This window comes from Kryptolebias marmoratus, linkage group LG15 (genome assembly GCF_001649575.2).
Source record: "Kryptolebias marmoratus isolate JLee-2015 linkage group LG15, ASM164957v2, whole genome shotgun sequence".
Lineage (NCBI taxonomy): Eukaryota > Metazoa > Chordata > Actinopteri > Cyprinodontiformes > Rivulidae > Kryptolebias > Kryptolebias marmoratus.
In genome coordinates, this window is record NC_051444.1 from 22107558 (window position 1) to 22178227 (window position 70670).

A 70670-nucleotide genomic window follows, 5' to 3' on the forward strand; every position below is an offset into this window, starting at 1 on the left:
GTTTGAGTCGAAGTCTTCTGGTGATGGAGATACAGAGTGCAGGGATGCAGCTGCACCCGGATCAGATTATTGCAACGGGACAAAGATATAACCGGACTGAGACGCGGGCGCTGTTATACGTCTGAAAAGCCGCCGGCTCCCTGAAGCTGTCTTTGCGATCTCGGGTCAGAGTTTTCCCGCCGACAGAGCTGCTCTGACATTTTCACAAAAAAAGATGTCACAGGTTTAGTTAAACATCAGCGTAAAGAGCGAAGGCTAGAGGTCCACGTGGAGACGCAGTGTTGTTTTTAAAAATAAAACGATGCTCTTATTTTTCGTATTGAGTGGAAAGAGCTATATTTTTATAACTTTAAAACAGAACGGGGCTCCAAGCTACTGGTGTTTAACTCAAACAATGGGGCTTATCTCTTCCTCCAGAGCAGCCCTCCAGCCAAGAAACATGGGGGGAAAAAATGAAATCTCCAGTGTAGCTTTTAAATCACCAGGAGAGCATCCACCCACCCCCTCACCCTGCCGATACTCGACCTCAGCTCAAATACTGCTCATGGATTCTGGGACACAGATGAAGCTAAGAAAAAGAAAAAGAAAGAGGAACGATAAGACTATTGACATATTTTGCACAAACCTAAAAGACGTGGGCTGCGTTTCTTGGGGACTTCCCTAAAAAAAAAATGGAAAAAGACAAAAAAATAAAGGTGGAGAGTAAAGCTGGCAACAATAACCAAGGGGTAAAAAAAAAAGTGAAAACAAAAAAGAGGGCGAAGACTCACGCGTGTACGTGTACGTGTAGTACGCGTGTGTTTTAAGTCAGGGCTCCTACGCGAGACGGCGAGGGGAGGAAACAAGTCGTTCTGGTCGCGTTCAAAATACGTTTTATTTGTAAGGAAGTGAGGATGTCAGACTGTAGGAGCTCCTTAAACTAGGTTTCTGATTGTACATTAAGGATAGAACGTAGGAGAGAAACACTCCTTGTATTCCGCTGCTATAGAACGTAAATTACAGCTATGTGTTTAAAGAGGAAAAAATTCAAAAAACACAAAAGAAGAAAAAAAAATGAATTCAAACAATGCTTTTTTTCTGTTTTTGCTGCTATGTTTTTATTTTTTGTTTGTTTTGTTTTGATTGTTTTGTTTTATACATATAAATGTCAATATACTGCCATTCTAGGTTTGGATTTTCTCATAGAAAATTGTGTTATTGACATCCTCATTTTGTTGTTTTGTGTAGAATATATGTGATCAGTTTTTTTTTTTTTTTTTATATATATAATTATGTAATATGAATTTCCAAACTGTTCCAAAAAAAAAATTAATTAAAAAAAAAAAAGGAGAGGAAAAATTAGACAATGCACAGAGATGCTTTGATCCACAATACCTCATGTGACAGTCAAGATTTATCTCTGATTTTTTTTTTTTTTTAGTTTATTTGTTTAGATTTTATTCTATTCTACTCGTCAGGTCAGTGCCTGCCAGCTCTGTTGAACCTGCTTGGAACGGAAAGCCGGCGAGTCCACGGCATGCTTGGATACCAGTGCCATAACAGAAAATGGGATATGTATAACTCTTTTGAGTGTTAAGCTGTCTCGGTGATAGAGACTTTATCCACATCTAGGCCCATAGTGGCCCTTTTTTTTTTTTTCCTTTTTCTCCTTTCCCAACCCCCCCAGTTTTTATATTTATAAAGAGAAAAAGCTTTTGTGCTCCAATTTTTCAAACTGTCATTGAGTTGATTTGAGTTTGTAAATAGATTCCGTGTCATTCTCTGTAAGCCATAGACTATATTTGTTGTTTTCACAAATCATTTCACACAGTTGTGTCTGCTTCACGCCGGCCGGCCGTCTGCGGCTGCGATGAACAGTGTATTCATCTTTGTGTCGACAACACAATAAAAACATGATTTAGAGAATGGAAAACCTGCTGTCGTTTTTTGTTATTATTATTATTTTATTTCACTTTCTAGACGAAGTGATCTGTCATTCTCTTTCAGAAAAATTTTATGAGCTCTGATGTGACTTCCTGTTTTCTGACGCCCAATAAGCAGACTGAATTGCAAAAACATTTTTTTTAAAAACGAGCGAGCCCATGTGGCATACAAGCATAAACTTGATTCAACATGGCCGCCACAGCCAACTGACCTTAGAAAGCTCTAAAATGGCTTGAAGGCAGGCAAATTTACAGTCTCTGAGCTGTGACCCACTCAGTTTCATGTATGTTGAGCTAAAATCTGATGTGATCGTAGAACATCTACTGTTTCATACAGGCGTAGCAACAGTCCGCCAGAGATCTTGCAGTATTGCGACACACATTTTCGAGCTTTCTTCCTCAACCTAGGATGATCTTTGTTTAGAAGTTTGCCATGACAGGCGCCAGGCGATATGCATTCCTTTAAGGAAGGGTGGACCTTTAATTGTAAACATTGGTTTTGATGTTTAAAAGTATCCAACGCTGTGGTCACCAGCACAGAGTGACTCCACTGAGTTAGAAAGTGTCTGTCTCCCCATGCATCACCTCCATGACTCCAACTGCGCCGTCAGTTCACTTTGGATACTGTGAAGCAAGCCGAGGGCTTTTCCTCACTCTGTCCCAAGTTCAACAGAATGGGAAACTGCTGAACAGGGAAGAGTGAAGTCGCTGCCCCGCTGCTGATTAGTTTCCACTCATCCGTTGGCTTTCAGCTGAAAGCAGCAGACATGATTTCTCAACCTCCCTCAGATAAAATCAGCTGACACAAGAGCCGAAACTTTCGCATCAAACCTAACGTCTTCTAATACACAGCGATCTAAAAACACACCTTTTTATTGTTTCAGAACTCCTTCAATACATATAATGCCACCAGCACGTACGTGAAGCGGCTGCGCAGAAAAACATAACTATTTGTTTCCTCTTTAACTGTTCAGTCTTCATTTAATCCCTTTTGAACTACCTGATGTTGTCTGTTTCCAAACAGCTCTCCTGCAGCCTCAGATATAGCAGAAACACTTGAGCTCACACATAAAGGTTTTTCAGAGATTAAAGGGGAAGTTTGTTCGGTCTGAAGGTAAGTATAAGCAGTTAGCATCTTACCTACTGAGGAAGCAAATAGAATGTTCAAATATATATATATATATATATATATATATATATATATATATATATATATTCCAAACTTTACTAGTGATTATGTGATATCTGTAATTTACAGTTTATGTTTGCACAAAACATTTGTTTTTGTTTTCACTTACCGTATTTTCCTCACTACAGGGCGCACTGGATTATAAGTCAATGAATGGTCCATTTTCAAACTTTTGTCATATGTAAAGCGCACCGGAGTATAAGGTGCATTGTCGTGCACCTCCCAATTTTTGTAACATTCAAATGGACAATTTCGGTGCTCTAGCGGAGCTGGTTCGCCTGTATCGTCATTTATATGATCCCTCTATGAGAGATCACAAAGATAATGAAATGGTTCAAAACGCACAGAAGAATACTGCACCGACGTAAGTGTCAAGTATAAATGCCTTCATCGCTCGCTTAGGTCCGCGTGCCTCTGTGCACGGAGCCCTGCGCGACTATACCTGAGGCTTAATGCTGCGAGCGGTGCGGCTTTGTAGTTTAACCAAAGTCGTACTAAAACATTATGGCTTCTTACATACATAAGGCGCTCCGGGTTATAGGGCGCCCTGTCGTTTATTGAGAAAATTGAAGGCTTTAAAGTGCGCCTCATAGTCCAGAAAATACTGAAAACTGAATCAGGTGTGTTGGAGCAAAGAAAGAAGAAAAACATGTAGGATAGTGACCCTCAAGGCCCAGGGTTGCCCACTCCTGCTGTAGAGTATAACGCAAAGTTGTCCCTCTAATACAAACAAAACCTCAAAGAGGCAGACAAGTCTACAGCTACAAGCAAGCTCAGTTAGAACAGCAATGAGATTAAAGATCAAACAAAAGTGACTGTAATATAAAAGGACTTGAGGATCCGAAGAAACATAATTTCATCATTGAGGCAACACCAAAAAACAAATAATATTAATAGAACCAGGAATAATAAACTTGCAACAAAAATGCAACAGTAAACTGAGTAAAAAAGTAAATAAAGCTAAAGTAAAAGTAACATTTATTCCATAAAAATAAATATGACAGCAATTAATGCTGAGTTAAAGTGAATATTTATAGGAAATTGAATTCAATTCAACCTTCTGAGTGGACTGCAGTTGCAGAATGTATCCTGCTGTAAATGAGTTATCTGAAAACAGAACTTTGTGTCAGAATTTGGGAGTCTTTGGGTTTTTTGTATTGAGTTTATTGGTTCTTTAAGTCTGTTTGGTTCCTGTGTCGTTTGTGTTCCCTGGAATCATTCACCTTTCCTCTGCTCAGTACCTGCCTAGCCTGCCTCAGCCACCCACACCTGTCCCTCGTTCAGAATCAGTCACCTGTGTCCACTTTCTAATCATCCACAGCCTTTAAAACCTTGTCATCTCCTTCACTTGTCTGCTGGTTTGTTCTGTGTTTCACGTCAACGCGCTGGCTAGTTTCTCCCCTCGTTTTCCTGGAATCCTGTTTTGTAAGTTTCGCTTTTTAGTTTGGTTGCTGCCATGTCAGCCTTTGTTTTCCTTTTGTAAATAAATTTGTTTTAGTTTTGAGTTCCACCTTGTCTGTCTGCATTTTGGGTCCAATTCTCCACGCACCGTGGCACTTTGTTAAGTGGTGTAAAATTTAAAACAGACATTTTATTAAAAGTGCAAAAAAACCTCTTGGCTTACCAAAAACCTTTCCCCCTATGAACAGTAACAGTAAAGCTGGACCTTTTAGCTCCGGTTTGTGGAGAGTGGTCCTGGTTGGCTCTTGCGTGTACGGTCTGTGCGGTTCAGTTATTTCGAGCTTCGCCTTTTGGCTCAGATCCTTGTACCACCGCAGACCAAAGCAGTTGGTCTCGTGAGTGCAGACCCACCTCCCATTCCACCCTTTTTCCAGTTGAAAACCACAACAGATACGGAGAAGCCAACTCTCACCTGCAACCTGCTCCAGTGTGCGCTGAATGCCATTTTTCTGAAAACCCCAGCGGAACCACATCATCTGCAAACATCACGAATTAGTCCCTAAAAAAAGCACCTTCCTCTCCACAACTACTTCTGTTTCTTGAGATGTTTTCCATAAACTTATCAAACAGAATCTGTGAGTAGGGACCAGATAACTTGCAAAACAACCCTGATAGTCCTGCAGCACCCTCTCACTTCACCTGACTGTCGACAGAACACACGTGGACTGGACAGTGTCGCTGCGATGACCCCCACATGACCTCTGCAAGGGTAAAGATCTGGTTCACTGCTCCCAACCTGGATAAAAGTCGCAGTCCTGTATTTGCAGCCCAACAATCAGTTGGAGCTTCTTTTCAAACTTCCTGGGAGTCTGAGAAGTACTTCTCCATATTTGGAACACACTTCTCAATCGGTACCACCACCTCCGTCTTCCTGGCACCATTAAAGAGGTGACTGAACTCTGACGGCCCTACAGCATCCAGAGGCTCCAGGATCTCATTCCGAATCGTGTCTACCCCTGGCGCCCTGCCACAAGGAGCTTTGTAATTACATAGGCGAACTCTGCCAAGGTAATGGGCTCGTCTTCCTTAGAGTCCTCGGCCTCTGCATCCTCACTAATTAAGTAAAGTCGGGGCTGACTTTGCTTTCCTTTTTGTTTTTTGAGTCAAAAAAAAAACTTGGCTAAAACAAGATTTGAAATGGGAAACGTGTATTTGAACGGCTTGGGTTGCTCAGGGTCTAAACATAAATGAATGAACCTCCAGCTTGAATACTGGAGTCCGGAACAGAGATAAGGGGAATCAGTGCATTCAGTCCCAGAACACGCACTTATAAACACCAGCACACATGTGCACCTGAACTCCAGGCAAATCATGTATCTTGTGTTGTACCACAGATTACGCGCCTTTATTTTCATTTACATGTATTTATTTATTGGATGTGCGTATTTAAGGACAGCACAAGAAAGTTGTTTCTGAATCCTAAGGTATATTGTTTGGCAATAATTAACAGGAGGCTTGTGTGTGTGTGTGAGAGAGAGAGAGAGAGAGAGAGAGAAAGAGAGAGACAGTACTCTTGATTTGTTATGCAAGGAATGTCTTTGATGGGGCTTCAGTGTAGAGGAAAAGGCGTGAAAGTCTAATCCTTTCCCACAGGCCTGCCAGCGCCGGCTGAACCAGCAGCAGACAAAGACCTTTAACACACATGCACATGCACACACAGAGCCATGTATCCAAAGACCTTTTTAGACATGGGATACGTAGCATTAATGGCTTCATCAGTCCATTAAAGCACTTCTGTAATTCGGACAAAAGTCACTTTTACGTAAATGTTTAAATTGCCACCGTACAGGCGTATTCATGACTGTCACCGCCTGCACTAACGGCATTCAAATGTTTGTCGGTCTGACCAAGTAAGACTGACAAACCTGACTCTAACAGAAGGCACCAGGGAGCTCATATGATACCAACATGTCGGGCTTCCATCAGGGTAAGGAACAGCAGAGCATGTACGAAAAGGCTTGTGACTTCAGAAGACATACGGCAATTTTTAGTAGGAAACTAAGAATGGAGTCCGGGACTGATTGAGCCTAGATGGACCTAAGAAAAAGGAACAAGGCCTTAGATGACTTTGAAAAAGGCCTGTTGAGTCATTGGGGCATAGCATTTCTACAACGGCATTTCTTGTAAGATGTTCCTAGTCTGCAGTGGTCAGAACCTATTAAAAGTGGTAGAAATAGTAAATTGTTGACAGTGTCATGGGTGCCCAGAGTTGATTGGTGGATGTCAGAAGCTAAGACTGACTAGTGTTTTTTTAATCCTATAGAAGAGGCACTGATAACAATCATGTTGGATCTGATATGAGGGTGTCAGAAGAAACCTACAAAGACTGCACACCAGTCAGCGTGACCGTGCTAACCTGTGTCTGCCACTGAAAGCAGCCATGGACATGCAAACAATAGAACTCAGCTCATAAACAATAATTATTTAAACAAATCTGCCTATCTTTATTTCAAAAGTGCACTCCAGCAGATGAAAACATTGTCGCACACCTATTAGACATCTTTCCCGATGGCTCTGTTCTCCTTTAGAATATTGTGAAATAATTATGTACACTGCCATACAGCAAATATGGTTTCAAAGTTTGAGCAACACAATGATGAATTTGAAATGTCAACTTGGCCTTAAAATTTACTACATCTCAAGCAGTTGCCTGTGCTGATCAAAGATGCCTGGTCCCCAGAGATGCCACTTGAAACTTGTAACTCCTAAAGGATCTGTTAATTTGCAGTTTGGTCACTTCTCACTCATACATTTGTGGGTATATATATTTTAACACAAAATATGCTCACCGACCACTTTATTAGGTCCACCTTTCCAGTACTGGGTTGCACCCCCTCAGCCATCAGAACAGCCTTAATTCTTCGTGGCATAGATTCAGCAAAATGTTGAAAACGTTCCTCGGAGATTCTGGTCCATATTGACATGATAGCATCTCATAGTTGCTGCAGATTCATCAGCTGCACGTCCACGATGAGTCTCCTTTTCCACCACATCCCAAAGGTGCTCGATTAGACTGAGATCTGGTTACCGTGGAGATTGTTGGAGTTCAGTGAATCCAGACCCATCAGAACATGTCATGTTTTTCTAATTTCTTATTGTTCAATTTTGGTGAGTCTTAATGAGCTGTAGACTCAGCTTCCTGTTCTTAGCTGGCAGGAGTAGCACCCAGGGTGGTCTTCAGCTGCTGTAGCCCATCTGCTTCAAGATTGGACGTGTTCAGAGCTGGTATTCTGCATCTTTTGTTTGTAACGATTGGTTGTCTGAGCTACTGTCGGCTTTCTGTCATCTAGAACCAGTCTGCCCATTCTCAATTTGACATTAACAAGACTTTTTAGTCTGCACAAATGCAGCTTACTGGATATTTTCTCTTTTATGGACCAGTCTCTTAAACCCTAGAAATGGTAGAGTGCAAAAATCTCAGTAGACCAGCAGTGTCTGAGATATTTAGACCAGCCCTTCAGGCACCAACAACCCTACCACATTCAAAGTCCCTTAAATCCCTATGACAGTTTTGTGGCAAAGGGGGGATCGGCTCAAGATTATGTAAGAAAAGTTGCTCTTTTGCTGTGTAATATACTACGCCATTGCCTGGCCATCTACATGGCTTAGTATCCAAATCAATGCAGAGGTGCCACTACCCATTGTGCTTTTTACTTTTATTTAAGCCCTAGTTTTCTGTTACTGGGTGGTACATGTTTTTACTCCATTTAGATGGACTTTAATTTTAATTTTTTTCACTTCAGGTTGCTCAGTCCAGTTTTCTTTTAAAAGTGTTTGAAAATACGCCAAACGTGAACAATTTACACATTTTATTGTAAAACATGGACATTTTGCCCTATGGGGTATTGAAACCGTAATATTGGCTAAAGCTTTTGGCAAACAGCCGTAAAGATCAAGTTGGCCAGCGGTCTAATGTTCGTCCAAGTCAAACATTTTTTTTCTGTGGAATTTCATTATAGTATAGTATATAAGACATAAGGTCCATGTGTAAGAAATAATAAATATCTTATCCAAGTGAATGGAAACAGCACTGATGTGTATGTGTATGTTCACTCAGAGGACACCCTGTGTGTCTCCTGCTCTTTGTGGAGGTTCCTCCTCCTCCTCCTCCTCCTCCTCTTCCTCACGGAGCTGTTGCTGTGCTTGTGGAGAAATCTGATGCCACCATTTCATTCAGAGTGCTTTTCTGTGGCCGGCGGCCGACCGGCTGCATTTGTCACCACTGCTTTTCATGTCACCACTCACCACCTGCTCCCCACATTCCTCTACATTCTCTCAAAGACCTCGGTCCCTCCTCCTCTGCCTACTGCTCTTCTTCTTCATCTTTCTCAACTCCTCCTCCACCATATTCTCCTTTTCCTTTCCTCCTTTCTGTGAGTCCTATCAGCCAGCTCCTTCTTCTCCAGCTCCTAATCTTCAGCTGCTAGTCGTTCCATATATTTTGACCATTTTCAGTAATTACTTATTGTGTTTATACCCCTTTTTTAAACTTAAAGGGTACAGTTTGCACTGAAATGCTCATCTGAATGGAGCCTCTCTCTCTCCTTTGGTCCCTGGCACCCTCTCCTCCTAACCCCTCCCGCCTCCCTTATTCTCTTTTCTGTTTGCCTTCAGAAGCTGCCGACTAGAAGACAGCATTCACCTGCCGCCTGACACTGCACAAACCAGCTGCTACTGTACCCCTACACACACACACACACGCACACTCGCACGCGCACACATACAGCCAGCCCTGTTGGGTTATTGTCAGAATGGCTTTGGAAACAGAACAGAAAGCAGGCCATTAAACAAAAGCTGAAAAAGTCCCTTTGGTCCTGCCTCTGATGCTGCTGCCGTGTGCAGACTAAACATACAAGCCCTACACACGCGGCCCAAAGCAGGAGCTGCTGATCTGGTTTTATCAAGAAAAAAAAACAACGACTGGCGTTTAGCATTTGTGTTGTTCATCGTTGTCGGCTGAATGGCTTCACAATGATGAGGAGCCATCAGCGAGATAATAGAATAAAGCACCTTGGGTTATTTATGAGAATGGCTTTAATGTGAGCAGCTCTCCGGTGCCTGCCAGAGCATGGACCCCCACAGAGTTTCCAAAAGGGGCCTCGTAATGTCAGGAATGCCTCCCTTTCTCAGTCAAATGTCCCACATGTGTGGGGGTCAGGTAACTGTGATGAATGAAAACAAGGGCCAGCTCTTCTTTGTCTTCTAACTGGAAACATAAAGGTGCATCGTCCCCACAAAGATGTAAACCAGGGGGTGGAGCATGTCTCCAACCAATCAAGGGCCACTTCTTAGTTAGAGTACAGTCGATCGCACCAAAGGAGGCTGAATTCTTCATGCCAAACGTTGTTGTGATTGTAAAGGGCCCGTGAGCACAAAATAAGAGTTGGTGACGTGTTGTACAACTTTAGGTCCATCTAGCTCCTAACCATGGATGATGGCATCGTTCTCTCAATATCTGTCATGCTAAAATGTATGAATTTTCTGCTCACTGTCATGGTGGAGGAATTTAAAATCAACAGGCTATGGGGGTGGACGTGTCTGACCTCATGAGTTGTTATTATTATTATTATTATTAAAACTACAGGGTTTTATTCTGTCTTCCTTACTTTTTTTTGTTTCAACAAGGCCTCTTAGTCCTCTCACTTTGTTTCCACATTTGCATAAACCACGACTGATTAATAACACGTCCTCAGACTTTTGGGACCCTACTGGATGTACAGTATCTGCTACAGCTGGGGCTCTGACTGGAGCTGCTTATGTGAACAGCTAAATCTGCTAATAGTTTATTTTATATTTAAAAAAATAACAAAAAAATAAATAACTAAACAAGGACAGTCACAGATTTGTTTCTGTAAAAAAATACAAAACTCTAACCAATAAGAAATAGCTGTATTTTTAAAGTTACCAGCACACGATTTTACAACACATGCAGGTTGAAGAAAAGGTTTGAAGGTCCTATGCTGCCCCCTTGTGGCACCCATAATTCATTGATGTATGCCAACATGTTGGTGAATTGTAATAATATTAAAAAAAAAATTAATTCCAGCCTTAATGAATCCAGACTGTTTTTTTTTGATGAATACAGACACAAAATCTGTACATAGTTTTAAAGATTTTAGGATATCAGAAAAAATAATAGTAAAACGAAAAATATTAGGTCCTTCTCATGTTTTACAATTAGATAATTACAACCTCAGCCAAACAACACAAACCATCTACCATGTGATCATTTAACAAAGTGTGCCACTTTACTTTTAAACAGGTATTTTCCTGGCAGCTTCTCTACAGAAACCAACTTTATTCTGTCGTTATCTTCAGCATTAAACATACTGACCGAGGTCTGGTCTGAGGGGGGAGCGTTTTTCTTTTTTTCTTTAATTCCCCAGCGTCTTTGAGCTTAGCCTACAGAGTTAATTTACAGGGTCATTGACTCCTGGGAAAGATTATAAACTGTTTTGAATGTTTTTCTGCCTTGAAAAAGGCTTCTCACTGTAGAGTAATAAACTTCAAATGGCCTGATAACCCTTCCTAAACAGGAGGAGCTCAGTTGCTGATGACGAGTTAATGCTTTTGATTAGCAGCATCTGGCTCCTACTGACCCCCTGCCCCCAATTACTAACACACACACACAGTGCTAATGCAGTTTGACTTTATGGTTAAATATATCATAATGCAATGTATATAACAGACTTTTCTGTTATATAAAACCATAAAATTCAAAGAGTACTTCAGTAGAACTTAAAAAGTAAAAACAATCAGTAGGAGGCGAGTATATAAAATGAGACTTTATTGAAAGAACAGCAGCATAGAATGTGTATAAATGAAACACAAGTACAATGAGCTCTTATGTAGCCTTTTTGGTCCGACACCAAAATGGTCGTATTAAAACCTGTTTGTTTTTCTGCGAGACTGTCCTATGTGCCTGATTTGTCCTGCCAACTCACAGCCACAGGTCCGATCCACCCATTCAGTCTCTGTTCCTTCCGAAGGTAATGTACTGCACGTCGTCTTGCCTTAATCAAGCTTTGTGAATCACTGCAACAAATCCACTCTCACCAAGTTACACACAAACCTAATTTATTCCACTTCTGGAGTCTAACTGGAGTAGCGTCACGGCTGCTTTTATTTTCTTAACCTGACTCATTTCAGTGAGGACCGTGAACTACAAGTCAGACTCTTAAAGAGATCCGAACACCACGGTTTTTTTCTTCACAGCACTCCCGGAACGTCACTGCAGACCAATCAGCCGCTGCTTCACGTGAAGCGGTTGCGGTGGCCCATCTCTCGTTCCGCCTGCCAGTCAGCTCTGCTCCCCGCGCAGCTCTGTTGCTTCAGACTCAGAAAGAAGTCCCTTCAGCCGCTTTAAAGTAATCCTTAAAGTCAGTGGGGACATTTAGCATTGAGCAGACCTGCAGAGAGCAGACGGAGGTGAGTTAGTGTGCAGAAATCTGTTTCTGTTGTTGTTTAACTCCACAGTTGACTATGATGAAGGATGAACGTTTCTTTGAGCAGGTAAATAACATCTGATAAGATGTTAGCATATATAAAAGAAAAATACATCTTATGCTAATTTGCTGGTAAAAGGCTTGCACTTGTATAGTGCTTTACCTAGTGCAAGAACCCCAAAACACTTCACACTACAGTCAGTCATTCACTCATTCATCCACCCGTTTACACACTGATGGTGGTGAGCTACACTGTAGCCACAGCTGCTGTGGGGCGGGCTGACAGAGGTGAGAATGCCATCACACCGGCGCCACCGAGCCCTCCGACCACCACCAGTAGGCAAGGCAGGTGAAGTGTCTTGCCCAAAGATACAACGGCTGAACCTTCCGGTTACAGGACGAAGCCCTACCTCCTGAGCCACTGCTGCTGTTACAGCCTCAGTATATCTTGTAGAGAGCACATCAGAGCCTTACAGTTATATCAGTTTGGGTCAAAACCTTGTAAACGACATTAGATCTGAACTTGTGGGATATCGTAAGATCTCAAGTGTGTGTTGAAGACGACTTGCAGCTACAACAACACCAAAATTTAGCTCGGTATCTGTAAAACTGGCTGAGCTGTAGCCTTTTCTTGTGTTTGCTAAGGTTGCAAAGCCGCGGCTGCCATCTTAAATAAGTTTGACTTGAAAAGTTAACGAGCTGTAGATGTCCATCCAGTGGTTACATTCTTAGTCGGTGGTGGTGCGTTATAATGAATTGTTTCTGCACAAGGTTGTTTTAAAGTCTCGTTACATCACCCCCACACACATACACACTGACACAGAAGGTGTCACTGGCCCAAGCTGCTAACAGTCAGCTGTCAGAAACTCCCACGCTTTGGTGAACATCTGTGTCAGTTGGTTTTTCAGCGTGTAAAAGCTCCGTCTGCACCGTCAGCACTTTTTCCACGCGACCGGAGCCGTTGAACCCGGGTTCAGGTCAGCGAGAGGCAGATCACACAGACTGGATGTTCAAAACGGTCAGCAAGTAACACTAATAATGTAACAAGGAGTGGGCTTGTTCTAAGGTTTTAAGGCACGGAGATTAAAGGTTTTATTAGTCATAAATGTAGCAAAACCATCTGTATGATGTGTTAAGTCAAGATTTGACCAAAACAGCTATTACCTTGTTATTTCAAAACACAAGATGGATCTTATTTTAAAACTCTGTCTTAAATATTGGAGGTGATATGCCTTTATACCTTCAATCCTGAATTATTCTTTCGTTTACATAATGAATAAATCTAAAGCACTCCTCATTTCTTCACATTCTGCTGCAATAAAGTCAGACTCTGTTGTTTTTATTTATTTTTCAATGATAGTTCCTCAGACTTCCTGAAGGTCTTAGAAAGATCCCCGGGTTACAGACAGTTTTATGGAGCTCACTGGGGAGTGTTTGACAGCATGTATACTGTGACCACATCAGGTCTCAGTAAAACCCAGTCGCTGGGTCCAGTTAAAAAGTCAGTGCTGCTGAAGACAACGGGCTGGATACCTGTCTGAACTTGGCTCGGAGCTTCTCCGTGTTGTCCTGCAGCTTCACAGACTGGGGATCATCGAGAGGAGAGTCCTGGATCAAAGCCAGGAGGGTGTCTAGTGCCTTCACTCGCTTTCTGCAGACACACAGACACAGATCTAGCATCTAGGTTTTACATATGTAGGAAGGGCAAATGATGGCGATTTCCAACAAATGTTATTACAGACAGGTGATGTCATCAGCTGAGTGTCCGAGACTTGGAGCAAAACTGGACAGAGGATCTCCAGTTTTCCATGAAGATGACAGAAAATGATCAAATACTTCAATGTAGTAGGAAGGATTTACTGCTTGATGCCCTGCTGATTTTGTAAGATTGCTCACTTGGATTTTTCTTCTTCTTTATCAGTAACAAAAGTTTCATTTAAAAAGAAAAGAGAGAGAACATCATCCAACAATCTACAAAAAAAAACAAAAAAAAAACGCTTTATATAAAAATTGCATGTCATTGAGTGAAATAAGTAAAACAGAACCCAGTCCTTGGTGGAGGGACCTTTTGTTGCAGACAGACATTTCTTGTGTTTCTCCTCCTTCAAACAGGGTTTGTCAAGTCGACGCCAAAGAGCTCGTCTGACTGCAGCACCTTCTCCCAAGGCTCCTCTAAATCATTTAAATGTTTACTGTGTCTTCATGAGCAGGGAGACCTCACAGCGCAGCGTGTTACCAACCGTGGTCCCGGCTTCAGTCCGAACAAACCCCTCCTGTGTAGCTGTGGGTTAATCCTTTACCTCTGTCATCATCATCCTCACCCAATGGTACACGATCCTCCGAACCAATTTTTGCCCCAATTCCTGATAATCACACCAAAAGCTATCACCTTCTCACCAGACTTTTGGCTGATGAGCTTGTAGCTCATTCCAGTCTTGTGCTGATCGACTCTTGTCTCTGACCTCCTCTGACAGCTCCGTGGTCTGGTCTATAGAGCGGTAGAAACTGATTGTGTTTACAGCGTCTGTCATTACTTTAGAACAGACTGGTATTACTACACCGTTGCCACCATATTCATTGTTTCTTCCCCACACTCTTTAGACAACATTTATCTTAAGAAAGGAGCTAACAAAACAGCTTTAGACTCTTTAAGGAAATGATTGTAAAGTCGTATTACTGTAATGATGATTAGACAGGCACACTCAAAAGACGGGTTTGCAGCCGATTTTATCAACTAATGATCTTTTTGGCTGCAGAAGACCAACAGCTGACAAGGGCATGGAGGAGAAAGATAATATGATCAAGACAACAAATTGTGATAATACGAAAATACGGTTTTGAGCCTTTTTTTTTTTTTATTTGTGAAGAGTATTTTCTGTCTCAACCCAACTTTTTTTTTTGAAGTGAGGTAGAATGTGGGATTGAAAACTGACAAATTTTCATCTCGTTTTAAGATGACCTTACCTAGATTTGTTATCCGTGCTGTGCTGTAGAAGACACTTCCACGTGATGGCAAAGCCATAATAGAAGGAAACCTGTCTGGGGAAAAGAGACGGTGATTTGGTGCCGGAGTCCGATCGGATGCTGAGCGAACCTGGGTCCAGGTTAGAGCACGGCAAGCGACTCAGCGGGGATCCAAAACGACCCATAATCCACCTTGCTCACCTCAGAGGACAGCTTGGCTCCATGAGCGGCTCCGTGTCTGCGGCCGTCCTTCAGCCCCTGACTGGTCCCCTTCTCGAAGCCCTCCTGGTAGCCCTCACCTCGAAACCTGCGACAACAGACAGCACTTTATTTAACACGGATCGCTCTTGAAATGACGCCGGCATTTGGATGCAGACTATAGTTTCCCTCTGAAACTAGGTAGGATTTAGACACCTTGGGACTTCATCAGGTTTGACATTTTAACCCTGACGTGTCTGACTCTTTCACACAAACATTTATTCGGGGAAAAGACTCGTATAAGCAAACTGGAAACTGTCACAACCTAATACACTGAAACCTTAATTAGGATATGTAATGCAGTCTTTCAGGAACTCAAATTAGCATAAAACTGTATTTGTCATGCTTCCGTGTTGACAGACGCCTGAAACGACTTAATAAGATGTGATGACGCATATCTGGATATACTGTAACTAAAAACTGTATATTTTTTTATTTTTAACCCAAAACATACATAAAACCGTGAGTGTATTTAGTTATACTGAATAAAGCTGATGTCACTTTAAACAAGAATACAATTTTGATGATATTTTTGCCCAAAAAAGTGCTTAGCTGGCTGTTGTGTTGCAGCTCTTTGTGAGAGTAGCCTGGCTAGCTACTGAGACCAGCCGCGCATGCGCAACGGACTTATTTCAGAAACTTTTCTGTTTCAGCTCCGTCCGCACCAAAAAAAACAACCCACTTTCTGCTTCCTCTCGTCCGACGTTCACGCACCTCTGTAAGCCGGACGAGTTTTTTTTCCCCCTCAGCAAACTCACCTTTCATCCGCTAAGAGAATGCTGTCGAACAGATCCTCCGCTCCCCGTCCGCCTGCCATCATCTCGCTCCGCCTGACCGAATCGCTCGCTCTACAGGAAACGGGAGGAGTTCCTTTTCTTCTTCGGTGGTTTCACTGCGGTTTGTAATCAAAGCAAAGGCGCATTACCGCCACCATCTGCTCTGGAGGATGACCCCTTCTGTTCCAAGTTATCCAAGATCCTCTGTATGTAAGAAAGTAAAAACAAAAGTAAATAAATATTTCAGCGTTGCATCCTACTTCTAGCAGGTCATTAAAATTAAAATGAGATTCTGAGTTTACCCCCCCCCCCGCCCCCTCTCAGCTCATGTCACCCCTGCCTGAGTCATACTCAGTGCATTCAACAATAACAGCTCTGTTGTTTCTAGTTTAAAAATGACCTCTTCTCTGCTTAACCTTTCTGTTTTCTCTTGGCAAATTATTTTTTTAAAGACATACAGAAATCTACCTCTTATAAATAAATATTTCCCTTTTTATCCAATTCTATTTTTGTCTTTTTCCCCCCTACAACAACCCTCTTCCATATCACCCTTTCATCTGTCTTTTTTTTTCACTGACTGACCATCATAATGCAAGTCTTACTCTGCCCTAACCTCATCGTTTATGAATTTGCTATAAGATGATCTGAGTCTTAAACTCTGGCATTAAAGCCAGCAGCCGATATGCATTCCTTCAAGGAGTGCTATCTATGCCTTTAATTTGCAATCTTACTGGAGTTTTTCCATGGAGCTGTTATGCATCTCTGACTGCTCTTTGCTGCCCACAGAGTATGCAGACACTTGCACTCACTGGCACATGGGTCCAAAATGATCATTCTGCAAAGCTGGTTCTAAATCTAATTCAGCCAGTCTGTTCCAGTTCAGGTCTGCGCAGCCCTTCACAGCAAGTGAACTCCAATCCACCCCCACTTTTTGTTGGAAACAAAATAAAGCCGCTGCACTGCCAAGACCTCGGGAAACACAGTAATCATGCACAGGAAGCTTTCATCCGCACCGGCCCCTCCATCCCCACCTCGGGTGCTGCCCCCTAAGGTCAGCTGTCACCGTGTGTCTAAATGGTGTGTGTGAGTGGACCGTGGGTCCGATTTTCAGTCGCTGATGGAGAATAATCATCGGCTGAAAGCCAAGCAAAACAGTAAGGCCAGTGAGCACTTTTGTGATCTAATTGTTTCCTGATCCCGCATTCACCTTTAAGTCGTTCCGGCCCTCACGAACACGAGAACAACATCAGAGGAGAGACATTCGCCACCACGTTTTTCCACAAGGGTCCACTGATCGGATCCCGTTCAGCGTGCCACTCTGCAGGGCTGGCGGCTAATTTTAAAATGCAGAAGACGTTCACACGGGAAAAGTTGTTTGTTGCAGTGGTGGACCGGTTGACACACGAGGCTGTAATAAACAAAAAAAGCACGCGCGCTCATGGGATGGTTAATTTAGGTTTACCAATTAACCAAACATGCATGCCTTTGGAATGTGTCAGCAGAACCCAGACAGGCGCAGGGAGAACATGCAAGCAAAGAGCCCCAGACTGAGGCACATGTTAGAGCTGCACATAACTGCATTTGGTTTCTAAAAATCAATCCATACAGGTTAACCTAAACTTTGCACATTGGAGTTTAGTTCTTAGCATTTAACGTGTCTTTTTTATATTTGTTTTGAGTGCAGCTGTGATTTAGTCTTTCTTGCTTTGAGGTGAAATTGCTAACCACTACACCACATGCACTTCCCCACTTTAAAGCCGATTATTTTTGTTCATCATCAATAAAAACAGAAGCAGAGCAGGGCAGTAAAGCCAACCTGCCAGCTCCAGTACACTGCTTTTATCGTCAGGATAAGCTGGCGTTCTGTTCTAGTTTTTATTTGCTGAAATTTCTCGTTTTGCCGAACTTTATGTCTTGTGGGTTTTGATTTTTGTTCCCAGTTTTTGGAGTTCCTGTCTCTAGATCCTTATCCGTTACCCATCATCCATCTGCATCCACTCGTTTCATCTCTCCTCATGGTACATATGCTCCTTGGTTTTCACTGACCAGTTCCAAATCCACAAACAATCTGCTGTTGGTGGGTTTCCACATCCCTCCTGCTGTGTTTATTGATAAGCGACTGTACCGAAAAATTGTTGCATGTAAAAAGTGCAAATTATACAAGTTCTATAATAGATGTTTGCTTGTGCAGTTGCTCTTGAGCGTCAAATGTGGCTTCTTCACAGCAGAGGGCGCTGAAAGATAAGCAGAAGTTAACAAAAGGTTTTTTTCTCCTTCCCGGGTACTGAGATCATCTGGTCAGCTGCTTTTGGTTCTCCCGAAAACCAGGACGAAGCTCAGAGGAGATCTGGCTCCTAAACGTTGGAACAACCTGCCCTCTGACGTCAGACAGGCATCTTCACTTTCACTTTTTAAATCTCTTTTAAAATCACATCTGTTTTCACTGCCTTTTAATACAGTTTGAGTTACTGTTTTTTTCTGATACTTTTACTAAACTTGTGTTCTGTTTGTTGCTTAATATCTCTGAGTTTTATTTTATTATTTTATTCTTTGTTTTATGTTATGACGGTCAGTGTAAATTATGAAGCACTGTAGTCAGCTGCTGTTGTTTTTAAATGTGACAGACTGGGATACATGATTCCCAGGGAGAGAGTAAATGGTCTGGAACATGTTGTAATCAGTGTTAGCCACTTCCAAATCCAAAGCTGTTAATAAGATAATTTTCTTTTTTTTTGTATGATTAGTTTCTCTTTTAGAATCACATTTAACATAGAAGGAGATTAGACAAGTGTTGGTTCCTTTGATCGTTTATCCACCTGTCTGCCATTGTGTCTCCTGTCACATGTACACTACAAGTCCGGGCAAGATTGTATTTGATTGAAAATTAGTTTTATAGACTCTGTGTGTGTGTGCGAGAGAGCATTGCATTTTGCTGCTACTGAGCACGTGCAGACCCAAAACCTCTGGCAGGACTCCACCGCAGCACAGCTGTGCAAACCGCAGCTGCACTGCACTCGATGTAAGCCCAGAGTTTTTAAAGGAAAGAGAGGGGAGCATTCTCTGAAAGGCCAGTGTTATCATTAAAAAAAAATTAAAAAAAGTGTGGTTTTATCTGTTAGTGATTGATCTCACTTTCAAGTTTTGGCACAATACTATCTAGAGCTGATGGAAAGTTAAACTTTGTAAAACCGGAAAGGAACATTGAGGAACACTGCACAGTCAAGGTAAACGGTATAGATGCTAGTCCTACACATGAGGTGGCTTTGAGCTCATATACCTAAAAGCAAAGATTTCCATATCAGCCCTGATCCTGTCTGACATCTCACAGCCACTGTAGCAGAGCTGTCTTGACCTTGTGGATGTTCCCCCTCAACCCCCTGCCCTGGTCATGAGTTATGTAGTAGGGTACCTGTATTTCTGACTCTCACTTAAAGGATTGTAAATTATCTTTTTTATGTGAGGTTGTGATGGTGTACCATTGTGTTTGCAACCCATTGGGGTTCTGGGTGGAGCATGGTGGCAGTGTATCATACTTAATCCGTCATAATCTTGTGGTTTAGTCTTTGATTTTGGTAACGTTATTTTCTGTTCTGTTCTTAGTTGTTCAGCTATACTTCCTTTCATTGTTTAACCTTGTTATTTTTTATGTGTGAGGTATATTTTAGTTTGTTTTTCTCCTCGGGTCCTTGTTCTTTTTAGCCTCTGGTTTTCGCCGCTCCTCACAGCTGCACCTGTTTAGCTCACCTGTTCCTTGTGCCGGTAATCACCCCCTCCCTGTTTGTTCACTTGATGGTTTGCATTGGTTTTGTTGCATTCCTGGCTTGGTTTGCCTTTTTTTTTTTTTTTTTTAGTTGTTACTGCCTCAACAGCTTTTGTTTTTTCTTATTTAGAAGTTTTTAGAATTTATTTGTTGGTCTGTCTCTGGGTCTGCACTTTGGCTTCTTCAAACGACTATTCTTGATACTGGCCATGCTTAGGCTATGTCTGTGACGAGGTCATGGAAACAACCTGGTGCAGATGTGGTGCCAGTGGCTGCATTCTGATGCAGTTTGAGAGAGCTGTGCCAGGGTGAGGATATAGAATGGGGGGAGGGCGCAGGAAAGTATAAGTAAGCCAATCTGACAAGTACTAAGGGCCTTTCAGCACCATGATTGCTTTCACACTGCAAATTCACCTTGATCCAGGTATGTTCTTAATAGGTCATGAAGGTTGTAGTTGGGTTTTCATCCAGTGTAAGAGGGATCAAAGTCCTTGACCAAAGTGTCTTTTGCGGAGATTTAATTGTGACAGAAAATGGTGAAAAAGGAGCTGACCCAAGGGATGGCGCTCACAGCTTACCAGTCAGTTGACAAATCTGCTCTTGCTTTTGACTCTAAATTTTGTATAATGTCTACATGAAACCACTAATTCATACAGCAGAACGCTGAGGCAACAGTTTTCCTGTAAAAGTGAGAACCATCAAGCTGTAAACATTCTGCTTATACATTTTTTTTGTCAGTAAGCATAAAGTAAACTTCCCCTCAAAACAACACAGCAAATGTAAACCTATCTATCTGTCATAGCTGGTTTTAGTTTCGTCTTGCTGCAATATAGATGACCAAGATCATATATAACATATCTATACAATTTGGGTCATGCATGACTGCACTGAAACTGAACTGTAGTAACCTCTTCCTATGTCACAGAGGTCAGGGGTTATCCAAAAGGGGATGGAAAGCGCAAACAAAAAACTTCAAAAGGAGCAACTCGTCCCATGTCATCAGAAGGGGGTGTGTGTGTGTTTTGTGTTGTTATGCTCAACATAAACTGAATCTACAATGACACATCATGGAACACACCCACCACCCACCCCCTGCCCAGTCCCTTGGGTGAAGGGCATGGCTGTGATAGGCTGAGCAAACACAAACAGGATTATTCTTTGTGTTTGTTCAAGATGACAAAGATGTCTTTGGGGTCATAATAAACAGAGACCTCAGTCATACGATCCGTACCCCCTCGAGGGAACCTTCTGGAGCTGGTCAGGTTCACGATCAAAGCAAGTTCATGTTGCATCTGGATTCACGACAAAGAAGAACAGTGTAGAGCGATCGTCTCTGGTTGACAAAGCAGATGTTCTGGCTTGGCGGACAAATCCCCTCGGAAAAGTTGCAATCAAGAGCAATTCCTGGAAATAAAGTAATGCTTCAGCAGTAAACAAGTCTTGTTCTATTAGAAACAACTTTGGTGCATTCATCCGTTTTTTGAGGCTGAGTTTAAGCACTTTAAGCTGACAGCCCTGGACCCCCTTCGAAGCCACATCCACCAGCTGTTTCCAGCCGAACGACAATGTGTTCCAAATCAACTTAAGAAACGCAGGCTGGCATCTCAGTGAGTTCCATGTAGCCGGCCTTTTTGTGATGAGGAGGTTTTACTGCCACAGTGATCATAAGAGACGTTGTTGGGAGTATGTCGGCTTTCCAAAGAAATTTTATTGGTCGTGAATTCAGAGTGGCTTTAAAAAGTACAGAGATTTAGTTACTCCAGATAAGATTTAGGACATGATGGGGTCATTCAATAAAGTGCTGAACTTAGCCTTGATGAGAGACGGCAGCTCAGAGCAGATACCTAACCAGGTTTAATCATTGGACCTGGCTATGGTGATGACCTGTTTGTAAAAAATAAAACATTTCTGACATTTTATCAATTGTTAATTTATTTCTTTTTTTTAATCCTGGGCAAAAAGAATGTGCAGTGTTCAGCCAGTAATAATCCTGAGCTATGAAATCAACAGCAGTCATATCTTGATGAGAAGCAACTTTAAAAACAACATACTACTATTAATTGTTTTTGAGCATTTGCTAAATACATGAATAGCCATTGTTGTGTTTGGACATTTCACAGCAGCAGATGGCGTAGTTACATCAGGATTAAACCGACACATATAACCTCGTTGCACTTGTTCCTGAGCCACACTTGTCCTAAGGTGCCCACGCAGTTTTTGTTTTTTTTTGTGCCAAACAGCTACAGGGACATGTGTGCGTGTGTGCATATGTGTGTGTGTGTGTGAGCAGCTGTGTTTGTAAACCAAATATCTAATGCATCCACTGAGTGTGTCCGTTAAATGTAGGTGAAAGTGAAAATGGAAGAATTGATTACATTATAGTTTTTTTTTTTTCCCCCCTTAACCTTGTTTACAGTGGACCTCTGCACGGTGCTGCATATCACTGTCCAAGAGCTTTAAATAAAAAGTCATGTCTGTCAAAATATCTCATGAACCTGAGAACAGATTTTAATGAAGCTCTCAGAAAGTAATCACTGGATGTACAGCTAGAGCAGATTATTTTTTAGAGATGGCTGCTACAGCTAACTGACCAAAGTAAACACCAAAATGACTATAACTCTGTCAATATTTACACATTTTCAGCTAAAACATGGTGTAGTCATATTCATCCTCAACACATACTCTGACAGGTCACACAGAATTTGTGTTTAAACTGCGGTAGAGGCTAAAACTCTACAGCTAGGTCTTATTTATTTATTTATTTATTTGTGATTATCTGGTTCTGTTCTCAAATTTCTAAAGGAACCTTTTCAGATCAGGCTTATAATATTCTGTAAGATTTTGAGCAACAGGTTTACATCAACTTTATTGCCAGTATATATCTCAGAGCTGTGGTTCCTGAAACGGTATGTTGAAGAGATCTGGTGTACCCTGATTATCACTGATTGAAGTAGGGTATAGAAATAATACGAAAATCCATTGAACAAGAAAAAAAAAAAGATACAAAAAGCCTCAAAACCTATTTTGCTCTTTTAAGTTTTCTTTTAATTTCTCGGGAGAGTCATTAAAAGTTACATCACTGGCAACCATTTCAGGAGATCACCTCAGGACATCCATGTGTTTCATGACCCACATGAGGGGGGGGAGGGGGGTCCGCTTATTCCAACTTGACAAATCCCTGTCCCAGAGTTTATGCCACAGGCATAAACACAGGCATTGTGAGGCACAAGGTTTGCTTCGACATGCAGGGACACTTCGGTCCTGGCATGCTTCAGTCCTGCCACCAGGTGGCAGTGATCCATTTAAAGTGAGGAATTGAGCTCCGACAGTTTCAGGCTCTGCTGACTTTACTCACAGCACCTTGAGGAGGAATTCTTTAATTTTGAGAACAAACCACCGGCATCATAACAATGATAGATCATCTAATGTTGTGTCACCTCCATCTTCCCCGACAGCCTTCTCCATCTCGTTTTCCAGCAACACATACCTCAAATAAAGTTCTATAAAATTTGCAATAATTTATATATCAAACTTCCTGTTTCCTACAGTTTTTTGTGTTTTCTAAATGAACAGTTGATTTAAGAGACTATGCAAATGTGCTGATAATGAATGAATACCACTTAGTAGCTCTTTGAGTGCTGCCGATTTCAATGTTTGTATTCGTCTCTCACATTTAAAAGCTGTTTTATTGTATTAACACAGCCAGTTCTGCAATGAGAGAGTTTCATGCTTTGGTTGGCAGTTTGGCCCATATCACCAAAACATGTCAGAGTCCATGTGGGACGAACTCCGTCCACCTCCCTCCGCCGCCGAGGGCTGTGAATGACTGAAGCTCCAGGGTCTCACCGCTGACGGCTACTGGGAGGTCTCTTCAGATTCTTGTCTGACAGCGAGGGTCCTCCACTCTCTCTGGAGAGCCCCTTCACCTCCAGCTTCCAGGGAGCAAGAGAGCAAGGCCTGAGCTGTGGACACACAGGCACACACTCAAACACACAATTATTCCAGACAAATTATGGACACTGGGTGTGCTTTGGCCTCCATGTGGTCTGCAAGGGGGAACATTTAACTCATTGTTGCCCCCTAATCCTCACCTCCACCCTTCCTGTGACCCCCCGCTGCCAGTCCCCGATCAACCCACCCCTTCACCACCACATCTTCCTGGGTAAAATTGTAAGATGACTTGAAATTCTTTGTTTATCCCTTCTCTGAGTTTTTTTTTAATCTTTTAAGGAGTGTTTAACATTTTCCTTTTTTTATTTTATTTTATTTTTTAAGTTTAACAACTTTTCTTTTTTTCTTTTACCTGGAAATTATACTCATATTTATTTATAAAACCCTGAGTTGCATCTCACCACGAGACTTAAAGGGAAGAGGAAGGAAAGAGGTAATAAACAAATCTTGATTGGCCAAAGGGAGGCAGGGGTCAGAGGTCAGACTGGGGTGCGCCAAGACTGACTATAATGAGAGACTGAGCCTCATTAGATCCAGCTCCTGATGAGATGACAATGTGAGCTGATGAGCACAGTCAGGTGTAACGAGCGGCACAGCAACACTGGTTAGCACATCGAACAACAGGCAGGAGCGAGAGACAAAGCTCAGGCAGCTGCCGGCTTCACATTTGGCAAAGGGTCAATCAAAAGTGCCTGTGGAATGGTTTAGTTTACTCTACGGTCAATGGCTGTGTGCTCATTTTCTTTTAAAGGATTCTTTACCAACAATAACCTTTAGTGCTCAGGAACAACAGGGGCCTCGGTCATGCTTAAGTTAAAAAAAAAAGTAGTGAAGTTTTTAACATCTTATCGGTGCTATATATATTCAATATAGAGAATAGTACTTAAAATTGTACTTTTTTGTGTTTGAAACTCGATAAAGTTTGATTTTATCATCTACAAGATGACTGGCATCACATTTATACTGGTTATAAAGATTACAAGTTAGTGAGAAAGAGGTTTAATGCAGTATTGAAATGGTTTAATTCAAAACTAATCTGGGTCAAAAGGTCCAAACTGTCCGATTTTTTACCAATGACCATTGTGGAGAAAGGTGTCCCTCAGGGTTCCATTCTGGGTCCTTTGATTTTTAGTTTGTATATTAACAACTTTCCAGAAATCTGTCCACCAAATACAGCTTCATATGGTTGCATCTACAGGCTAAAAAACAAATAAATAAAAAAACCAGCAAGTATCAGAAAAATGTTTTAGTTTTAATTACCAAGGTCTCTGACCTGTTGTGTGACTTATATTTATACCTTCATATTGATAAAACTGTGTTTTTTGTTCTTTTTTTAGATCCACTTGTAAGTAACAGGTAGAAGACTATCAGTATTACAGCAATATAAACACTTAAATGTGACAATAGATTAATAACTTACCTGGAACATGAATTATGATCTAACCAGTTGCATACAAACAGGAAAACCTTTGCTTCAATCAGAAGAAAAATCCTATAAACAAGATTTAAAAGTGTTGGACAAAAAGCCAAAGACATCATTGTAGAATAAAAAAAGAAGTAAAACAAATGAAAGAAAAATAAATGGTTCTTAACTAATGGAATGTATGATCATACTTTTTATTTTGTTTTGTTTGATTTGTCTTTTGTGTGATTTCTTTTGTTCAACATGATATAATTTTTTGTGCAGCTAAATCTAGCACATTTACATGATGTGCTTATCTTGTACTCATGTATGTTCGTTGTCCCTCTTTTTTAATAAATAAATTTAAAACAAAAATAAACTAAAAGCATAATATATGATAGTCCTATAGTGGTCCTTTTTGCAAATGGAAAGTTTAGAGCATGGAGTCTGATTTTTCACCTATTTAGCAAACCCCTTCTCTCACTAGGGTCTGGCAGTGTTAGGATAACGTTGCTGCCAACCTGAGAGATGCAGGGCTTGGCTTCGAGGAGCCGTTGAAAAAAGCCGTGGGAAAATAAGGGGAGGCTGATCAAAGTATGAGTTTTAGGATGTAAATGAGACAGTTTTAAGCAGCAGCACAGTGAGGGGGCAGTTTGATAGTGGAAGATTAAAGCATCAAGAAGGAAGGGAGACCTCCCTGATGAGAAAAGGTCTGGTTCAGGATGTTACTTAGTGTGTGAGTCACCACTGTCTGCTCAGGCATGATGGCGACGTCGTCCTTAGCACGGGGTTTTTACAGCTCAAATTAGAATCCAACGAAAGTATAAATGAATGTAAGGAGATGGGGAAAGCTTGTGTTGCTTATTGATGTCACGTGGTAAATGTATGACTGCATTAGTGAACAAATGTGGGAAGTGATGACAGGGGTGAATGAAGATGCTGTGAGCCCTGAGGAACCACAGCTCCTTGACAGCCCCCTCTCCACCTTTGCCAAGTGTTTCTCAGAGCTTCTGGTTTCAAGTGCAGTCTTCTTTCCTTGTTGACCAGGAGAGTGGGTGATGTATAGCAGCCTTTAAAACGGAAGTAGAATCAAAGTTAAAGCTGCCTGAATGTATATTCTGAGTCATGGCATGACTGCAAACCTTGACTTTTTGTCCACATCTCCAAAATGCAGCAGATTCACAATCTATGACTAGAAATACTCTTATGGCAACAAATCAATTATTTGTTTTGTACAACATCTTCCATATCACATGACAGCAATCATGAACCAAGATGCTTTTAACCCTAATCATCTTTAGTACAACTTAATGCCCTGCCCCACATGTATTCTGTCTATAACATTTATCATTTAACTCTCAATGTTAAGCCTCAACCTTTACAGAAAAAAACAACAACAACATAAAATTACCAGGTTTTACACATGTGACATTGTGGAAAACCATGGGACCACGTGATCATATGAACATGCTGAAAATGTTCCAAAATTGCGTGGGCAACATGCAAAAATCTGTTTCACAAGCAAAAACACATGATTTCCACAACAGTTCAATTCAATTTATTAGTATTATAGTATTATTATATAGTGCTAATTCACAATTAAAGTCAACTTAGGGCACCGTAAAACAACAAGTCCTAATTATAAATCCAAATTCATTTCAAAACTGATCCAGATTTAAATAAATCAGAGTCACTTTAATCCAACTATAATACATTACAGTTGAATTTTGTACTTTAAAGACGTTGTCACTAATTGTGAAGCTCATGTGTGGGTGTTTTTCAAGGGACGTGGCCGAGTGGGTCCATTTCTGACCTCAGCTGTATAATGGTGCTCTCCACTCATTCTATTTATAGAACACTAATCACTAGTTAGTTGCTTGAATGATTATGCAATAACCATACTCGTATAAACACTGGTAATAGCTTGTAGAGGTATCTGTCACAGTGCCTGTTTTAGCTTGAAAAAATCAGGAAACTGCCATTGAATTCCATCAAGAAGACCACAAAACATTGTGTCTGTGGTACTTGTAACAGTGACTCACGAAACAAACATCGTCCGCATATGGAAGGGTATTTTTTGTCATATTTCCGATGTCGAACACACAGCCAGAGAGTGGGATCGCTGGATTCGAGCAATGTGACGAGCTGGATTTCATCTGGAAAAAGTGAATCCAAACAAAACTTCTGCTTTAAACATTTCATCATCTAAGTTTTTTTTTTTTTTTTTTTTAATTATGCAAAAGCTGTGGCTTTAAGAAAAAAACTCTACACACACACACACTATACACGGCAATCACAAGCAAGGAGACACCAGTTCAAACACACCAACCTTTTCAACAATTCTGCCCGCGTTCCAGTCTGTAGAAGACCTCAACACTCTAACCAACGTTCCAACTGAACGTTTATCGATGCAAACAGTATGCATGACGTAATGAGCGGAGGGCTCTATTGTGTACACCTTTAATGTTTATCATTAGAGCAATGTTTCATACCATGAAGTTGTCAGTGTACTTATCCTGCTTCTGTTCATACTTGTTTCTACAGGGATCGTACAATTGGTGTGGCAAGGTTTACAAAAACGTGTGTGTTTTTCCTAATACATTATAGGATTTTAATGTAATTTTCAAATTCAGATGCTATTTTTTTCTGCTATTATATTAAGGTAGTTTTTCTTAAATCTTTAAAGCAGTTTGTTAGGTTTTCTAAATCACCAGGAGATCTTAAAAACCACATCAAAACTATACTGGAAACATTACAAAATTAACAAATTTTCACTTTCTGATAATCACAGCTGACAACAAACTCAATCAGGTTTTAGAATTCGTAAGATATCCGCTTAGATCCATTTTAACCTGACCCGGGATTTCTTTTGAAAACTTGGCTAAAACAAAATGATTCACAGCTGGTCCTCCTGCGCTTCCTGCCTCCAACAGCTTACTTACCTGAGAGTGACGGCGCTGCATGCTTGGGTGATACAGTGTTAAGGTGCGCTTGATGGATGAGCCGATGCCCAAAAAGTTCTGTTTGTCTTGGTGCTTTCAAAGGCCTACCGTGACCTGCCGGCACGGATCAAGATGTGAGCCTCGCCCCAGCCACACCGGAACACCAACAGGTTGTGACCTCTAACAACATGATCCAACATCATGTGGAGACTGCATATCAATAAACACTTTGAAATTGCACCAGTGGCCTCAACAGCCATCCGTGGCGGCCCCCCAACAAAGCCTTGCAGTGACACAAAGACAACACAATTGGAAAACAGGAATGCATGAGTTGAGAAAAGGAAGGGGCTGAGTGGGAGAGAGGGGTGACATTTGGGTGGGATGGAGGAGTTGGGAAACAAATGATTTGATGCAGAAGCTGAGCAGCAGCCATTTGACTCCTTGGAGGACTATATGCATTGTGACTTTCAGGGCATGTTTGCTCTAAAGTGCTGCAGGGACTTGAAAAGATCCTCAGATGTGACAGCTTTTTCACTCTTTCTGTCGCTTTGTGGTGCAGAGCTGACCAGAGCCTCGAGACACTTATATCACTGGGCCGTGACAGCTACACACATACATGAACACAGCACGCAGAGTGGTGGCTCCAAGCCTTTTGTCATCGGGTCCTGGTCCACTGATCTCCCTCGCTGCCGAAGGACAATAAGGGGCAGCCAGTCAGCAACTGTCTGCTTCCCAGTAACATAGCAGGCAGTCGCACGGGCAGAACTAATCTGGGAACGTCTCTCTATGTCTTTAAAAAAAAAAAAAGAAAAAAAAGCCATCTTTGATGAGGATTCAAACAAAAGAAAACATGGATTCACAAAGTTACACTCACTGATTTGAGGTTTTTTTTTAGCCTGTTATAAAACCAGTCAACTTTTGAACTCAGTACTGCTATTTTTTTTTCTTAGTAATGAGATGCAATATTTGGATGGGTCTCATAAAGGGTTTGAAATTTATGCACAAAAAGGAAGAAATGAGCAGCAAGACTTAGTTATATTTTATGCATAAAATATGCGATACAGAACAAGATGTAAATATGAGAACACAGTCGACACAATAAATAACTATTTTATCTTATTGTCCCATTGAGCATTTATGAGCAGTTATAAGTTCAATATGGTGCTGAAGAGGGAGAAAAAATGTCTCAGAAACCAAAACTCTGGGTAAAGTGTGCTATAGAAGTTTAATAGAGCAAAATGAAATTCAGAGTCAACTTGTTTTTTGTAGGTTATCACATGAAAAAAACAACCATTATTTCAATTTAGCAGTTTTCTTTGCAGGTTTAGGATTAGCAGTGCACTGCTCTCAAGCTGCCAGTTTTACCCCTAAATGCAAAAAAATGCCACTACAATGACAACTCGGTGAGCTTGTTTGAACATTAAAATTTAATTCATTTCTCAAGTGGTATGTACACAGTGTTTCAGAACTAAAAAAATCTTTCGAAAGAAAGAAAAAGCTTGAGTAACCATATACTCCCAAGCAGACTTCATCAGCTGATGGGCTACAAAGACGAGAGAATAATGAGTGAAACCAGTGAGCAGCTTTAAGAATAACTCTTTTTTTTTCTTCCTTCCCTCGCCCCCTCTCCATCAATCTGAGGGCTCCTATTTGGGATGTCCCTCTTCATTTGATGTGGCAGCAATTAGCAGGGGGACTTTTGTCCCTTTGGGCAGACGGGCGGTCCACTTCACTGATCCCCATCCATAGGGGTTGAATGGAGCAAACTGAAGATAGCATGGCATGGGGATCAAACAGATCTGCCTCGCCACCGTTATGGGCTCTCGGCGCCCACTTCTTTATTGGAGAAGGAGGACGAGGGAGAGAAAGGAAAGCCAAGGGCTAAAAAGAAGTGAGGTGTTAGTTTTCCCATGAGAATGCTCACTGGGGGTCAAGTCTTAGGCAATGTGTGTTCAAAAAAGTGGGTACTGTGTTTACATTTAGCAGTATTCAAAAGAAGGTTCAGTTGAGAGTCATTAAATATTAATTAGAAAGGTTTTAGTTGTAAGAATACAAGTTCAAGACTTGTGTTCAAGACGTTATCTACATTCCTTTATTGGATAAACTACTCTCCCAATCATTATTCTTTCTTTTGAGGAGGACTTGGGAGTTTAAAAAACAACAGCAACACCAACAAAAAAAAAAAAAACATTATTAGGCACACACACTTTCCAAAATTATGGTTCCCATCATGTCCACTGAACCCTGACACTTTCGAAACTCCAGCTCCACATTATGTTTCCATGTCAGTTTCCAATACAGGACTGTAGAACCGGACTCTTGTTCCCAGTTTCCCAGTTTCTGTTGGGAAGAGAGGCTCTTAAAATGGAATTCTGAAGCTGAGTTGAACAGGACATATTTAGCTAGCACCCGATAAAGGCTGATGTTGGACTCTATCTGAATCATCCATCCATTTTTTACCACTTATCCTTAGTTGGGTCACAAAGGCAACAGGTTTAGGAGGAAAACCCAGACATATCTTTCCCCAGAACATTTTCCAGCTCCTTCTGGGGGATCCCAATGTGTTCCCTGGCCAGAGAGGGTACATATTTCCTCCAGTGAGTTCTAGATCCTCCTCAGGGTGTCTTCCCATTAGGACATGCCCAGAAATGATCATAATCCACATTTTAAGATCACAGGTGAGGCTTAGAAGGTAGACAGACCAGTAAACTGAGAGCTTCACATTTCAGCTCAGCTGTTTACCCTCATTGCTGCAGATGAAGCTTCAATCCATTGATCCATCTCTCGCTCCAAAATATCATCAGTTGTAAGCAAGACTCCCAGACACTTAACTAATTCAAGGTCTGAACTCTCGAATGCCTTAGCAGGACCATGTGGTCTATCTTCCAGTTTATAAAGGAAGATACATAGAGCATGGAGTGGAATAGTAAAGGACATCAATTCTTTTTTGCTAATCTTCCCTTACATAGACATATGGCAATGCAAAATAGAGGAACAATTTTTCTATATCCTATGAAAGTTTGATAACCATCAGGGTTGTATGCATGGTAGCTCTGATTAGGCTCAGGTTGTGTGAACATGCCAAAAACTTCAAATTATAAACACATGTTGTGGATATCACGCGTTGCTACATCTTAACAGAGGAACATGATGTAACTGAAAAATAAAATGTTTTCTAATGTTAATTTTTTTTTTTTTTCCCTCCTCTGTAAAGTTTCAGGTCCTGCAGACATGTCAATCAGCCAGCCTGTGAAGACAGAGAGGAACAATTCTGCTAGAGGATGGAGGGAAATGACAAGTCAGTGAAAACCACGGCTGCACCATCAATAAAGAGCTGCGGACATTGTTGTTTTACAGTTGGCAGGGGGTCGAGGACAGCCCTGAGGGGGATGTGTGTGTGTGTGTGTGTGTATGTGTGTGTGCTCCACGTGTCAGGATGTCAGCGGGGGAGCCCTCCATCAAACTTTAAGACAGTGATTTGCCACTAAGATTCATCCCGCAGGGAGTGTGAGAGAGGCCCTAGGTGGTCAGCAGAGAGGGAGCAGCAAGCTGAGGTGAGGATGTTAGTTCCCCTCAGGCTCATGAAATCAGATCGGGTGATGATTAAAGCTGACATCACCTGACTTCCTCTTGTTACCCTGCAGGAAATCCTCAGAGTTTCCTTTTCAGCTACTCTGACTGAAGATGAATCAAGTGAGTAAATCTATTGATCTCCAATTAATGGCTGCATTTTTTTTTCTATTTAAGAGTTAGGACGAACCAATGCATAGTTTGCCCTTCTGTGTATTCTTGTTTGAAAATCTGATATGTGGGTTCAGATGTTCGGTTGTTTGGACTAAAAAGCTCAACAATTTCACAGAAATATCCGTACTAACTGACTCCTTTATTTCTTTTCATCCTCCTGTAAACAAAACTAGCTCACATTGGTAACATTGGCCATTTTCATTTGTAAGATCCCCCATTAAAGAAAAAAAATAAAAAAAAGTTTCTAAGGTAATAAAAACAGAAATTTGTCATCAAATTAATTACCTTCTAAACGAAACACAATTTTGAAATTTATTATTATTTTTCTCTTAAACACTTTTAATTTTAACATTAAATGCCTCAACTCTTCCTGCAATAACACTGAACTGCAGCACTGAGGGTAAGTCTGGAGGAACTGAATCATCTGACAGGAGTGACATTCTGTGATTTAGAGTTGCTACAACGACAGCTGATATGAACCCTTCCCTTAACTACCAGTGTCGGTGTATGTGCTTGTTTCAGTCTTCCTCTTCCTGCTGCTGCAGCGAGGCATGTCTCCAACATGACTTGAAGAATTCCGGTTCAATCCCAGATATGATTTGAGCTTCACACTTTTGGAAAGATGGAAACCTTGATTCACTCCGTCTTTTGATTACTAATGATATCCCACAGTCTAAAAGTATGTGTGTGTGTTTGAGAGAGAGAGAGAGAGTGTGTGTGTGTGTGAGTCTGTGAGAGAAAGAGGACAAAAGAGAGAAAACCTTGCATCCAGTTACAGGTGGTGGCATCTCAATAGGCCTAAAGACGAAAGAGCTGCCTTTGAATGCCACATGAAAGGACAGGGAGGGATGAGATATCTGAGGATACCTTCATTTCTCTGATGGCAACTGTGCTTACAAATAGCAAGCTATGTAAGGAATCTCCTCTTCCTCGCTCGCTCTCCTTCATGTCTTTGTGTAGTCTCTCTGTCTCAGTGAAGCGAGGAAGGCTGCTCTTCAGTGGCTTGATGCGCTCACTCTCCCATGCCACTGGGGTGTTAGGAGTCTTGTAGGACAAGAGTGATGACACCAAGAGGGGCACTGCTCCGTGTGTGGGTGTGGGTGTGTGTGTGTGGTGTTTAAGGTATGAGGGCTGTACCATGTTGAACCTATTCATCATTTGTCAGTGCCATCTGCTGATCAATTACAGGAGAACAAGAGAGCCACTGACTCAATTCTAGAGCGCGACGGGGCCACACACACACACACATGCACACGCACGCATAGACCTTTAGTTGAACTAATATTTTTTGTCAAGGTTTATCACCTCGTGAGAACAGGACAGCCTGTTATTTGCTCAATAATGAGAATTTTTCAATTTAGATGTGATGTTTTGTGGCCATTTTGTCATTTTTAAGATATATTCCAGGAAAGGATGACTTCATGTAAGCATTTTGTTTGTTTGTTGTTGTTGTTGTTTTGAACAGTACTAAATAGCAAGAAACCGAATTAGAAGAAACTCCACTCTGAGCTCCCACTTTAAAACTGTGGTTTATTTGTACTTTATAAGAATTGTAACAGCACTGAAACACAAAGATTACTTATTTTCTGTTAAACTCTCCTACAAAACTCGAAAAATTGCATTTGTCTGCGTAAATGTGGTGTGAATGCTGACTGCTAAATGATTTTGCTAAAATTTATTTAAGAATGATGTAGTTAAATTGTTACAATTCAAACAAGCAGAACAGAAGTTAAAATCAGCAAAGATAAAACCTAAAATTAGCAGAAAAGTGACTCATTTTGTTAAAATATGTCCAGTGTTTTTTTGTTTTTTTTTCTTTAGCCAACAAACAGCCATGGGAATATTGACTGCTGTTGCTCAGATTGACCCCAGTATCATCATCAAAGCCCCCTCAGCCCCCTTTCTGCTGCAGGGGCTCCACGCCCGCCTGTGGTTTGGCATCAGGCCTGGCCTTCCAGTTTCCCTACAGTGGGATCAGCGGCAGGTGGAAACGCTTTGAACTCGGCTGCAGGTGGAATAACTTTGAACCTCCGCACCGTGTCACCGACTGAAAGAGCATGTTAGCACACATGTTAGAAAAATCAAACTGCAGTTTCAAAGAACCCAGAGCCGATGAAACAAAGGCAAACTACAACACAAACACACAGTCCACCGACAATGACGTTAGCTAAAACAAGCATTCATTCACAACATTCGGCAGGGTTAGAGAAACTGATTCATGAAAAGCTTCATGTTACATTTTACGTCACTTTTCTTAGTCACAACCAAACTCTGTGTAGCCACACAATTAAAGGAAAAATGTATCAAAAATCTATAATAAAAAATGTTTCCAATATTCACTGATTAGGGAACTATATCCCGTTTTCTGCTAAGTAGACCTAAAGTTCATGTCGAAGCAGACATTATAAACTCATGTTTTGCATCAAAGAGTAATGATATTCTGCTTGAGCTAATGCAAAAAGTAAAATTGTTCCTTTACGTATTTGACAAAATACAAGTACAAAAAAAATATTTTTCATCGTCTTTACTGATCAACTTTGCCTAAAAAATCAAAAAGAAGTATATTTACTATCTCATTCTTTCTCCTAAACACACTTCTAAGCTGCTCAGTAACTCAAATATATATCCAGGCTGTCTCCAAATCAACATAGATGTCATTCCACACAATAATATGCTCAGAAATAAATTTGTCTCATTTCATTCATTATGCTTTGATAATGTGATAAGCTTATTGACTTAATGATTAAAGGGATAATCAAGTGCTGAATTTTAAATTCTATATACTGTATACTTTCAAATATATTATTCAAGGCACACTGTACTCGGTTACTCAACTCAACTGAACACTGACCAACAAAAAAGACAGAAAAGGAAATTAAAGGTTTAGCATGTAATGCACATCACCCGCAGCTTTTCAGGCTCAAGTTTTAAACTAAAATCATCTCATGTTGAGAAATGACAGATTTAGAGCTGTTTTGATCAAACCTTCAAAATAACATCATGTGTGATCTCACACAGTATTGCGAGATTGTGCACTCAGAGGATGTGTTGAGAAGGACCCTCAGCTACCACCACATGTAATTTTAGCTCAGTAGCTGCAAAACTGAATGAATTATAGCCGTTTTTGTTATACATGTCTTGAATTGGATTGACTTCAAATGTTAATCAGTTGTAGATGTTCAGCCACTGATTACTTTCTGAGGATTTTGTTTAAATCTGTCCACTGATTCATGAGATATCTTGCTAACACGACAGACAAATGAACACATGCACGTACGCAGACGCAGGCTTTTTGATGGTGGGTGATAAAGAACGAATCTTCCATAACATTTTTGGGATGTGTTTGCCGTCACTCAGGAGGAATCCCACTCAGAGAGAGAGAGAGAGGNTGGGGTGGGGGGGGCAGGACAGCCTCTCTGGAACACTGAAAATAGCAGGGATAAACCTGATTGGTGAGTACTAAGAATGTAGAATCATGACTGCCTCCACACTGAGATAAATTTTGCAACTACACCGAGACCCAGCCATGTTTGAAACCGTAGTGGAGAGCGTAGCAGGGCTCGTCATCCAGTGCGAAGAGGCCTTTCCCCTTTAGTGAAACAGCCTTCTCAGATGTCAGTGGTCTCCTCCAGCTGAATAATCCACCCTGCCAGGGTGGAAAACAAAAAATCAAGAAGGTTGTAAGGACATCTCATCCATTTCAAAATCCAGAACTTAATAGGTCTGCTAAAGACAGCTTTCCTCTAGATATAACAGAAGTCAACCTGGATCCATGCTTCAGTGGGTATGGCCAATTCAGACATTAACATAATGCAGATGGTCATATTGTAATGGTTAGTTTAGGTACATGTCACTAATGCATTTAAATATATATATCTTCACATATTTGTCTTTCTCACCATATATATCACAGTTTGTTTGCATCTTCGTTTTTTTTTTAGGTCTTTCATGACTCTGGTCTATCCTGGATGCCTGTGAGCCAAGAGAAGTTGATGTTGCCTCTGGAGAGGGCTAACATAAGGCTTTTTTTAAAGTAAAGCTGAAGTAGGATTTGTGAACACGACTGCATTGTAGGGCTTGACAACGGTTTCCTCGTGTCCGTGAGGTTTGGTCACCTATTACTGCAGCTCTGTTTGAAGGATTTAGCAATTTGTGCTTGCCTTTCAAACACATGAGGGAAAAGAAATCATAAAATGATATGCACATGAAAGCGCTTGCACAAACATTATTAAATGTGTTATGCTTTGGATGATTTGTGCGTGTGTTACGCTGGGCCATGGGCGTGCTGATTACTGGTGTCATAAATTGGCTTTCAGTACGTGGAAAGTCTTTGGTTAAAGTTTATGATGAGAAAAATAAAGGCTAGCTTGTGATTAGTGGTTTCCCAGTGGGCGAAACTGGTCATAAGTTTTATGATTACACACTTAGGAAAAAATATGATTGGCCGATTTTACTATCATTTGAAAAAGATCTCTTGTTGACTCACTAATGTGCTGCCTGCTGTAGTTTTTTCACCTCACCAAAAATGTTTTGCATATTTTGTTTACATCGAAAGACAATTTGCTGCCAAAGGTCACAGCACACTATTCGTCATTGAGCTGCATGTTTAATGTATAATTTGCAGGTTTTTCTTTCAAAGCTGCGGCGATAAAAATCAAAACAGGAATCAGACAGAATAGTAGTGAGGGTGATGCAGTGCTTATGCACTGAAGCTTTTAAGTTCTTGTAGATTAGCATGAGATACGATTTAATGTAATAAAATCTGCATAAGAAAAAAGTTTAATGTCAATTAAACTACTACTTTAAAAGAAAGTTTGCACATGATTCACCAGTGAATGGCTATTTGCTTGTTGGTTCTTTATTTGTTTTTTTTACTATCCTTGCATGTAACTTTGATAAACTTTGTCAGCAGAGATAAAACTGCTGTGATTTTTGTGCTTGATGTTCGGCAACAGGGCAAAACTGAGGCCCAGTCATAACTAAGTAAAGAAATGGGAGCATCATTGATGAGAGACAGTAGAGAGACATAAAAGCCCGTAGAGAGAGGTTGTCTGTCTCTCCCACAGATGAAAGACAGTCAGCGACAAGGAGGAGGAGCAGTCTTTTCTTTTGCTGATGAAAACAAGAATCAGCAGGGCTAAAGGTAAAGAGGGCGTTCGTATGGCGGCGGGCTCCGTTCAAAAGACACACCTGTTGTTTGGCCTGTCGCCGTCTATCCGTCCATCCCTGCCTTTCTGTCTGTCAGTCTGTCTGACCACACACAGACGCAACAAGCGAGCACTTCAAACAAGCCACCACACCCATGAAAACATGGAGACACACACACAGATAGTTTCTAAACAGAAACAAAAATTAAGTGGCGGAGCATGTAAGGTCATACTTCAGCTGATGGTGTAGGAGGACACAGTGTTTGGAATGAAGTTTTTGACAAGAAGGCAGTTTAAAAATTCAATCAACAAGGGTGACTTTTTCCTTAATACACAAAATTTGTAGGCTCCTAAAATAAACAAGCGTTTCTATATTTCTTTGTTACTTGAAAACAAAACCAATCATTCATTACTACAAAGGGACTCACCATAGCCCTTTGGCAAACTTGTAATAACTAAAATATAGATGAATGAACAAAGCAGGCCTAAAAAAATCAAAATGAAACTCATTCATTCATTATCTGTTCCTGCTTATTCCTGTTCAGGCTCACAGGAAGCTGGTGCCTAAAGGTGGTGTCTCACTGGGCTACAACTGTTGGGAGACTCCTTGGGGACTTAAAATTGGGGGTAAATTTTGAGAAAAATAAAAATTTCCATAGCAGTCTCACTGAATTTGGAGTATTTCCGAGCAAGTGACCAGTGAACCATGTAGCTATGTTTTAAATAGCTAATTTTTGAAAATCATGGCCTATTTTCAAGTATGTAGCTTGTAAAACTGCATTCTTGGCCACACACATTATTTTGTTGCCCACCTCGACTCACTTTGTTCCCACCTTGGCAGCCTCCCCACACATATATGATTTATTCTACCGGAGTACGCTTTATTTCAATAATTATTATTTATCATCAGCATGGTTTCTAGATCTGGACATGAGGCCTAGATGTTTCTTGCCAGAGAGCTCCCGTGCAGGAGTCAAAATACAGCTCTAATGCTCTTGCGACAGGTTGGAGACGCCTATTATGACTTTATGGCTATTTTGAGAGAAAATTTGCCCCCCAATTTTTTGAACGTGTTTAAAACTCAAGCAACAGGACTGCGCAACTCAGCGACTCACATGAGCAAATTGAGAGCCACCACATGCATTGAAAGACATTCTGGACACTCCCTCGTGAATGCCTCTTGCTAACCAGTCTCAGTCCAGTGAGATACCACGTGATGTGCTTTAAAAAATCATGAAGGACTTGTGCATGTCACACTGTGAGACCTTGGTGCTTTTACATCTTGATGGTAACCTGTGTCACAAGAGATGCTGGACCGTACCTTTTGGATGGTACAGGAATGTGTATGTCACAAAGATCTGGACAGGTCACCAGTCCACCACAGGACCAGTACAAAGACACATGAAACAGACAACACTGCTTGCACATATCATGTGGAGATGGTCCAAGAGCTGCTTCCCGTCTTCAGCTGTGCTGTCTGGAAACAGAAAAGACCATTCCTGAACAAAACGAAAGGTTAGGAATGGTCAAGTTCATTCAAACATGCCACGAGTTAATTCGGATCTCACAGCTGGACATAATTTTCAGGCAAAAGGTAGCCAGACAGAGTATACTATCAAGCTGAGCAATTATTATTTTGACACCACAAGTATCACAGCTTTTTCTTTCTTTTTTTCTTTTGTTTTCTTGCTTATTGATTTTTATCTGACTTTAGGCAGAAACGAGACATATTAATTGGAAATAATTGTGTTTGCTCAGAAGTGGCTTGAAGTAGACAGAAAGCTATACATATGTTATATATATGTTACAGAGTCATTTGACTCAGGACTGCATTCAGATTCAACAATTTACAGTGAAAAGGCAGCTTCTGGTGAGTGTTATCAGTTTTTTTTCTATATTATAGATATACATAGTGTAGATGTTCGGTCTAAACTGTAACCTAATTCTCATTCAGTTTTTCTACAGTTAAATTCAAGTTTTTGCATCAGCAAATGTGTTTTATTGGGACACAGTGCTACATGACAGAAACCAATGTAAAAAACTTCCCTTGTTTTGTGAAACTGAACCAGTTCCTCAAAGCTGAGTGTGTGAATCTGTGCCTCTCCCTCATTATGTGGCTCAGAAAACAGATGAAAACATAAAGGAAGGAAGCAAGGTTCATTGTGAGCAGCATGAGATCAGAAGTGTTTGATGGTGATACATAACCCTGTGAGTTATGGGCCCACCCTGCTGCTTCACTAATTGAAACCCTGCGAACCACCCTGACTGCTGCCTGAACCGTCCCTCTGCGGCCTGAGAGAGCAGAGCTCAGGTATAAAAACTAAACCAGCGCGCCGCTGCACGGAGATTCTAGTCTTTGATTCACCTGGGCTCTTCCAAACATGATCTTTAGTGTTTAACCTGCCTCTTAACAGTTCCCAAGACAGTTTTGGTGTTGTTGTTTGAGCTCAAGCAGCCGGATGATCAGACAGGATGCAGTTCCACACTAGATCTAATGTGTCAAACTCGATGACATCGGGTCAGATTTGGTCCTACTTTATCTGGCCCACAAGATATTTCACATGTATTAGAACATACATAAGCATTAGAACTGTGAAAAAAGTAGTTATAAATGTCCAAATGGGGCTGTGCAAACCCTTGCAGAAAAACGGGCAACCAAGAAAAGATGCCAGATATCTGGCTTGAGCAACAGAGAGTCTGTTTGATGTCATGTTCTCTTTTTTTTTCTGTATTCTCTTGCATATCAAAGTAGAAGAAGATTTGTTTGGATTTTGGTTAAGGAATTTCTTGTAGCTCCTCTGATGTCTTGTGTTAAAATGTTATAAGAAATATTTAATGAAAAACTGCTGCTAGAGAACAAGTTACAAGTTCGGTTCATATCTGTGTGTAAGTTTACACAATGCATCTGAAAAACGCTGTCAGCTTTTTCTTTTACTTTGTTGATGAATAATAACTACACTTTGCCCTTGATTGCAACTGATGTTTTGTTTTGGTGTTTGTATGACTGAGTTTAATGCCCCTGTGCTAAACAATCATGCCTGACACTACCACCAGAGGTATCACATGTGCACTATTGTTTCCATGACCTTGTCACACCTACAGTTGTAGCCTCGGCACGAGGCCTGAGTGGCAAATCCAGCTTCAAATTCTCAACACGTAAGCCACCCCAATGAGCGTGAACTTTATGTCATGGATATGCTGCCACCACGTTGATAAACCGCTGCAATGTTTTTGTGCATGCTCAGAACCATCATGCATCTGCTGGGAAGCTCACCGTATTCTTAATATGCCCCTGAAGGTCTCAGCAAGATCCTACACACATCATTTAGGTTCTGGCAGATTTTATTATGCTTTAGTAGGGTTGTCACCCAGTACGAAGGTCCTAAAAAAGACCCCCTTGCTAATCAAGAAAAGAGAAAAAAGGGTAAATTGCTGTTAGCAGAAACTTTTATAGCCAATGCTTTGTGGACAAAGAATCCCAAAACAGGGCTCTGTAGAAATACACTGCATCAATTTGTTTGTTTGTTTTTACCAACAAAAGTTCATAAACTCAGATGGAAAAGAATTTCCCAATTTTAAGCTATAATTTAAGTTGTGGCATGTAAAGGTTAATATATATGTACAGTATATTAACTTGTACCTTAAAGTCCAGTGTTATAAGTCAAAGGATTTTTTAGAATACGTTTTCATTTTTGCCTTTAAGTGATCAGATATAAGTCTTTAGTTAAAACATCTATATGGCAAAGATCCTGAAACATAGATATTCAGTTTCACACAAGAATAGACACACACGCACACACAGAGACATGTACATTTTAGAACGATTCAATGTGATAACTACACGCTGACAACAATAAATAACGTATTGTGTTGCATTTTCAGTAAATCATGCCGTAAGCACTGATAACTACACAATGTGCTACTAAAACTGAAGAATTTTGCAATAAATTAAAAAAAAAAAACCAGCAGCCCTTGAAGGAATGCATATCGCCGCCGGCACAAAATTACAAAACATAAAGGATGGGGATCTTGTAAGCAGATTGGTAGCAGCTGCATCACAGATAGAAGGCCCCCCCCCCACACACACACACACACACAGACACACACTGGAATTAACAATGAACTAGCTGAGTGAGTACCTTGATGTTGGTTCCTCATCACCTCAGATCCACTGGAGATCAAAAAGAGTTCTATGGATTCATGTAAAGTTGTTATTAAGGCTTATCCACTCATTCAACTGAAGCTTTGTTCAACACTAATTGAAAGGCCAAGTGCTTTAGGAGAAGATTAGATTTGTGTCTCCATATTAACACGTTTTCAAGTCTGAAGCTGTCCTTCTGGTAGAGTAAAACATCAGCAAGCTGCTTCCACTGACTAACACACATCTTTGAACACATCTTCCAGTCGACGCATCTGGCCCCCAACATGTGACAAGCTGAGAGTCAGTGCTTGATTTGTTGTTGCCATCAAAGGCAAACAGAGGGACATACGTTAAGATTTTCACCTACAACATTTTCGAAACCACAAATTAAACAAGCATGCAAGTTATTATGGACTGTGGGAGGAAAACGAAGCACTTGGAGGGAAAAAAAGAAACACACACACACACACACACACGCACAGCCAAAAAGCTCCACACAGAAAGTACCCAGCCAACCAGAAGGTTTGAACCCAGGATCTTCTTAATGTGTCACATAAACAAGTGACATCAAAACATATTCCTTTTATAAGAATGGAAGAGACTAACGCAAGGGGATAATTCCAGGAAGCAGAACTAAAACTGAGCTTTTACACACAACGGGCAAATCTTTAGACTTCATCCAGCTTTCCTGTATCATACACTAACTTCTGTCACTCAAGAGCTTCTTCACAATTACTCAAAATATTGCCAGCAAAATTGAACAAAATGTTTCACCATACACAGCCTTATCATTTCAGTGTTAGTGCCAGGCAGTCATCTTAAAAATATTACTTAGCTGTCTGCATAAAACCACTTAACAAGTAAAAATGTGTCCCCTCGAAACATTTTACAGCTCATTTATTACCAAAGCCCCAGTCACTCAGACTCCCACGATTATGTTTTTTTAACCCCTGTAATATTATTTTAACCAGAAAGGGAGTAAAAAAAAAACAAACAGTGAATACAAGTGATTGTTTGCAGGATAATAACTTAACAAACATTTTATACCTTTGAAAACGTTTGAGCAAGCATGACTTCGAAAGAACTGTGCCGCTGTTGTGTGGAAGAACAGAATTCCACAGAGGAAAAGTGGAGAAAAGACGAAAAGAAGGACTAACGCAACAGAGCACTGTGCACATATGCAAACACACACACACACACACACACATGCACACACTGCACTTAAAAACTAATGTCAGCCTGAATTGGCATGGTGAATAGCCTCAGGTCTTTAATAATCTCCTTCCTAATCACACATATACAAATGATCCTGCCTCTCTCTCTTTCTTTCACACACACACACACACACACACACACACACACACACACACACGGGCACACACCAGTTCACACAGGGCAGTTTGGTTTGGTCATGTCTGGTCAGTCTAATCACTTGCAGAGGAAATTGTCAGGAAGATCTGGTGCATAGCTCCTCTGTTAGAGCGGTGATTGACCTGGACACACAAACACACACAAACGCACGCACACACACACACACACAGAATGCATGGCCATGTCTTTGACCTGGTTCCCTGCATTTAAAGCCTTTGATTTTCTGACTCCACTTATTGTACTGGTTCCCGACATGTCAAACATCATTGTTCCACCCTAAGCCTGCTTCGCTGCTGAACTGGCTCTTTTTATGCGAGCAGGGATACCTGCACGGGGCGAGCGGGCCGGGGCAGAGCGGCGAGGGAGAGGGACGGAGAGGCAGTGTGAATGACATGCCGACTGGGGGCGGGGGCGTTGGATTGTGCGCCACGGACACATAAAACCAGTGTTTCTCAGTTTTCAGATGTCTCATTGAAAGCCCTGCTCGCTTTGAAATTTTAAGTAGGTATCACAACAAAAGGGCCAACAAATGGCAGGAACGGTGCTGGAGGAATATTACTGCAGCTAATGGCGGAGTGAGTGCGTGGTTCTTGGACAAGGGAGGAGCGAAACTCCTACCTCAGGGAAAGGTAGCGTTACCTGGGGAGGAACGCTTTGCATAGTCCCCTTCCTCCACTTACTGCTGAGAAAGAAAAGATTCTCTTTGACCTGATTGCTTTCATAGTGCCCTGAGATGACTTTTGTCGCGAATTGGCGCTTACACAAATAAACTGAATTGGTCACTTTTTTATTTCATGGTGTATTGGCTATTTTAAGTCCTCCCAGGTTTGTACAAAAAGTGGAATGTTCTGTTTATAGCGATGCTAAAAATAACCCATATGTTAGTTGTTTGTAGGTTGCACTGTTGTGCTCATGTCCCAGTGATTGTCTGACAATCATTTATCTGATGGTTCCAGCAGTTTTCAAAGTGGGTTGAAAGGCAAAGAATTATTCAGAGATGCATATGAAGCCTCTACTCACTCTCCAGCATTTCACACTTCATGAATTCATGGATTACTTGTCTTCAATCTCATAGTTTGAGCTTTTTGAAAACTTTTCTTCTTGTACCGGTCCGTTACAATCTCTGGTTCCCGAGCTGCATGTTTCTGACTCTGCATGCTCAGTGTTTGTTTGTGCTGTTGTTCGTCTATTGTTCCTTGAAAACGAATCTCTTCATAACAAGATGATTCGACATGTTGCACATAGTCCAGCAAGGCCTAATGTCCTGCAAAAAAGGACCGTATTGCATGTAAGCCGGTAGAGCAACGCTCTGGTGGAAAAATAAATAGCGTTTGCTTAAACTGCTGTAAAATGTTAGATGTTTACACCATTTTACTTTAGTATCAGACATTTACTCTACCTGGATGTGCTTAGCATGTTTCATTTTGCAAAACACTAGAACATTACTGGTACTGGAACACACAGCAACGCAATCTACATTGTAAAGAAATGACACAAAAGTGACAACGTTGTAGTTTTGAAAAATAACCTTTGCATATTTTTTTTTAATCTTCTGTCAATTTGACCACTATGCAAAGATATCAGCTCAGCTGCTTTGTGAAAACTTCTGCTTGATTCTCTGAACCGATAATGCTCTGATTGCTGTCTACTGCAGGTAAGCTACTGACTACTGATGTCAACTCCACATAAACTCCTTATAAAGGGAATTTTAAAGGTGTGAAAGACACAGTTGTGTTGTTACCATGACGAAGGTAATGAGCCACCGGCAGCAGCTTTTACATTTCTTCTCTTGTTTCTCATGACACTCCTACATTAAAACAAAAGCATTTTGTCAGCCTAGTATGCTGAAGTTTTAAACAATGATGAAGTACAATCTGATACTTCTTATAGTATTTGCTGGGGATGACTCTCAGCTACTACCACACCAAATTTTAGCTCAAAATCTGTAAAGAATTAATGAATTATTGCCATTTTTGTGTTTGATAAGGTATATTAGCTGTGGTGGCTGGATTGACTCCAGAAGGTAATTAGTTGTGAATGTACATCCAGTGATTACTTCCTGAGACTTTCATTCAAATACGCCAAAGAGTTCAGGAGATATTTTGCTAACAGACACACAAACACAGCCAGACACACACACAGAGGCAGTTACACAATCGCCCACCTTTCATGGTGGCGGGACATAAAAAATGGGAATAGGTAGCCACAGCAACCAAAACTGCAACCATACCTCTGTGCTGCAGAACATGTAAGGGGCTGAGTTTGACTGTGGTGATAGTGTAACTAAGCAGCAGCGGGGTGAACACAGTCACTTTATTCTTGAAAACGCTTAATCTAATGTTTTAGTTTTAGATTAGTAATCCTAACACAGTCGGGCTCACACCAGTAATCCTCAAATCAGCAGAGCAACACAAGCCGCTTCTCCTCAAAGTTTCCTGTTGGTATGAAGTCTGGAAACAGGAAGTGCCTCGTGTTTATTGGGGAATGAGAAGCATTATGGTGTCACACCTCCTTACTGAGGTATGCAACTCACTGAGCACACACTCACACACACACCGGTCTGCTTTTTATTAGGCAGCCCACCAAGCTGCACCGTATACGTAGACCTCATTAACACAAATGTGGCATCTAGTCTGCTGACAAATCTCTGTGATCATCGTGCGCCGCGTTCCCTGAAAACACACACATCGTCAAGTCTTTCACTTCAGCGTGTGTGGCAGAGCAGCGCTCAAACTCACACAGACGCAGAGTCAAAACCAAAAACGGTGGTTTTCAACCCCCTGACCCCCCCGTTCCCCTCCTGCACGCTGTGTCTTTGGTTGGAATCACCAGGAGGAAAAGTGTTTCTGTTCACTTTTCAATATAGTACATATTAGTCATGGTTTTAGGAAATGAATGAATAAATCTCTAATACATCAGAAATATGTTTGTTAAAAAGAACTGTAGACCACATTGATAAAAATACACACTAAATAAAGGTCCCAGTGCATAAGCATTGAAAAACCCTTGTCAGTATTCTGTCATGACCAGCAGCTTACAGAAAACAAACAAAAAAAAAAACATGCAAATTATACATTACAGCGTACGGCTTGATTGGAGTGTGTGTATGACTTTCTATTCAGACTGTACAACATGGATGAAATTCACAACAATAAACTCTTCCATCGACATTTATGGGATTTTGTTGAAGCGATGAACACCCAGCCCTCTTTGGAGCTTTATAGCTCAGTCACACATCACAAAAGAAACATTATTCACAGTTTAAACGAGTCACAAAATTTGGACTTTACACGACCGCGCTGGAATTTTGACATCTTTAATAGTTTTTGCACAATTGCACCATAGGTTTTATGTTTTTTAAAGATTGTTCCACAATGTTCGAATGACGGTTGATGCCACGCACTCTGACCTTTTGAGCTGTCTAAGCTTTCTAAAATTTTACGAACCAAGTCTTCCTCCTCCCACAACCTTTTTAGTATATGTACAAATTATACATCAAAAGGTGGGCCTTCTTCTTTCACCCCGTGTAACTCTTACTGCTATAGGATTTGTGTTTTTACCTCAAATTCCCTAAGAGTTCAGAGAGCGCACAACCAAACCTCTAAAGACTTCAGTTATATTTTAGCTTGAACTTTTCTCTTCAAAACTGGAAGTAAACTTGTCATATCTCCTTAAAAAATCTTATATAAACATAAAAACTCACATGTGTGGCCATTAAAGTCTTTTGCCGCCCACATTTCAAGGCCTTTTCAGATACAGCGTATAGTTTCTTGCAGCAGCTGTTTGTTTGAGGCTTACTTTTTATGTCCTCCTGCCTGTTTTAACAGTGCAATCAGGGAGTGAGAGACACAGGTGTGTGGTTCCTACGGTGACACTGATGAGCCACTGGCAGCAGCTTCAACATTTATTTTGATCTTTGATCTCTTTACACATCATGGAGTTTCTACATCAACATGTAGGCATTTTAATTAACAGTATTAACCAGTGAAAAGGTTCAAAGGTTGTTGCAATAAAAGATAAGTTGATTTTAATATGGTAAATACAATTCAGGTGTGTTTCTTTGTGTGTCTCCAGCTGCATTCACAAAAGAAAACTGCTTTAAAAAAACCCTTTTACATTTTTTTTTTTTTTTTATTATTATTTTTGTCCAGCTTCTCAAAGCTGGTCTTTGACAGGAGGGACAAAAGCATCTGAGGTTTAAACTGTGTGTCGGCACCTCGGTGTGACTCACTAAGAGACGCGAAAATTGCGCGTTGAACAGCGCCAAAAGGCAGCGATGAAGCGTGCTGTGTCTTGGCACCGGCGGGGCAGGTCCATCTGCATTTTCAGCTGTGTTTACTGGTGCCACGGTGTTTTGGATTCCTGCTGCGAGTGTGTCATGGGATGAAATATCACCAGAGGGACCCCCCCAGCACTTAACCTCTCTTCCGATCTGTGTTTCTTGTTTTTTCTGACCCCCAAAAACAGCTTCCTGCAACCGCCTTGGCTGTTTCACCAGGTCACCTCACTTTAAGTGTCATTACACACAACAAAGGCCCCGAAGCTCCGAAAGCTCTACATGAGTGAAAGAAAACAACTTCAGTATCACCAACTTAGCTGATGTGTATGAATGAGAGGTAAGGTTTTGAAAGGACATTTTGAGGAAATAATCACATTTGACTCAACAGTTTTATTTTCTCCCGGCGCCGAAATGCAAAGGTGGACAAAAATGTTTTTTTTTATCTTAGTGTGTGCGAGTGGGTCTGTCTGATACCAAATTATTTCATGTACCACTAAATGGACTGTAGTGAAACTTTCAGGTGACAATCATTGGCTGTACATCTAAAACTAAATAGGTTTTTATAACAAACCCAGTTTAAGGTGGCCACCACAGCTAACCAAAAACAGACAACATAAAAACTGCTTTAACACAGTCAATCTTACAGATTTTGAGCTTAAATTTAATGTGCTAGTAGCTGAGAGTCATTCACAAGACATGAGTGTGATCTCTCACAACAATGCTTTTTTTTCAGTTTTGACCAAGCAGCTACAACTCCACTAATTCTCAACATAAGATGAGCTTTGTCTTAAATTCTGGCATGAAAGGATGATAGGCATTCCCTCGAGGAATGCTAGGCCCTTCACTTTTAAAGAAATACAAAAACTGCCCTAAAATGAGTTCAATCTGCAAGCCAGAAAACCTCCAAAATTCAATTTCAAAATAAATGATTTTTATTAGATCCAATTTTAAAACGGTTCAGTTAAAAATGAAATGTTCTATCAGCTGCTTAGATCCAAAGACTCTAAAGCTCCGCTCCAACCATGTGTGCGATTAGTTGTTGCTCTCCCACACTGCCTCCCTCCTCTCTGCAGACTTATTGTTCCCCCCTCTCCGCCCAGCTCCTTTGAATCCCCCTCAACCTCCGCTGGCCTCAAACTCCCTCATGTACCACCTTCTCAACCTGTTTTTCCCACCCCCACCTGGAAGAGTAGATTTGTGGGCGAACAGCTGAACAAGGACCTAAAAGATGCTTAAATCAGTAAGTGAATAAATAAATAAAACGTCTGCCACGTCCAGTCGTTTCCTCTCTGTAGATAGTGTCAGAATGTTTTGGACCGTGGCGAGAAGATTATTCCTGGGGAAGAGGCGACACTTGTGTTCAGGTGAAATAGAAGCTTCAGCAGATTGCTTGTAGTTGAGAGGCCTTGGAGAGGCATTAACATAGCTGCAGCATGTCTGCTGAAAGACAAAAGCAAACAGATCAGCCCTTCAAGTACCTTCGAGACAGATATCTGTCATCTGGTCAGCCAGCTCACTGAGTGATTGGAGGGTCACTCTGACGGGCGGTGGGGCAGCAATACCGCTTTCAAATGAACCAGGAAAACATCTGTTTTAATTACTTTTCTGCTCTGAGGATCCGTGATTAAATCTAGGAAGCATTCATTTAGACTCACCTGCAGTGGTGGTATGAATCCTCCAGAAGTTAATGACTTAAAAAAGGCTCATCCATCCTTTTGTCCATTAGCCAGGTTTTTGTTTTTTGGGTTTTTTTTCACGCAGCGCCCCCTGAGGAGCATACAGGATTGTCAAAAGTCCAGAGGCAAGCAAGGAAATGAAACAACATTCAGTTTCAAATGAGCTTCAGCTGCTTCGTCACTGTCAGCTGAAGGGAGTTTCCACCCGTCCATCAGATGCTCCTGCTGCTGGTTATCGTCCTGAGGACAGGAGGGACGCTGGCTGCTGCAGCAATGTGAGAGCACTGGTCTGAACGTAGATTAGCAACCCAAGGAAAACATGTAAACAGGACAAAAATCATCAGCTATTTACATGTAACTTTGCAAAGATATTAGGAATATGACTGATGGTAATTATTTTATTTACGGTTTATTCATCAGTATAGGTTTTAATTAGAAATAACAAAATAAGATTTTAAAACTAGAGTTTATAAACAGATTTATGCACTTTTTAGAAGAATAAGCAAATTCCAGGGAAACAGAAGCAATGGTCTATGTTGTCCCAAATCAAACATCCTTCTGTGTCCATTCTTCTATATTTCCACATTATTTAAGTGGAGATTCCTATTCAGTTTCATTTTTTTAAAGGTCTATAATCTGTCTCATACCGCTTAATGTTCACTAATTAACCAGACCAGCTCTCAAAATATGTAAGAGTTGCATTTGTTTACATGTCCAAAATGTAAAATTGAACCAGTTCATTTCAAGATGGTGACATGCTAATCAGCAACCTTTAAACCTAATTGTGATTTTTTTTTTTTTAATTAAAAACACTGATTTATTAACACTGAACTGAAACCAACTGCAAATAACGGCAACGGTGACAAGTGTTGCTTTAAATGGGGCTTAAACAAGGTTTTCTGGTGTGGTACAAAGTGTCACTTATGTGTAGAGATGAACAATAGTGTTTTAAATTGGAATGGTTCTTACCTGCAAATACTTCAAGATGGCATACTGCCGTCAGTCAAACCAAGCAAATAAGGTCAAATTTGACCTGGTTGTTGCTAATTGGTTGGTTGTTGCAACTTGGAAATCATTCAGCAGTTAAAACAATATTTAAAAATGTTTGATAAAATTATATAACGCATGAGTGTCATTTTAAAACAACACCAATATTGAGTTGGGATAATAAAAAAACATTTTACAATACTTATCATGACCAAAAAGGTCTGATGATCGTCTACATGAATCAGCTTCATGTTGTCTTGTTGCAGAAGTACAAGACGGCAACAATAAGCAGCACTACGTCAGAGACGGTTTCATGTGCCTCAGATTTGAAATGGGTTACATTCTGCAAAGTAAACTGTGACACATGTTGATTTTGGAGTTTTAAATTAGTAATCATTTGTTCCATTTTTTCCAGACAATTTGCTTATTGTGGATTTTAAAAGCAGGCGTAGGCATACAATGGGTGTGAACTCTAAAAAATATAGTTTAAACTAATATCCTCTTTATGCTGAGAAACGGTAGAGTTATAATTATAGTTATAGTCTAGTTATAGTTTTAGAGCTATAGACAACTTTCTGAGATCTTGTTTTATCTATTAGTGCTCGGAGTATGTGCTGAGAATGACTCTCAGCTACCACCACACCCAATTTTAGGCCAACATCTGTAAAACTGGCTGAGTTACGGCCATTTTTGTGCTTTCTAGGATTATCTGACTGTGTCAGCATCTTCAACTGGTTTGACTTCAAACATTAGTTAGTTGTGGATGTAACTCTAATTATTAGTGAAAATGTTATTAAAATTCAGTGGTTCGTGAGTTATTTTGCTGACAGACAAACACAAACAGACGCAGGCAAAAAAAATTGACTGCCAAAGTTCGGCCTTTCAGGGTGACAATGACTGAATCATTTATTAAAGTTAGTGCAATGCAGCTGTACTGCAAACATAATTGAAGTTGCACTCTATATATAAATATAATTTACAAGTATATATAAATAATTTGTATTTTGTATGTATGAATAATTTTATGTATGCTGTTTCTCAGTATTATATATGTTTACTTCCCAATGGTGTGTGTGTGCCAGTGTAGGTGTGTGTTGCTTGTTTGTGAACAGGTTATTTTTGCTTCCGTTTTTGTGGGTGTTTGTGTGTGTGAGTGTGAGTGCTCCTGTGTGGCTGCTTGTGTGTGCTTACTATGTGTGTGTGTGTGTGTGTATGTGTGTCGCAGCCATTGATGGCCTCTAAAGTTTCATCCTTCCACAATCATTTGCCTGTTGGAAGGTGCACTCACTCTGCAGGCATCTGAAACCTGCAGGTAACAATCAAAGAGCTGTAGGAGTATAGGACAGACCTATCTGGTTACAGAGGGAGAGCGGCTGAATGAGAGACAAAGAGTGATGGTGCGAGAATGAGAGAGTGGCAAAAAGGAAAAAGCATCAGAAAGAAAAGGGGACGAAAAAAATCATTACAGACGTTATTTGTTTTATCATTTTCTAAAGGAACACAGTTTCTTGTCCTTTTTTTTTTTAAAAAAAAAAGGAGGTAAATCTGCTTCAGAAGCCTCTTTTTGCCCTCTGGCCATCTTTCAGTTCATTCACCGTTTGTCCTCTCACTCACATTTCCTCTGTTCTGCATGAGAACCAATTTATACCACAATGAATACACGAGAGACGGACAAACCCCACTGTTTGTTTTCTCCCTCCCCCACCCCCCACCCCATCCTCGGAAAGAAAACCCTTTCACACTGACGCACGTGACAGACAACAACAAAAAGGGGGAAAACATGCTTGCCGCTTCTTTAAATACTGCTGTTCAAATATGTTGGTGTCAGCGCCGACATCAGACGAAGGAACGTTTGCTTCAGGTTTTTGTTCCTGAAACCTGCTGCAGTTTGAGAGCCGAGGGCTGTTTTTAGTCTTCGCCGGGAGACTTTTAGAAAATCTCTCACCAAAACAGTTCACCTTGGAGCCAACATCAACATAAGTTTATGCCAAGTCAGTACTGTCAACCTAATTGTAACCCAATCAAATGTAATGGTCAGATTTGGTGTATCAGGAGTTCGAAAATACCAATGTGTAAGAAAATGACCAGGCACAGGAAGGAAACCGACTCTTTTCATCCGCAGAGTGCACGTGTCAATCATATTTTTTGTAAGTCTGTAAATGATGGTGAAATCAGCCCACTGTGTTTCTGTGCTGCAGTATTTAGACGCAGTGATGCTTTTTGCTAAATGCAGCAAATTGAATGTCTGTTTTTACCCCAGTTTTAAAGCTGATGCCTTGGAAAAAAAGACAAAAGCTAACAAATGCTTTTGGGAAAAATTTAACTTATTCATGCACCTTTGCTCAGCTGACTTGTCTCTGATCTTGTTAATACAGCTGATGAAACGGAACTCTGAAGTTAGCACAAAGTTTTAAAGCTCCTGCAGTAACAAATTTGAAGTTGCCGAGTGGCGTGTTGAGCCACAGCTGATGACTGGTTTATTTGTAATGTTTGAGCCATTAAAGCTTTTGGTAAGATGCACATTGTGAAACTGTCGCTTCAACTGTATCCCATCTCTTCCAAAATTTGGTTAATATTGTCAAAGGCATACTGCATTTTTTCCAAGTGTATTTGGGTGTAGTAGTAAGTGTCTTATCTGCAGTACACAGCAGTCAGCATGAACTCTGTCTAGAGAAATATATTGATTTATTACGAGTAAATCCAGCCAACTGATGCTCTGATTGAAGCCAAGATTTTGCCAATTATAAAACACTCAAATCATTTATTTATTTTTTTGCCAACCACTGAATGCCATATTGTAAATATTTGACAGTGTAGCACCTTTACCTTAGATTAGATTTGCATCTAAGAAGACATGCAGTGGACCAAGACCGGTCTTCAGTTAGTCAAAAGTCAAAAATCTATGAGGAATCATCCACAGGAAAAAAGGGAATCATCTTTCCTTGCATTTTCTATACCTGCCTGATTCAAAGAGGGTCATGGGGAGCTGGCGTATATCTCCAGTGGTCACTGGGTGAGAGAACAGGTCACCAGTTCATCACAGGGCCTCATAGAAACAAACTAAACAGACAGACATTCACAGGTACAGTAAATCTAGGGTCAATTTAGAGTTGCCAATTAACCTGGCATGCATGTTTTTAAACTGTGGGAGACAACCAGAGTACTGCAAAAAAAAACTCACCCATGCACGGAGAGAACATGCAAACTTCACCCAGAAAGGCCCCCGATGGGAGTTGCATCAGTGCTAAGCAGCTGCTTCACCATGCAACCCCAAAGAGAGAATCTGTTTGTTCTTTTTTTTTTCTTCACTGTAAAGCAGATTGCCCGTGAAAACTTGTGCACATCAAACCCAGCTGCCTGATCACTCTTGTTTTTTTTTTTATTTTTTTGTTTGTTTGTTTGCTGTATCCTGGTTTTACCCATTCATTCTTCAGAGGTTACTGGGGTGAACCCACTAAAATTGATAACAGATACGAGCAAATTACTTTCAAGTGACTTTTAGTTTTGTTTAAAAAAAAAAAGAAAAGAAAAACCCACAGGAAAAGCATTTGTAAGCAACCAGCATGCCCTTATTAAAAGCTGGTGAGCCGAAACGAACGAGAGGGAGAAAGAGGGGAGGCCGAATAAAATAGTTGCCGATTTGTTTGCTGTGTGCTGGAACTGTACTAGACTTCTTTCTGAAGCGCCTGACAAGCAGGTGAGATCAAAGTCACGGGGACAAAAGAGGCTCAGCAGCGATTTGTCAGGAGACGAGAGGCAGCGGCTGGACTCGGCTCTCTGATCACCGCCTCACCAAAGAAATCTGCCCATGAGAAAAAGTACAGCAAAAAGGGTTCAAAGGTCATTTTGATTTGCTCTGGATTACTGGTACCTCCTTTTCCCTCCATTAAAAGGGGGGGCCAAGAAAAGGACCTGGCTAATAACCTTTGTATTATTGCAGAAAAGAAACCCTTTTGTGCCAAGAGAGGTTTTGGGAGGTGGTGGCGGGGGAAGAGTTTTGGGAAGGTCAATTAAAAAAGGAGCCCTGAAAAATCCTTGCCTCCATTCATGGCAGGAGGAGAGAAAAGGGGAAAGTTAAAATGTATGCTTTTTGGTTTTGTGCAAGGGCACTTCTTGTAGGAAGGGTTTGGATTCGTTTGTCAAGAGTGTGATGGCAAAAGGAATGGTTGGACATGTCTCAGTTGGGTAAATAATCAATAATTTGCTAACCTTTACCCCCAAAGCACGAGCACTGCACATTTCCTCTAAACACAGGTGTGAATGGGCTCCAGCAAGCACTGAGAAAAGTACTGCGGCCCGATCACATTGGGAGGTGGTCAGGAATGCAAGTGTGCAGTGTAATGTGAAGTCGAAAGGCTCCGCGGACACAATGAAGGGCCAATTAGTCAACTTTGTATTGAGTTGGTAGCAGGACAAGGCTCCCGAACGCAGTTGATTTGTCTCTGCCAAACAATTTGGAAAAGGTTATGAAGTCTGTCCCCCAGCCGAGGCATCAAACAGCTGCCCCGACCCTCTGCTCTGAGACAAGCACACTGTAAGGGTTTTGTTTTCTGCTTTAGCTGCATTCTTTTCATCTAAAGCCAGCGTCTCACTGGGCTGTGACTGCTGGAGACCGGTTGGTGACTCTGAATTGCGAGAAAATGGGCAAACTTTCAGTCGCGGTGTCACCGAATTCAGTGTATTTGCAACCGGCGAGCCATGCAGCCAAGTTTTGTCTGGCCAATTGTTGAAAAACACAGCTTTCTTTTTTTAAGTGCACAGTTGGCAGAATTGTATTCATGGCCGTGCACATTATTTCATTGCCCACCTCAGCCCACATCGTACCCTCCTATGTTTATGATTCAATCTACTGGAGGACATTTTTGAAGAGATTGGCAGATTTAGACCAGTTTTTTTAAATAATTATTTATTATCTGCATGATTTTTAGACCTGGACATTTGGTGCTGTAGCCTCGGATGTTTATGAACTTTTTGAGACATTTTGGAGACTCCTTTGCAAATGCAGTTAGCCAACTAGTTGCCAAAAGTCACAGCCCTGTAGGCTTAACAATGAACCAAAATGTAAAAACATAGATACATTTATAAAAAAAAAAGCAAAAGAGTTCATTTTGTCCTTGATTTGACAGGGTCAGAAAGGACCACGTTTTCCTGTTGTGTCTTAGATCATTTGATCTTTTGTTCGAACAAAATAATTGTGGTTATTATATGGCAGGAATTTTGTTTTGTTTTGTCCAAGAAATGCACATTTAGCGTTTAAAGGGGGTCTCATTGCAGAACAGAGAAAAAGAACAGTTTAATTGGAAATCAAGATTCTCCGCTCTTCTGTAGTTTGTTTGCTTTGGTTTCCCTTTTTTACCGTTATTCTTTCTGACACTCTCTGTTAGTTCTCATTTAGGCTTTAAATGCAAATGGATTTACGCTTTTTCTCAAAAGTCTCAACAGAATCGCATGGTAATGAGCAAAACCACATCTGGTCAGAGTTTCCTGAGGTTACCAGTGGTTAGGTCACCCTTCACACTGGATGACGATCTCGCTTCGCTCTCTACAACCTATATAACTTATCTAGATTGTAGGCTAATATATATGTTATAGGTTATATAGGTTGGATGGCAGTGAATTTGGAAAATCTTCTTTAGTGCAAAAGTATTCGTGATGCTGCTGAGCTATAAGTACTCATCAAACAGGTTTTTCCTTCTGTTTTCTATGTCCCTGGCATATTCTTATGTCCCTAAGTGTGTCAGTATTAAATGTTATTGTGTCTTTCTGTCTGTCTGTCATCCTGGTTGTGGTTCTGTTGGAGCTCTCGCTCTGTAAAAAAGGGAGCTGTTCCTCTCCACTGTCCTCCTTCATCCTGTGCATACTCAGGATGGGGGATTAAATTGGATTTTTTATTTAACCCACTGGTTTCCACAGCTTGTCAACCTTCTTTCAAGCTGGTATTTCACAAATACTAATATACAGACTGAGTGTATTGAACTTTATAATGAACTGGTTTGTAACTGGATTACACTGAGCTGAATTAAACTGAATTTGATTGAATTGAGTTGGATATAATCGGGTTTAAATTTGACCTGCTTTTTTTTCCCCTGAATGATGACCTGTGGTGACTTTTGCTGCTATATAAATCTCATTAGGTTGAACCAAAAAACAAACCTCCGGCTCTCTTTATGTCTGGCTGCAGGTTCCTTTTCAGAGCAGCTCTGTCTTTTAATTATTTCCTGTCAGGTTTACCCCCCACCCCCCACCCCCCCATTGGTGCGTTTCAATATTTCCAACTCATGAGAGCATCATACAGCATTATATATTGTTTTATCCGATTGTCCTTCTTGTGCAAAATCTCACAGGCCTGTCAAAAATAGAGAAAATCTCCCTTTTAATGAAAACACTTGAGAAAACAAGAACTTTTTTTTTTCTTGGCTGTGTTTTAAGGGGTTATAAGGGAGGGAGCTTGATGTGTTAAACTGCACCTGGCTCCAAAATGTGTCTAAAGCCTAAAACTTCTGTTTAGCTTTTTTTTTTCTTTTCTGTTTTTTTCAAAATAACTATTTATTGCACACACATACTTGTGCTGTGAAAAAGGAAGATGTGCATGTGAGCGTTTTGCTTCACAAATTGAGAAACTTTGCCCTGCTTATTGCTGGGATGCTTTGTGGGCGGCGTGGAGGGGAGCATAATTAAAATAGTTTCTGAGAGAAACAGCACACCACATCTGAGGTTCCACCCTCTTCCAACATCTGACCACATCAAGAGGATCTCGCTTAGAAACGGCCACCAGAACAACCTCTGATACACACGGCCCGGCTGATGTTTTGGTGTGTTGTCTGACTCGTGAAGGGGTTTCGGGAGGCACGATGCACATTTGTAATTAAAAAGAGGCTGCCTTTTTTTTTTTTTTTTTGATCATTGAGGTAAATTAAGTGACACAGGCAGCTCGCTGGGTGATGTATGGGAGGGGAAGACAAATTAACCATCTACTCTCTGGGGGATTCTCAGCAGAGGCCTTCAGAACAGCAGTGGAGCAGCGCCAAAGGGCAGAGAGATTTGTAGATGATGGTGCTAATTACCAGAATGCAAACCATAATGTGACCAAGATGGAAGCAATTTAAGCAGTAGTCATTTAGCCTGCTGCTCTTCCGCCCACCGGCTGCCGAGCCAGAGCCGGGGCATTAGGATGGGAAAAGTCTGGGACAACTTGTTGGTGAAGGCTAAAGAATAATGCTCGGGAGAGAGGTTCTGCAGAGGGAACCCTGTGACACAAAATTAATTTGTCTTAAATCAAATGATATGAGTCAAAGGTGGCAGGTCAGGGGGAGGCTGTAAATGTTTGAGAGCAAAAAAACGCCCGAGAGAGGATTTCCAACCTGCAGATGCAGAGATGCAGCTCGTTCTCCACTTCTCTTCAGATCTCTGCTTCTGTTTGAGGTGAATTACACATTTATACAAACTTGTCCTTCACTTCAGCTCGGCCTGTTGGGATAATTTGACTCTGCATGTGTGAGAAACAAATGTTAAATTCATTAGTGTCCAGAAAAGAAAAAAAAATCAGATATCTAGACGGGAAACTTGTAATGTGTGTGTGAGTGGGGGAAAAAAGGGGGAAGGCCTTGTGTAGGTGTAAGAATTCAACTGTGTTTGCAGCTTTTTTTTTCTTTCTTTCTTTTAAGTTGAAGGAAGGTTCCAGCAGCAGCAGCAGACTTCTTCCTCACCTGCTGCGGTGGCTGCCTCAGCCTGTATAATTTGGGATGTCTAATTGCTCTTTTAGGATATTTCAGCAGAGGAGTTCAGAGGGGAGAACTGTTCCGCGCTGTGCTACTATGTAATTTTATCCATGCCGCTGTCTCTCACTTCACACAGGGCTGATACCTTTTGCCTCCCCTCTCCTTTGTATCAATTGGTCGAAGTTCAGCCTATTGTCGCCACAAGTTTCTTTTATATCTGCGCTCAGTCTGAGGCGAGGCTCTCAGTCAGCTCCACGGGAGGGCTTTCCACAGAGGCGAGGAGGATCCCAGTTCTGGAGGACAGGAGGGCGTGGGGGGCCCGGCCGGCCGTGCTGTCAGAGTTGCCTCTCGGTCTCGGATGCGCGCGGGGGACCGGAGCTCTCCAGCGTTAGGGGTCCCCCGACACTTTTGGATGGGACCCGGAGGGCTGGACGGGAGGTGTCGCTTTTTTCGCCACAGTCGCCAGTCTCCAACCATGCCACAATGCTGGTGATTCCTGTGCTGCTGCTGGTGCTGAGCCTGCTGGATCCCGTGCGTCCCCGGGCCCGCTGCGCGCCTGGCCACGGCCAGGCCTGTGACCCCCGGCGGCGGAGGGACGCCGGGGGCCGCGGGGGAGTGTACGAGCACCTCGGAGGAGCGCCGAGGCGCAGGAAGCTTTACTGCGCCACCAAGTACCATTTACAGATCCACGCGAATGGGAAAATAGACGGTTCACTGGAGGAGAACAACCCGCTCAGTGAGTACTTTTTAAATATACATTTTACTTAAAAACACAAATCAGACAGAAAAAAATACATTTCTATTAAACACATATTTTCATGGCGCCCTGTTTTGGTTTGGAACTTCTCAGCGCGCCTGTGCTATTATATTAACACAACTGATGTGATTAATCCACGAGGAAGTCTCGGGGGCCACTCGGAGGAGGGGGCCCCTGTTCACTCCCGTGTGTGAAATCATGTCAGCGCAAAAGCTGCAGGTTAATCTCCCGAGTGTCGGGCCCCTCCACCACCCCCCACCGAAAAAAAAAAAAGAAGAAGCATTAACATCCAGGCGCGACAAAAGGCGCTGTCTTTAGCGGATGTGTTTATCTAATCAGAGGCTGTTAGGAGACTCTTCACGGCGCTGAATGAGCCAATCAATGCCCTGATTAAAGGGGCCAATAAACACATTCAGCGGGCCCCGACTATACCCGTCACACAAGTCAACTCTTAGAGTTAAACATTCTTATTTATTTTATGTTTTCTGCATTTTAATAGAGATTTTTGACTGTTTTTTTCCGGTTTTGTTTTATCAGCAGGTGTGTTTAATTTGCTCTGCTTCGCTTTGTTTGGGACACATTTCTGTTTGGGCATGTTAAATGGGCACTGAGCGGTGCTGTAGCTATTCGGATACATTTGAGCAAATTAAAGTGAACCACAATAGACCTTGAAATAAGCCGCTGCTGCTTTATTTACCCGTTTCTCTGTGTTTCAGGCATCATGGAAATCACAGCCGTGGATGTGGGCGTTGTGGCCATTAAAGGGCTTTTCTCAGGAAGATATCTGGCCATGAACGACAAAGGAAGGCTGTACGCCTCGGTCAGTGGGAGACTATTTACCTGTTTACTTGTCAAAAATGCATTGTGTGAAATAAACGTAACATATGGCTCAGTTTGTATTCTTCTCAAGACAAAATACACACACAACTGCATATAAAGGCAGAGTTAAAACGAAACTCAGCTCATACCCCCCCACCTTCAGTTTTCTATCTCATCAGCATCCCTGTTTTTCCACCTTCATTGGACTAGAAACTAGGAACAAAAAAAACTTGAATTTGACCAGCCAAAGTTCAAATTAAATGTCAGAGGCTGCTCAGTTTTTATCTGTTTTCACGCTCTCGTTTATCTGTGAACTGTTTGTTGACAAATGTGGTTCACTCCCTCTCTCCTTGTTTCACCAGGAAGTGTTCAATAAAGAGTGTGAGTTCGTGGAGCGCATCCACGAGTTGGGCTACAACACGTACGCGTCGCGCCACCACTCCACAGAGCAGCCGCTGCCCCCGGGAGGAGGAGGAGGAGGCGGCGGCAGCAACAAGCGCCGGGCCAGCATCAAGAGGCAGTGGTATGTTTCCATCAACGGCAAAGGGAGGCCGCGGCGAGGCTTCAAGACCCGGAGCACCGATAAAGCCTCGCTCTTTTTGCCCCGGGTGCTGGGCAACAAGGACCACGAGATGGTGAGGAGGCTGAGGGACAGTCAAGGCGCGCACCACCACACGCATAACCAAGGCGAGCGGCGGCGACGCCGGCATCGAGCCAGGAAAGGCCGGGGCTGACGGTCAGATGACTCTTTTAGAGACTGGCTCTATCCTCCTGTGACTCCTCTACAGATGGATTCTTGACCTCGGCACATGCCGCAGCTCAACTGCGATGGAGGATTTGGGGTTAACGGATTGGATCCTGCACTCTGGATTAGTGGAAGTTTTTGTCCATGTGCAGAGGAAGAGACAACGATCCATAGAGCAAATGAAAACTCAGAGGCAGCCCCAAATGTTTGGGCTGCGAAGGCCTTCACAAAGTCCCGCCACTTTCAGGAGACTGACCCTCCACTGCTGTATAATCCTCTATGAACTGATGTCCGAGTTCTTCCAAATGCTTCTGTCTTGTAAACAAATGTATTAAGATAGCTGAAAATATCCATCCTATGTTGTAAAAACTTGTCTTTTAAGGTGTCATCTCACCAGCAACTTTAATCAAACAGCTTCAGAAAGAGCTTCCACTTTTGCTGAACGGAGTCAACCAGAACGGCAGCTTTTCATCCGTCCCACGCAGAGACAACTTAATATTTAGCCATTCGGAAGTGCTGTCAAACATGATGGATAACGAAGAGAGAACTTTACTCGGAGAAGCACTTTTTAAAAAAAAATGTCATATTCATGTTAAGAAGCGTATAGAAATCAGAGAGAGAAGCTTCTGTCTGCTCCTTTCTCACAATGTGATAGTCTACTGTCTGTAAACTCAGAGAGCTATACTTTGTTTATTTTACTAGTGATATAAATATTTATTTGGTGTGTGAGTTGTAACTTATTGATAAGCCTGTTTCTACATTTTACCAATTGTTGTTTCATAGTTTCACTCACTGCCTGGTTCCAGCATAAACACCATGGTATTTACCTTTAAAAAAAAAAGAAAGAAAAAGTTGTCTGATTTCTTTTTTTTTTCTTGTTTTTTTTTTTCTTTCACAAAATTTGTCTTCGCAGACTCAAATCTAATTCTTCTGTCTTCAGTGAGAGCAACCTCTGCCACAGACAAGGTTTTATTCCAGACTGCCTTAGTATTTGAGTTTTATGTGTGGAAAACACAGGTCCTGTTTTACACTCCGGTTCATTCAGCTCTCTGATTGCTGCATCACAAAAAAAGTAAAAGGGCACAATAGGATATTTAGTTTCTGATGAAAAGTGTAAAACCACAGACCCAGGTTTCACTCAGCGCTCCCCCTGTAGTCTCTGCCCCAAAGTCACAGTATGTCTAATAACATTCAAATAAAAAGACAAAACTATGTGTAGAAGTGAAGTAAACAAGCAGTTAGGTTGGTTGATTATGTGTGTGTGATTTGTGTGTTTCAGGGGGAAAATGAGGAGGATTATTTTAGGGGTTTTACCCTCCCTAAATCTCCCTCTTTCCCCAACTCCTCCACATATCCAGCTCTCCCCGCTGCAGCTTATTTCCTAGAGTGGCCACCTGTTGCCGCAGCACGGCCGAGCAGAAACCGCAGGGATGGCCATCAATGAGAAACTCGCCACTAAGCAGCGGCGCGACTCATTTGGAAGTTCAGGTTTTGCCCTGCCTTGTTCCCATCTATAGGCAGCGGCATATAAAGCCTTGTCATTCTATACCTGCAGGCAGGGGAGGCTTCCTGGCCGGGACAAAGGCTCCTCCCAGGGGGGGCCTGGGAAGCGATGCTGCCTGAGACTTTTAAAGCTTCTTTTTGAAACGCCGACCAAAAGCTGCGGCCGATAAACAAAACTGGCCCTCCTGAAAGCAGAAACTGTGTCATACAAAGTGTAACACCTCGCTGAGGCTCGTTATGAATGCCGGACTCTAATATTACTCACCAGGAATGCAGGACTTGAGAGAGGTTAGGGCCTTTTGTGGCCTCTGTCCGAAACCCGCCTGCTTTATTTAACGGCATTTTATCTTCTGAATATCCTCCTACTTTTTTTGAATCCCATAAACTGCTGGGGCTGCAATAAGCTTTAATAGATTATCAGCTGGTCAATAAAAACAGACACTCATCTGTAATATTCTGAATGTGTTCTCCTTGAGGAGCATTTTCACATGAATGACATAATAGGTAAACGACTCTAAGCCCATTGTTGGGAGAAGAAAACATAAAGGCTCTCTTTCATCACAGCCTCAATAAGCAGGGAATTATTGGGACATGTTTTCATCCTTTGAGGTGGGCAGCATGTGTGCTTTCAGGTCACTTAGATCAGTTCGAATCCCTCTTGACTGACTTGGCTGGGAGATCATTTACCTTCAAGGTGACATTTAATGATACAAACAATCAAAAATTGCTTAAATTTAAAAAAACAGATTAAAATTCTGAGCTCTTTAAAAGTAAATATTCGTATAGTAAAACAGGTAAGAATGGGGGGAAATAGATGCCTCTGAATAAAAATGATTTCCCCAGGCAAGTGCTCTTGCTTTCTGAATGAATGAAAATAATGAAGTCCATAAAAATAAGTCTTTATTTCCTGCAAGATCATGCAAATATATAAAATGGAAAACAAAATGGAAACATGATTTGGAGAAAGAAAATGTGAAAAAACTCTGAAACTGTGCTACAAACAGATGTTTAACACAGCTTCAGCTCCATGCAGGTGAAGGCAGGAAGTGTGTAAACAGGGACCTCTACAGGCAGACAGACGCTTGGCTCCGGGCCTCATGAAGCCAAACATTTGATTTGTTTCAGTTTGGTGTGGATGCCCTCTGCAGACAGCTCAAAGCCACCAAACGCAACAACCATCAAACCTCTTCAAATGACAAGGGAGCCAAAAGGCAAAGGGCATCTGTTTAGTTGGAATTAACAAAAAATAAATAAATAAATAAAATTCTTCTTCTTTTTAAAAAAGTTTTCAACTTAGTGGAAAATCCTTCTTGTAAGGCTTCAATCAGTCTTGAACTAGGAAATATTTGAAGACATTTTGAAGGGTTTGAATGTGACAAGAATTTCTACAGTAAAGTGATCACATTTTGATGTGTGAACTGAAAAGGAAGGGTAAAGAAAACCAAGATATAAATAAATATTAAAGCTGTTGATAACCACACTTGTGTCTCTCACTCCTCCTCTTACGAGAGGCAGATAAAAACACAGACTGAAAAGTTAGTCTTAAACAAATAGTTTGCTGTGCAAAAACTATAAGAACTCAAAGATTCTTGAACCATGAGCACGAGAAGACTTCGATGATCACACACGTGCATTATTTTTAATGCTTCTCTAGTGTTTTATGTCAAACACATGACAAGTTAAAAAAAAACCTCTCACCATCAGTTTTAAAGAGAAAAACATTCAAAGGTAAAATATGACTGGAGTCTGTGGTAGCTTGGTTGCACACTCTAAAGGGTTTTGACAGAAACCCACAAGTTATAAAGCAGTGAGAGACACACTGGGTGAAAGAAGACAAAAATGTTCATGTTTTGTTGTATAATTTGTATGTGTACTAAAAAGAGGCAGTGGGAGTAAGAAGAGTTAGCAAAATTTGGAAAGTTTCAACAGCTCATAAGATTAAAGTCAGTTTAGGATCCACAGTCACCTGAACATTGTGGAAAATTTCCCAAAACTATTGAATCTAAACTGTGTAAACTACTAAAGCTATCAAAATGCCAGTTCAGTCAGTCAAGATCCAACTTCTTGTAACTCATTTAAACTTTAAATTATGTTTCTACTATGAAGTATGCATATGCTATAGAGCTCTCTATAGAGAGCTAAGTTTCCTCACTCATATCTCAGAATCCCTTTGGTGAGTATGGGGAGATTTCTTGCAATTTTTTGTGAATTTCCACCACATCAGACAGTGGACTGCTACCAAAAGACATGGCTCAGTAGCCCCAGTCTGGCTGGAAACTCGCTCTATAATTTGCATAAACTTTATTTTTTAATGCTGGATGGAAAAAAAAACTGTGAACATGATACTAATAAGGGTGGTTAAATTTCGAAAAATGTACCCAAATAAATATAAAAATAAATCTTAGTATGTTTTAATAAAAAAAGAAAATGCACCCAGAGCTTGAAAAAACATTTTTAAAGCGGTAGCATCATCTGTTTGTGGAGGAATTTTGCTCACGTGGACAAATATTACCAGAATAAGCCTCTTTGTTGATCCAGTCTGTTGCAGTTCAGTGACAGCTGTCTGACTGGCCTGCATCCAACTGCACTGTACCAGCAAAATAGGAGAAAAAATGCTTCCTTTTTTCACAGTTTGGATTTACACAACGAGATATATGCCCAGGGTTTATTTATCCTCTCGCCTGCCATTTACACATATGACCTGAGTCTAGAGTGAGTTCTAAAAATAAAACTAATTAACCTCATTAGTCTAATTCAAAGGTTGATAACTAGTTGAAAAAATCCATAACATATGAGACAAACAGCAAGAAAGAGAAAGGTAGCCTTTTCTGACCAAATATAAATCCAGGTTTCTGTCCTGAGCCCGTTCTCATGAGTTCTGCCATGCCTTATACAAAACTTGTTGTTAAACAATAAACAAAGAAAAAGCAGCGCATGAGTGCCTGAGCTGAATGTTGAGACATTTTAAGCCCTGAATCGCAGCTGCCGCCCTGTGAAATCTAAAACCCCGTCCCCTCAGCATAATTCATTGCGTACCTGCAACCTGAGACCACAATGACTTCAGCGCAACATAAACAGAAAATAAAAACCGGACATAACTCGCAAATGTCTTGCACGGCTGAAAAACGTCATCTTAACCTACCTTTAGTTCAACGTGACACACACACACACACACACAAAAGAGAGAGTTTACAGAACCATGGACAGCAACAACACAGAACCTGCTCATCTGCACGGCTCACATGTGTCATCAGACTCCTGGGACTGAATCTGCTCACGAGTTTCATGCAGCCAGGAGGGTTTTCTGCTGGCTTCAGTGTTTATGACTGAATGAATATCCTCTTGTTGAAACGCCCTCAAAGTCCTAATAGATGGTTTTTTTTTTCAGCCAGGAGGAGCAGGTGGCACAGGATCCAACACTTTTCCAGAAGTTGCTTTTTATGGCATGCCAACCATCCTCTTGTCTTGACATGGCATTGTCCAGTAGCCATCCAACTATTCCAGTGCTTCAGTTGTTCTGAATATTTATCACACCAGCTCAAAGGTCAGGCACTCCTTTCAGTTGTCCTCAAAAGGACAGGGATCAATAAGTTCTTCCGACTTTGCTGTAGTTCAGGACAGTTCAGAGCTCAGTTTAGTTCAATTAATTTATTTCTATAGTGCCTCTTTACAACAAGCCACCTGAGGGCATTAGGTAACAAAAATAAGTCCAAATTCAGTTCAAACCAGAACCAGATTTGACTCTATTTAAAGTCAGTTCAGTCCAATTATAACTCAAAACAATAACATAAAAGTTATTCAGTAAGGTAGCAGATTGATTCAAATCCTCCTTCAGTACAATTGCCCATCATGAGCAGCACATTGGCGACAGTGAAAAGAAGCAACACGAAGCGAAACGTCCAGCAGAACCAGGCTCAGGATAGGCAGCCATTTGCTTCGACTGGCGGGGTTTTTAGAGGACAGGAAAGAGGGACGGGCAAAAACAGAATGACTGGTCCAGGTGTTTTTTTTTTCTCTTTTTTATGGGAAGAGACACAAAGAAAAACAGGTTAATGACAGCAAGGATTGTATGTACAAACATGGAGAGTAAAGACAGCAGCAGAGTGAGGGAATGTGGTCAGTTTGTCCTCCAGCAGCCTGAGCCTATAGCAGCAGAACTAAGGGAGAGCTCAGGAATCCCAAACCAACCCTAACTATCAGATTTATCAAAAACCCAGTCTTAAAGCAGACATGGTGTCAGCCTCATGGACAGAAACTGGAAGTTGGTTCCACAAGTGAGGAGCCTAATAGCTGAAAGCTCTGCCTCCTGTTCTATTTTTAGAAACTCTAGGAACCACTAGTAAACCTGCAGTCTGAGAGTGAAGTGCTCTGTTAGGAAAATATGGAACAATAAGATCTTTAATATAAGATGGAGCTTGGTTGTTGAGAGCTTTGTATGTTAGATGTGAGAGAAAGTGAAAGGCTGCAAAGTTTGCTCCTAAGATGCTCAGGTACAAAACCCCCAACTTCTGTCTTGTCTGAGTTCAAAAGCAGAAAACTATAGGAGCCATCCAGGTTTGTCATGATCATAATCTAAGTTATTTACTGAATTTAGCGAATTTTGAGTCGGGACCAGTTTGTAGAGCAAATCTTCAATTTTGAGGATTCGATCAGCTCCCCTGGATGTCCGAGTCATGGAGATTGATAGTTCCAGACCTTCAGTTTACCCTGAGAGAGAGGTGTGTAAAACTGAAGCTGAAAGAATTATGTTAGCAGTCCGTGTGACTCATCCTGCATTATGGTTTTCCCTGTGGTCTTTGACAGGCAGCGCACAGGTTTAATGGACCACAACTCATGGTTTTGGACCATCTGTTCCAAGGGTCCATTCGCAATCTTGGTTTCTGGTTGGTGTTTGTGGAGCATCATCAACCATGAGGCCAGACAGGACAGGACGGCCTTGAAGATCTTTATTCATGAAGCCATTCTGCGGCACAGAATAACCCCCCCAAAAAAACAACAAAAACCCTGCGTTGTTGTGTCTTAAGGATCAGTGAGATGTGAACGTGAGAAAACGCTTCATGCGTGGACAATGAGGAGCAGGACAGAACCACCCCAGAGATCAAAGACCCGCAATCATGCTTTGGAAAAAGAAAAAAAAAAAAACCTCACGCGTTTCTGAGACAAACTTTTACAAGTAATCAACAAGATAAACATTCATTTTAACATGTCATGGAAGGTAGGCGGTGTTGGTGTGTCTGGTTTGTTAGCTAAATATCTCATAAACCACTGCACAGATTTTAATGAAACTCACAGAAACTGGATGTACGTCTACAACTGGTTAACCCTTGGAGTTAACCCATGATGTCAGCTGCAGCCAACTGACCTTGGGAAACACAAAAATTACTATAAGTCACACAATTTTCAAGATATTGAGCAAATATCTGGTGCGGTTGTAGCTGAGAGTCATCCTTATCACACACTCTGATTGATAATAATCACAAGAAAACTGTGTTTAAAACTTTGCCAATAGTTATTGGAATCAGTTCTGTCTGTCTGTTAGCTAAATATCGCATGACTCAGAGGACAGGTTTCTAATGAAACTCTCAGGATATAATCACTGGATGTACATCTACATCTGATTAAATATTGGAGCCAACCCATTTTAAGATGGCCGCTACAGCCAGCTGACCTTGAAAAACACAAAAGTAGCTTTAAGTCTCTCAACTTTACAGATATTCAGCTAAAATTTGCTGTGTAAATAGCTGAAAGTCTTCCCAAGCACCGACTGTGAACACGACATGTTGAAGGAGCTCCTTGCTTAAAACTTTGGCATTACCTGTTTGAGTCAGCTCTGTCTGTCTGTTAGCAAAATACCTCATAACTCGCTGGATGGATTTTAACAAAACTTTCAGAAAGTAATCACTGCATGTGCACCTACAACTGATAAACTTTTGGAGTAAACCCAATTTGAGATGGTCACCACAATTTAGTAAAATCAGCAAACACAAAAATGGCTATAAGTCCCAAAGTTTTACAGATATTGAGCTCAAATTTGGTGTTGTGGTAGCTGAGAGTCATCCCCAGCATTTAGTTTGAGCGATAATTTGCTACAACTTCACCGTGATCTTGGTTTAAAACTTGAAAGGTGGCGTAAGTTTCGAACTGCTGAACTCACGTCACAGTTTTCCAGATTAAGGTCTAGAGACTGAGGGTGGGCTCAGCGACCATCACTTAACATGCTGCAGACTATTTAGTCTTACCATTGTTTTGTGTCAGGGCCAGGGACATGATTTCCCGACCACCAGTCTTAAGTGAGGGCCCCTTTTTTTCATTTGGTTGAATTGGACCTGTGTTTTTTCCTGTTATTGTTCATTTATAGATCTGTCTCCTGTCTGCACAACACGGACTGTTAACTTGGCTGTTTCCGATTTTACATCCTCCCATACATAAATTATGATATTCTGCTGCTGATAATGAAAGCCTTTACACAAAGACGGTTCCCTCCCTCCTCCGCCTCCTATTATAATAAAGTCTTTATTAGTTTATTTTCTAAAAAAAAAAAAACTTTTTCTCTGCGATAAGTCCGCTATTATTTAGCTACAATAAAAGCCGCGAACGTGCAGTTCGCAGATTTCTCCCAAGTGTCAGCTGTGATGTAATGTGTCTGTAGGTATAAATATAGAGGCATGGCTGCTCCGCGTCCGCGCAGATCAGTGTCGCTCCGGCGCTGCAGCCAGAGTGCGCCTGTCGGTCTGGGAATGAGCGCGACTCTGTCCCCCCGCCGCCTCATCTGCTTCTTCCTCCGCGCCCCCCGGAGGGCCAAGCGCCGGGAGGCCGCTCTCAGAGCCGGAGCCGGCATGGGCTTCCTGTCGGCCCTGAGGACCGTGCTGGTGCTGGGCCTGGTGACGGGCCTGGCCGGGTGCGTGCCCGGCCTGAACGGCACGGCGGACCGCTGGGAGGCCCTGTACTCCCGCTCCCTGGCGCGGCTCCCGGGGGAGAAGCGCGACGAGGTGAGCCGGGACGGAGACTACCTCCTGGGCATTAAAAGGCTCCGGCGCCTCTACTGCAACGTGGGGATCGGCTTTCACATCCAAGTGCTCCCGGACGGCAGAATAACTGGGGTCCACAGCGAGAACCGTTACAGTAAGTGCTCTCATTTCTTAACAGGTACAGGTCCCATCACCCCTGAAAGTCCCCTCTGAACTGAAGACATGCATCAGGAGTTTAAAATAACAAATCGAATATAGGGTATTTTAATACCTATTAGAAAAAAAACTGAATTTAATTCCTAAGGAACGCCTGCTCACACCTGTGTTTGCTCCAGCTTCCATTAAAAGTGATGCAGCCGCTCCCACAGTTCTGCACATTCTGATCCGGATCTCGGGGGTCCACAGCAGCGCTCCTGTCTGGGCTCCGCAAGGCAGAAATCTGCGCGTTTTTTTTTCTGTGTGTGCGCCTGATGTGAAATCAGAGCTGGCTGTGATCCGGGGCCAGCAGCCTAAAGTTAGGACACGGAGCAAAGGGCCCCGTCTGCGAAGGGCAGGGTTGACCCCGGAGCCCCGAGCCAGAAGGCAAGAACCCCGCGGTGCCTTCTGGCTCTAAAGAGACAAAAAAAAAAAAAAAAAAAATCACTATGGTGGAACTGACAGGTCGTCCTGAGGAACTTCAAGCTTATTTATTTATTTATTTTTGATTTTTTTCTTTTTCATGCGCATTTTCTGTTTTTTTTTTTTTTTTGGTAGTGGAAAATGAAAAGAAAAGTAAAACCTGCATCAGCTGGGTAATTCGGTAATCTTCACAGACATTTATCCCAACAGTTTAGCAAGAATGGTGTTTTTATCACCCACCGCTGAAAAGCGAAGGGCGGGCGATAAGGTGTTGGCCCCATGTCTGTTTGTCAGCAAGATATCAAATAAACCACTGGGCAGATTTTAATGAAACTTGCAAAAAGCAATCATTGGACGTACTTACGCAACTGGTTAACTTTTGGAGTCAACCCAAATCAAAATGGCCGCCACAGCCAATCAGACATCGCCAACACAAAATGATCTCAAGTTCAGTCAGTTTCACTAATTTTGAGCAAAGGTTTCACGTAGCAGTAACTGAAAATAATCCCCACCACATACCCTGATCATGTGAGAGCTGTGTTTAAGACTTTGCCATTAACTCATGGAGTGAGCTATGTCTGTTAGCAAAATATCTCGGGAACCACTAGACAGATTTTATGGAAAATCTAGGAAAGCAATCATCGGATGTCCATCTACAAGTGATTAATTCTTGGAGTCCATGTAATTCAAGACTGCCACCACAGCCAATTGACCTAGAAAAGACACAAAATTGTTATGATTTAGCTAATTTTACAGATATTCAAATAAAACTTGGTGTGGTAGTAGTTGAGAGTCATTCACAACATACACTCTGAGCACTAATAAATTATGTATGGTAAAGGTTTGACAAAAATTACTATAATTCCATCATTTCTCAACATAAGATGACCTTAATTTAAAACTGGCATGAAATGTGGTGGGTGATATACATTCTCTCAAGGTACATAGGGCCTTGAATTGTTTGTTTCTTCAGCTCCTCTGTTACATTTATAACCAAGCAATTATGTAGGTATTTCCTGATTTTTGAACCTCCCTATAATGAAACACATGACCAGTTAAATCCAAAGCCCCAGAAATGAATGAATGTTTTCATTAGCATCCAGTGTGCATCTTCTCGTCACCTCATTATATTTCAGAGTGCGCTGTTTGTTGTCCCCCTCGAAGGTCTCCTGCAGATCTCCCCGGTGGAAAGAGGGGTGGTGACCCTGCTGGGCGTTCGCAGTGGGCTCTTTGTGGCCATGAACCGGCGAGGAAAGCTGTATGGATCTGTGAGTTCACACAAAACACACCAAAAGCCCAGCTCGAACACTCAAAGTAATAGGTTGGAGTCTGGAGTGTAGAACTGCAAAAAGAGTTGTTCAGCAAATAACAGCTTTCGAGTGGCCAATCACTGAAAGGCAGAACCCACAGGTGCTTCTCAGGCTTAAAAGGGGACTTATTATGCAAAATTCACTTTTTGCATATTTTTGTGCTTCCATTTGGGTATCAACTGCTTCTCAAAACAGTCCAAGCATAAATAAAAAAAAAAAAAAAAAACAGCCAGCCATTTTTATGCAATAAGTAAATGCTTTCTGGTGTCTGCAAAACGACCTGTTTCAAAAAGCTCGGGATTGTTGCGTCATAATCCCCGTTAGCAACCCCAAGCCGAGCCCAGCTCCTCACCTAGCAACCCAAGTGGAGCTCCACCCACTTCATTAAAGACCATCGCGTTAGTTCTGCTGGTTTTACTGCTGAACAATGTCTGCTGGAAAAGGAAAATGTTTTGTTGTCTCATGCAATATAAAACATGTACTGCCGGTGCCCCAACCCGCTACCAGTCGGGTTTCGGACCGCTGACTGCTGCTGTCCGACTCGACAAATATTGGTTCAGAACCGCTAAGTGCCCCTGTCCCAAAGAAAGAATCCTCAGAGTTTGAATTAATAACGATATAAATGTACGTCAGATCCGTATGGAGAGAAAATGGTTCCAAATTACCTGTGCGTGTGTAAAAATATTTGTGCGTGTGTAAAAGGATTTGTCCGTGTGTAAAAATATTTGTGCGTGTGTAAAAGGATTTGTGCGTGTGTAAAAGGATTTGTGCGTGTGTAAAAATATTTGTGTGTGTGTAAAAATATTTGTGCGTGTGT

The 70670-nt window shown here is 41.4% G+C and overlaps 4 protein-coding genes across 4 annotated transcripts in view; 3 read left to right on the forward strand and 1 right to left on the reverse strand.

Annotated features, from left to right (window-relative positions):
* ccnd1 (cyclin D1) overlaps positions 1-1905 on the forward strand; it is a 6410-nt gene extending 4505 nt beyond the window's left edge. The window contains exon 5 of the mRNA XM_017419653.3: positions 1-1905. This exon is cut by the window's left edge and continues 1228 nt beyond it. The gene's annotated coding sequence lies outside the window, so the exon portion shown is untranslated.
* Positions 1906-11342: 9437 nt separating this feature from the next.
* Positions 11343-16136, reverse strand: lto1 (LTO1 maturation factor of ABCE1). Its single transcript, XM_017419559.3, has 5 exons — positions 15998-16136; positions 15183-15288; positions 14982-15052; positions 13551-13668; positions 11343-11981 (listed from the first exon to the last, which is right to left on the reverse strand). The coding sequence occupies exons 1-5, from the start codon at positions 16057-16059 to the stop codon at positions 11910-11912; spliced, it is 429 nt and encodes a 142-aa protein (XP_017275048.1). The 5' UTR covers positions 16060-16136; the 3' UTR covers positions 11343-11909.
* A 39896-nt stretch (positions 16137-56032) lies between these two features.
* fgf3 (fibroblast growth factor 3) lies at positions 56033-60178 on the forward strand. The gene is made up of 4 exons (XM_017419606.2): positions 56033-56837; positions 57270-57869; positions 58607-58710; positions 59072-60178. Exons 2-4 carry the CDS (start codon positions 57617-57619, stop codon positions 59441-59443), a joined length of 729 nt encoding a protein of 242 aa, XP_017275095.1. The 5' UTR covers positions 56033-56837; positions 57270-57616; the 3' UTR covers positions 59444-60178.
* A 7491-nt stretch (positions 60179-67669) lies between these two features.
* The window catches only part of fgf4 (fibroblast growth factor 4), a 14009-nt gene continuing 11008 nt past the window's right edge, over positions 67670-70670 (forward strand). The window contains exons 1-2 of the mRNA XM_017419605.3: positions 67670-68079; positions 69708-69811. Coding sequence (XP_017275094.3) covers positions 67695-68079; positions 69708-69811 — 489 coding nt within the window. The 5' untranslated portion in view covers positions 67670-67694. The remainder of the gene's footprint in view (positions 68080-69707; positions 69812-70670) is intronic.

Excerpts from the sequence above, each read along its gene's own strand:
- lto1 (XM_017419559.3), bottom strand. The coding sequence starts at position 16,059 with ATGATGGCAGGCGGACGGGGAGCGGAGGATCTGTTCGACAGCATTCTC. Across the intron at positions 15,289-15,997 it reads ATTCTCTTAGCGGATGAAAG|GTTTCGAGGTGAGGGCTACC; the intron begins GTGAGTTTGCTG and ends CTGTTGTCGCAG. Across the intron at positions 15,053-15,182 it reads GAGCCAAGCTGTCCTCTGAG|GTTTCCTTCTATTATGGCTT; the intron begins GTGAGCAAGGTG and ends TTCCCCAGACAG.
- fgf3 (XM_017419606.2), top strand. The coding sequence starts at position 57,617 with ATGCTGGTGATTCCTGTGCTGCTGCTGGTGCTGAGCCTGCTGGATCCC. Across the intron at positions 57,870-58,606 it reads GGAGGAGAACAACCCGCTCA|GCATCATGGAAATCACAGCC; the intron begins GTGAGTACTTTT and ends TCTGTGTTTCAG. Across the intron at positions 58,711-59,071 it reads AAGGAAGGCTGTACGCCTCG|GAAGTGTTCAATAAAGAGTG; the intron begins GTCAGTGGGAGA and ends TTGTTTCACCAG.